Here is a 71,164-nt window from a genome sequence, read left to right as displayed (position 1 = left end):
GGAGTCGTTTACACATAAGTCAACATCCGGTCAAATTTTTCAACTTAAGTTTTTAATTATGAGACTAAGTATCTCAATTTACTCCGAAATCCTTCTAGACCCAAACCAACTAACCCAGTAAGTCATAAAATGACTGTAAAGTATAAATTGAGTAGTAAATAGGGAAACAAGGTTATAATACTCAAAACGACCGGTCGAGTCGTTACATCAGGAGACACCGATTATGTTCTAAGGGAAGTCCACGAAGGCAACTGTGGAAATCATTCGGGCGCCGAATCATTATTTCAAAAAATAATCAGAGCCGGCTACTATTGGATCGACATGGAAAAAGACGCGAATGAGTTCGTACGAAAATACGACGAGTGTCAAAGGCATGCTCCGATGATTCATCAGACGGGGGAGTTGCTATATTCGGTCTTATCACCCTGGCCGTTCATGAAATGGGGGATGGACATCGTCCACCCCCTTCCATGGGCACACGGTAAGGCTAAATTTATATTGTTTATGACTGACTATTTTTCTAAATGGGTGGAAGCCTAGACGTTTGAGAAAGTCAGGGAGAAGGAAGTCATTGATTTCATCTTGGACCACATAATATGCCAGTTCAGAATGCCGGCCGAGATCGTGTGCGACAATGGGAAGCACTTTATCTGCCGCAAAGTAAACAAGTTTTTCGAAGACTATAAGATAAAAAGGATCCTATCAACACCCTATCACCCTTGTGGGAATGGGAAAGCGGAGTCCATGAACAAAACCATACTCCAAAACCTCAGAAAGAGATTGACCGATGCCAAAAGAAAATGGAAAGAAATCTTGCCCGAAGTCCTATGGGTATACCGTACGACCTCGAAGTCCAGTACCGGGGCCACCCCGTTCTCGTTGGTTTAAGACGTCAGAGTTCTATAACCGGTCGAAGTGGGAGAACCAAGTTTCAAGTTCCAATATGCGATCGAAGAGTCAAATGACGAGACCATGAATACGAGCCTGGAATTGTTAGATGAAAGGCGCGAAGCCGCCCTCGTCCGGTTGGCCGCCCAAAAACAACGGATTGAGAGGTATTACAATCAAAGAGCCAACCTTAGACACTTCAATATTAGGGGTTTAGTGTTAAGGAAGGTCACTCTAAGAACCCGGAACACGAACGAAGGGAAGTTGGGGCCGAACTGGGAAAGTCCATATCAAATTATCGAGATCGCCAAAAAAAGATCGTACAAACTCGGAGCAATGAACAATGAGCTACTACCGAACAACTGGAACATAACTCACTTGAAATGATACTACTGCTAAGGTATGACCCCATTCATTTCTTTTATTTATTTACATTTTGGACTAACACTTGCAGGTGACCGTCAAATAACGATACATTTTTAGGCCTAAAAGCATGCGTTGCACTCTTTTTCCCTTGAACCGATTATTTTCCAAATGGGTTTTCATGCAAGGTTTTTAACGAGGTAACAGTGGATCGTGCTAACTTAGAATCGAAGACCGGTGTCAAAGATCACATCAACAGTATCCAAGGCTTCTCTATTATCGGCCTCGAACACTAGGGAGCATCACCCTCGGATAATGATATTAGTAAGGAAAGAAACTTTGTGCTCGAATAGTTTAGGCTCAATCGATAGGATTTACTGTAAGGGCAAAACGGTCAAATGAACCATGCCCAACATAGACCGCCCGAGCCTTGGCACAAAGCTTGTACACATGTGTAACCTTGTATATTGCACACATAAATGAAATGAGGTTTCTACCTTGCAGATAAATATTTTGTCCCTTAAATGTTTTTTTCTTACATTTGGTTCCCTAAAGACATCGAGCTCAAGGGACACCTCACTAGGGGAATACAACCCAAGGAAGGTTCGGACGGCCTGGGATAACGAAACCCGGGGCACAAAGCTTATTAGGCAGTGCCCAAATTTTAAAGGCTTTGGCCATCCCCATTCAGGGAAGGTTGTCTTAGGTAAGCCCGGACGACTCAAGGTAACAAGCCCATTGGGCAACACCCAAACTAGAAAGGCTATGGCCGTCCTAGAACGGCTCGGAGATGTCCGAGACTAGTAACAAAAATATAAGGCCTTCAAAAATTTCTAAACCGGTTCAAAGGGCTAACCTCAGCGAATTGTAATCCAAAATATTCTATGTACTTTGGGGAAATCTTCCGGTCATACCAAGCCCCCTACAAGTCTTAAGCAAAATAATATCGAGAACAAGGCCTATTCGAACCTCTGAACAAGACCTAATTATTACGTAATAAGGCATTCGATATCTTTACGTTCAAAAAGAAAAAAGCGAAATGAAACAAGCTTAAAACTGTCGAAGGGAAAAAGAGCCTTATATATATATATATATATATATATATATATATATATATATATATATATATAAAGATCTTTATAAAGGACAAACGGCCTCAACAAAAAGTACAAAACTTCAAAAATAAAGAAAAATCTACAAGGCACCTAAACAGTTTGGTCTTCGCCGGAGCTCGCCTCATCACCGGGACCATCAGGGTCTTCTCTTCCCCCGGATCCGCCCGAACCCATCTTCTTCGTCCTCAAGACGCCAACTTCTTGGCCTCGACCTTGACCTCTTAGTACTTTCGATCTCGGACGATAAATCAAAACCTCGAGCATGAACCTCCTCAAGGGCCTCCATTCGGGACTGCCACTTCATATATTCGACAATTTATTTTAGGCGATCCTAGGCTGCCTCAACTTCGGCTTTGTACTGGGCCACCATCTCATCGGTATCGACCTTGATTATTTCAGCCACCGACTTGGCTGCTTTAAGCTCCTTGGCAAGGGTCTCTCGATCGGCAACATCCGAGCTCAGCCTAGACTGAAGCTCCTCAATTTTCTAGGATCGTGCCTCAGCCTTCTCCCTCACCAGTCGAAGGTGGGCCTCCGCCAAGACCAATTGCGCCCGGGCAGTCTCCTATTCCCAGTCCAAGTGGTACATCTTGCCTTTCCACTCTTCGGCCTCGACCTTGATTACATCCATATCGGCCCGGAGTTGGTCGATCCGATTAATCTTCTGTTGGACCTACGAGTTCTGACCATTAGTCACCATGTCTAGCTCATCGTCACTAATTTCAATGATTTTTACCTGTTCAACCAGGTTAGCGTTTTCTTTCCGAGCCGTGTCCAACTCAGCTCGAAGGCTCTTAGCCTCTCCTTCACATTGCTCGCTGAGAAATTTGTACGCATATCTCTTCTCAGCAAGCTCTTTGACTTCGGCCTCGAGTTGGTTCAGCTCATCCCGATACCGGAGGAAGGTTTCATGGTGAAGCACCGAGGCCTGCAAATACGAGAAGAGATATTAGGATCGTTATGAACTAAAACTGTAAAATAAAAAAGTTTGGTAATACCTTGCCCAGTTCAGCGTCAGTTGTGCTTCGTTGAACAGGCATGTGGCGTCCACCTCATTCATTTTATCCTGGTCTTTGTCGGTTACCAGGCACCGGAGGTAGTTTGCTACCCCGACGGGAGCGGAAAGAACCCGGGTGTCCTCCGAGACGGTGATGACGATTGATTGCTTCCGTCTAGGATCCGTACTCGGGGCCAGGAACTGGTTGACCAACCTCGGACTCGAGTGAGGCCGGCCAACCTCCGAGGATGGACTTTTCCTCGGCACTTCTAAATTACCCAAACTGGTTAAGTCCTCCAGGGTGGACGAGTCTACGCTGTCAAAGAAGTGACAAAGGGGATCGTCCATTCCGTGGACCCCCTTGTTCGATTGCTCCTTCGTCGTTCAGGCTTCGTCGAACATTGAGCCCGTGAACGAAGTCTATCTTGTTATGTCTATCACACCGGGTGGGGCTGATCCAGCATCTCGAGAGTTCTCGGCCCCTACTGTAGCATCGACCTCGCGAACTTGAGAGGGGTTAGCCTCCATCGTTTCCTCTGGATGCCGCCCATTCTTTGGGGATTGATGGCTCTTGGGCCACTAAAGGTTCTTCCTCCTCATGCTCGTCCCTGAGCCAGAAGAGTGAGTCCGAGTCAAGCACTCGGGAGCTGGAGATTTCTTTTGATTAGCGAACTAACCTCCTTCTCAGTTTCTTTTTCTCTGAGCTCGGGGATCTCGTAGCTCTCCTCCTTTTTCTCTCTCCTACCTACCTCGGAGTAGGAGACTCAATAGGCAAATCCTCACCACCGACTGGAGGCCAAAGCTCGACATCCTTAGGCAAGCTTGCAAAAAGAAGTAAAGGAAATAAGGACTTGATGTTAAAATAAGAAGCCTAACACAACCTACTCGGTAAAGAAGTCTCACCATGGGAACGGGCCTCCCAATGGCCCTTCGAGAGTTTGCGCCACGAGCGCTCGGAGTAGGGCATCTGTGAAACGATACCCTCGACCCATTCCTTGAGTCGAGGGATAGCATTTAGGACTCGAGCGAAGGCTGCACCACTACGAATACCAGTAAGGAAAATAGAAGTAAACATAAAATTAACATTCAAAGGAAATTTATACTTACGTGACATATTCCACTTCTCGAGGAATGGCATGCATTTAGCCAGAATCAAGTCCGAAGTCCTCACTCGGACAAAATGGCCTTGCCAACCTCTATCCCGGTCCTCATCGATACTTGAGAACGAGGCTTTACTGGTCCAGTGCACAAGCTTTATCATCCCCCCTCTAAATATTCAGGGACTATACAAACAGAGTAAGCGATCCATAGTGAACCGACATGAGTCAATTTTGTTCACAAAAAACCGAAGGAGGATCACAATCCTCCACAGTGAAGGATGAATCTGACCGAGGCATACCTCGTATCTCTTACAAAAATCTATGATGACTGGGTCCACTGGTCCCAATGTAAAGAGATAAGTGTAAACACTCAGGTATCCCTCGACATTGGTGGTAATGGCCTCCTCGGGGTCGGGGACCACTATATTTTTATCGGCCCAATTTCAGTCTTTTCGGACTGTAGGGAGGACCTCTTCGGTAATCGAGTGGATGTATCTCAAGAACTCCTCATATTGACCTTGTACGGAGGAAGGCTTTTCAACCTTGAAATCATCGTTGACCGAGCATCCCCCAAGGATGAACATTTTCAAGGGGGGTTCGGGTACTGGTTCATCAACGGCCACGCCCGGAGCGGTCTCCTGGACCTCCGTGGCCGGCCACGAAATAGAAGGAGCTTCTTTCTGGGGAACGGTTTTGTAAGTCTTTGCCATTCCTTTAGAAAGTAAAAATGGAGGAAAATCTGGAAAAAATGAAGAAAGAAAGGAAGTTGAAGGATTAGACTTGTTGGCTTGAGAAGAAGATGGGTAAAATTGTTTGGAAAGGACCTTGAGTAATGGGGGTAAAAGTGCTAAAGAGTATTGAAATCCTGAGGGTACGAGGGTAGAAGGTTTGGTGTAAAGTGAAAATGAACAAATAATGGGGTATTTATAGTAATTCAGTGACATTTCACTTTCGGGGACAGCCAACCGGCGACCGATATGCATTTAATGCCATTATGACATGATTAACGAGACATTTTGGGTTTTTGTCGTTTCTATTGCGACGTGTCGAAGTAGGAATCAGAAGCTCATGTCGTTTCTCGTCATTTACTCTCCGAGAAAGGAGGGGACTATCTGTATACAGATAAAACCAAGCTCATGGTGCACCCTGACCTCCAACAAGATAAGCCAGGCTCGAGACATGGTGGCAAGGGCCGAAATCGAGCCAAAAGCCCCATCGAGCCAAAAGTCCCACCGAGCTAGAATCTGGGGGCATGACGTCTGCCCTCGAAAATGTTGAGGTCATGGTTCCGGAATCGCTCCTAGCTTCGAACGAATTTGAAGAACATTGTTAGACAATCAAGCATAGCCAACAGAAGGCCGAAACATCCGTGACCGGCCAGATATCACGGCGGGGATCTCGGCACGTATCGATAAGAAACCGACAATCAGTTAATCAGAATATATTTTACCTTTTATAGAGTTGTACCTAAAGTAGGACTCCTCTACTATATAAAGGGGGTCTGATAATTCATGAAGGACATTGTAACACGCATACCAAAGCAATATATCATTATTTTCTCTGTCACTAGCTTTTTCTCATTTTCATTGGAGCCAGCCATGGTGAGCTCGGCTCGAGGGTGACTATTTCACTAAGGCTGGAACTATCCTACTCGTATGGTTTGAATTTATTTTATCTTTGTTAGTTCAATAGTAAATTAATTTATTGTATTGTATCAAATTAATACGCGAATCCTTAAAACCACTTACAAATTTAATTGTTATCCGATTTTGAGGGTAAACACATATAGTGCCTTGATATATGGCTGATGTAGTCAAGAGAATATGAAGGAAGCATCGTAATTGTTCCTATCAATGTATAAATATCATCTACAGCCTAATAGTATAATATACAATAAGATGATATTAGGATACTTTAAAGAGGACAACCCTTTGTATAAATAAATATGATACAGTTTATCTACTGTATCTATGTAACAACCCGACTTGTTGTTTTAAGAATTTACGCCCCGTTCAGTGGCTTAAGGTTTCGAGCAACCTCGCAATATATGTGATCGAATTTGATTTATGTATGATTCGGAGTGATTTGGGATACTTAGTCCATATAAAAAAAAGGAAGCTTAAGTTTTAGGATTTTGACCGTAGTCGGAACTGTGTGAAGACGACTCCGGAATGGAGTTCCGTCAGTTCTGTTAGCTCCGTATGATGATTTTGGACTTAGGAGTGTGTCCGAAAAATTATTTGGAGGTCCGTAGTGAAATTAAGCTTAAAATGGCGAAACTCAAAATTTTGGAAAGTTTGACCGGGGGGGGGGGGGTTGACTTTTTGATATCGAGGTTGGAATACGATTCCGAGAGTTGGAACAACTCCTTTATGTTATCTGAGACGTGCCTGCAAAATTTGATGCCATTTCGAGTTGCTTTGATAGGCTTCGGCACAAGTTTTAGAAGTTGGAAGTTTTGGAAGTTCATAAGTTCGATTCGTGGTGCGATTTGTATTTTTGGCGTTATTTGATGTGATTTGAGACCTAGAGCAAGTTCGTGTTAGGTTTTGGAACTTGTTGGTATGTTTAGACGAGGTCCCGGGGGCCTCGGGTGTGTTTCGGATGGGCTACAGACTATTTCCTTCTAGTTTTGAACCGCTGTTTCTGTTTTCTGGTGTTCTTCTTCGCATTCGCAAAGATCACCTCGCGTTCGCGAAGTGTTACTGCCGACCACCTTATATTTCTTCTTCGCGTTCGCGAAGAGCATCTCGCGTCGCGTAGGTTTGTCTTTTCCTCCAGCGCGTTCGCAATTAGACACTCGCATTCGCGAAGCTCTTCATGGCAGCTTCATGTTTCTTCTTCGCGTTCGCGAAGAGCATCTCGTGTTCGCGAAGGTTCCGTCCCTTGTGCTTCGCGTTCGCACTCCTTTCCTCGCGTTCGCAAAGGTTTTTTTTCTTCTGGATGTCTTACTTTCCTTCTTCGCGAATGCGAGCCTCTCTCCGCGTTCGTGATGCTTTCAGACCTGGGCAAATTATAAGTTTTCCAAATCGAGGGTTAGACCATTTTGACTTGTAGAGCTCGGTTTTTGAGCGATTCCTTGTGGGTTTTTCAAGCAAATCGATTGGGTAAGTGTTTTTCACCTAGAATCTATTTATTTCCATGATCCTATCTTTATTTTTATCATTTAAATTGTATTTTGAGTTGAGAAAAATGGTGGTTTTCAAAAAAATTTTTCAAAATGAAAAATCATGATTTGAGGGATGAAATGGTATCGGAATTTGATAAAATTGGTATGGTTGAACTTGTATCGGAATGGGTGTTCGGGTTTCATGAAAATTTTGTCTGGTTCCGAGAGGCGAGCCCCGCGTTGACTTTTGTTGACTTTTTGGAATAAATTTTTAAGTCGACGCATTATTATCCGGAATTGTTTCCGATCAATTTTAATGAAGTTATACAATTAATTTGGATAGATTTGAGCTGACCGGAGGTCAATTCAAGCAAGAAAACCATTTTAAAATATCAGCCTAACTTCAAAAAGGTAAGTATTTTGCTTAACCTCGAGTGGGGGAATTACCCCTTAGGCATCGAGTCTTATGTGCCATTTGTGAAATGTGAAAAGTCGTGTACGCGAGGTGACGAGTACTTACTCGACTCATATGTGTAAATTTTTATTGAGTTAAAGTCTTGAGCATATTGTGTGGTAAATTGGGTAATTGTTGGTATATATTTAATCATCTATTTATCGTGCCTAAATCCTTGTTGTTGTTGAATCTGTTGTTATATGATAATTTGTTGTGATTGTTACTTGATTATTTATGTAATTCCGTGAATTTGTTGGTCTGATAATTATTGTAATTTAATTTTATTATGGATTTTTCCTCTGCAAATAATTAATTAAATGAGCTTAAGAAGAGGTGTTTATATAATTATTAAAAATTTGAATTTAATGAAGACTTTGCTTTATGTTGAGTAATTTCTATCTCTATTAGTTATTTCTGGGTGTTGTACACATTGTGTGGAGCTTTTGGCTATTTGTTGTAAAATTAATTGATTTTGTTATATCCTTGGAATTTGTTGTGGCCATTGAGCAAACTGTAATGTGAATTGATTTTGTTATGTTGCCGTGATAATTTGCCGTGTAAAATATTATGTTGTGTGAATTATTATTTTGAGGAGATAAGGGTGACATTTCACCGTTGATATTATGTGGGTATTGTGAGCACCTAATTTTTTTTTATCATCTTTAGATTTTTATCACCTTTTAGTGTTTAAATATTTGTTAAGTTTAATCTTGATATTTTAGTGTTTATTTCACTTTTTAGTAGTTTTATTTGATAAAATTAAAAATTATACAAAAAGTATCACATTTTAGATAATAGTTGTGTTTTATTTGCAAAAAGAAAAGAAGATTTACAAAAAAATTATATGTTTCTTTTAATTTGGTAAGACTAATAATTTTATAACTTTTTTTTAGTAGTTTCTTATATTTTATCTAGTTTAAAATATTAGTGTAGTAATTTAAATTTTAGATTACCTTAAAAAAACGATAAAAAAAGGAGCCAATGGAAAATTGTCACATGGAAAAAGATTCTCTCTTATCATCATCATAACTAATTCACATGCACTTTCCTAGCAATTTCCTACAAATAACACCTACCCTAGACAAACACACAGACACACAAAAGGGTAAAGGAGGAATATATCTGAAATTAGAGAGGGGACGGGGAAAACAAAGAACAAAAAGGGGGAGGACCACCGGACAAAGGGAAAAAAAATTGGCCACACCTCTTTGACGAAAAACCAGCAGCTTTCCATCTTCTCATTATTCCTTATCTCCACTGAAACCTAAAAATAAAATCATCGATATTAAACTGTGCTTGAACGATAAACCACTGTCCTTCTCACCATAAGAACTAGCTGAAAATAGCTTCAAAATAGCATAACAATCCAACTCAAATCAGCCCCTCCGTAACCCCGAAAACGCACCAAATTTCAATTCCAGTCAGCTCTTTGAGCTTCATTGTTCTCCGGGTTGAGTAGAGTTCGAGTTCGTCAGCGAGATTTGAGTTTCTCCGGCGAAGTTCGGTCAGTCTGTCGCCTGCCGAGGTTCTGTTCGCGATCTTGTTGCTTGTGAGTTTCAAAACACTCCAAGCATTTGAATTGTAAATTCAGTTGAAGTCGCTGATTTCACTGCATTTAGAAGTTCAATTTTTGCTGGTTGAAAGATACTTAGATTGTACAAGTCTTACTTTATTGAAGAAAGTTTACTTCATTGAGGCTCCAATCAGCCAATTTCTTCACCTTTTATCTGGTTTTTGGAGCTGTAGACTTGCGCTCCAGGTACCCCTCTTTGCTTCTTGCTTCATGTAATGTCCATAGTATTAATTAAATATCACCTTTCGATTATAACATCATATCTGTCTTCAGATTTGAGACATGTCTACTTCTTAATTGCTATTGTTTGGATCATTCTTAGAATCAAAGATTAAATTGATCCTTCGTGGCAGTACATGTGAATGTTTGGCCGATGAAAGTTAGTAGCTAAAATATGAATATGATTAGTTGAATATGATTCTATTGTTAAGTTTTGTTAAGTTTTGAAATCATTATGTTCTAAATCTGTTCTGGTTCTTAGACTTGTTATGTGTATCTGTTATTGTAAGTTTTAGCATTTGAGTTTATTAATTGGCTGGAAAATGAAGGCTAAAATTGGCTATTACTCTAAAGTGGCTATCACTGCAATGTCCAAAGTGGCTATTAATTCATTTCCGGTTATACATGCGAAATTCCTCAAAAGTTAGATTGTGATCCAATTTCATCCATCAATTTATTCTGTTGGTATGTGTGTTGTCAATTAATTCAAACTTCCATGGCTCAGAAATTCCTGTCATTAAGTTCTTCAACCTTATCTATAATTTATCCCAACATTGACTCCTTAGCTATAGACCCCAATGCATGATCTCAAACAGTTGAATAAACAACTATATATCACCAGTTGCTTTAGGCGGGATTAATAATTATCGTGGCCATGGGTATGGTTCCCGTGGTATGGTCACGATACATAAATCCAAATTTGGGTGTGCATTTCATGTGACCCGATCATAACTTCAAATAATAAAAATAAACATGTCGTAAATCGCGGGTGCGTTTCACGTGGCGCGATTCGCAATATGTACAAAAATAAACGAGTGCGTGACATCGCGACTTGTTCAAACAAATTGCATAAATATTAAAAGCGGTTAAAAAGCTAAAATGCACAATAGATTTTAAATATGTAATAAATAAGATAATTAGGCCAATTAATAATAGTTAAGCGACCATGCTAAAACCACGGAACTCGGGAGTGCCTCACACCTTCTCTCGGGTTAACAAAATTCCTTACCCGGTCTTCTGTGTTCGCGGACCATAAATAGAGTCAATTTTCTCGATTTGGGATTTAAAATAAACCGGTGACTTGGGACACCATAAATTATTCCAAGTGGCGATTCTGAACTGAATAAATAATCCTATTTCGATTAATGTCACTTTAATTGGAAAAACTCCCCTATCCCCTCGGGAAAAAGGAGGTGTGACAAGTATAAGGGTGGTATTTTACTGTTGTTGTGTTGTTGGAATATTGTCTGGGCGGAGCGATAAGGGTGGCTATTGATATTGTCTGGGCGGAGCGATAAGGGTGGCTATAGGAGCGATAAGGGTGGCTATAAGAGGGATAAGGGTGGCTATTGTCAGGGAGAATATGTGATGATGTGGGGTTGTGGTGTTGATGATTTTCATGTGATGTTGTGATTTTCTTGTGTTTATTTTTATACCTTGTGCAATTTGTCTTGTTGTTGGTAAATTGATAACAATCTAATTTATGTTGAAATTGAGAGTCTGTGGCTATGACCAGGCGGATTATAAAATAAATGTGGGCACGAGGTGCCGTGAGTAAATAATGAGGATATTTAGTACGTGAATTTTTCGTGCAATTGTGATATGAAATGTGGGCACGAGGTGCTGTGATGAAATGATAATGATAGTTGGCATGTGAGTTATCCGTGCAATTGTGATATGAAATGAGGGCACGAGGTGCCTGAGAAATATGATGATTTAATTATGGGCACGAGGTGCCGTGGAAATATGAAAAATGGGCTGAGACCCGTGTTTACGAAAAATATGAAAATGAGTTGAGACCCGTATTTTGATAATTATGAAATGAGGTGTCACAAGGTGACTTTTAAATTGAAGAATTATATTTTTAAAGATATTTATTTGAAAGAGTTTTATATTCGCAGGATACTTATTTGAAGAAATATATATTTGGAGGGTATTTTATTTGAAGGGTTCTGTGATGACCCAAAAGGTCATTTTATGTTTTAGAACTCGAATTTGTGCTCTTAAGCTTTAAAAATCTTATTTTGCCCCTCTTCGATTTGCGTGCGCAGTCCGGGCAGGTTTCCGTAAAGCTTTTATGTTGAAAACTAATAAAAATAAGAATTTTTGTCTTAAAAGTTGATTTTAGTTGACTTCGATCAATATTTTTGGTAAACGGGTCCGGATCCGTGCTTTGACGATCCGGGTAGGTCCGTATCGAATTATGGGGCCTGGGCGTATGCCCGGAATCGAATTTGGAGGTCCCTAACTTGAGTTATGAAGTTTTGATGAAAATTAAAAGTTTGAAAATTATTTATTTTTAAGAATTGATTGATATTTGGCATTGTTAGTATCGGGTCCGTATTTTAGTTCCGGAGCCCGGTATAGGTTCATTATGATATTTAAGACATGTCTATGAAATTTGGTGAGAAACGGAGTTGATTTGATGTGATTCGGACGTCTAGTTGAGAAAATAGAAGTTTTAAAGTGTTCTTGAGAATTTAATTTGATTTGGTGCTAAATTTAGAATTCTAGGTGTTATTTTGTCGATTTGATCGCGCGAGAAAGTTCGTATGATGTTTTTAGACTTGTGTGCATGTTTGGTTTGGAGCCCCGAGGGCTCGGGTGAGTTTCGGATAGGCCACGAGATGTTTTGGAATTGGAAAAAATCTAGTTTCTGCAGATTCTGGTGTCTGTCATATCCTTCATCGCGTTTGCGAAGGTACTCTCGCGAACGCGAAGAGTAATCTGATGAGGCTGAGACTTCTTCTTCGCGAACGCGAAGGCCTGGTCGCAAATGCGAAGTGATGGGGGATTTACCCTTCGCGAACGCGACTGGCTCAACGCGATCGCGAAGCATGTGGGGATCTGGGGGGGGGGGTTTACTTCAGCGTGAATGCGAGCCATTCCTCGCGAACGCGAAGGCCATAGGGGAGTGATCATCGCGAACACGAGCTGGGTCTCGCGAACGCGACAGTACTCTCGCGAATGCGATGAACGCTGTCGCCCAACACTTAACAGAACCCAAAATGGGATTTTCGCCAAAAGAAAAGTCATTTTTCTCAAAAACTAAACAGTGATAGGCGATTTTTCAAGAGTCATTCCTTCCCCAAATTGTTGGTAAGTGATTCTAAACCATCTTCTTTCAATTACCCATTACATTTCTTGAATTTTCAACCTAAAATCTAGAGTTTTCATTGTAGAATTAGGGGTTAGGATAGAAAATAGGGATTTCGGGAATTTGGGGATTTAGACCTCAATTTGAGGTCGGATTCCAAAACTAATTACATATTCGGGCTCGGGGGTGAATGGATAAAAGGATTTTGGTCCGAACCTCGGGTTTTGACCAAGCAGGCCCGGGTTTGATTTTTCGACTTTTTGGAGGAAAATTTGGGAAATTTAATTTATGCAATATAATTGATTCCTTTAGTAATATTTGATATTATTGAGTCATTTTTGAATAGATACAAGTGGTTTGGAGGTGAATTCCAAAGGAAAAGCTGTGATTGAGAATTAAGTAGCATTCAGAGCAAGGTAAGTGTTGTGTCTAACCCTGACTTGAGGGAATTAGGAACCTTAGATTATTTGCTAAGTGAAATTCATGTGAGCGACGTATATGTGAGGTGACGAGTACCTATGCGCTACCAATTTACCTATTTTTCCATGTTTCTCCATTTTTTTTATATTGTCTTATTCCTATGCCAAATTGCTACGTGTTATATTGGTGCTATTCAAATTATCGTTCTTATCATGTTTACGGAATTTTCTGGTGATAATTGAGTTTTTATTTCAAAGTTGAGATTGATATTATGGAACCAAATGTTGAAGTAATGTTTGTACTTGTTATTCTATCTTCATGTTGTTATTTATGCATCACATTATGGTAAGGGAGAGTGTTAATGCACGAAGGGTGATGCCGTGTCATATTGTGAGTGTGAATGCACGAAGGGTGATGTCGTTCCATGATATGAGAGTAAAAGCACAAAGGGTGATGCCGTGCCGTTTCTATTAATTTAATGGTGAGATTGAGAGTAAAAGCACGAAGGGTGATGCCGTGCATTTTCCTTTACTGTATTCACTATTCCTGTTGATTCTTGGTATATTGACTGCTCCGGTGATCATTCTGTTGTAGTTCTTTATCTGTATTCCCCTCAGTATGTCTCCCTTCTCGACATTTCCTATTTAGTTCTTCATTCCTGTTATTTGGGTATACACTGTTAAATTGTACAATTTGATTGTAGATGCCTTACCTTAGCCTCGTCACTACTTCGTCGAGCTTAGGCTCGACACTTACCAGTACATGAGGTCGGTTGTACTGATGCTGCACTCTGCACTTTCTGTGCAAATTTTGATACCGGCTCAGGTAGATCGAGATTTGCTATTGGTCCGCTGTTCGGAGACTCAAGGTAGATCTGTCGGTGTTCATAGACCTTGAAGTCCCCGTCTATATTTTTATGTCCTTCTGTTTTCTTTCATTCAGACAGTTGTATTTTTTTCAGACTATTACTTGTAATAAATTCTAGAATGCTCGTGAATTGTGACTCCAGATCTGGGTGGTAGTAATTAATACAGTTTTATGATATTCCGCACTTATTATATTTTATTTTAGTTAATTATTGTTATTTACTGAATGGAAATAAGGAATTGGTTTAATGATTTTTTTAACGTTGGCTTGCTTGATAAGTGAAATGTTAGGCTCCATCACGGTCCTGTCGGTGGGAAATTTCAGGTCATGACAGTTGGTATTAGAGCCCAAGGTTACATAGGTTTCACGATTCACGAGCAAGTTTAGTAGAGTCTGGAGGATCGGTACAGAGACGTCTGTGCTTATCTTTCATAGGCTATGAAGTTTAGGAACAAGTTTCACTTCTATTCTTCTTTGTCATGCGATTTTGCTTTCTCAACACTGATTGAACTCTTCTACTCTTATTCTCTCGCAGATGGGGAGAACACGTACCCCTTCCTCAGCTGAGCAGCAGCCAGAGCTTCCAGTGATAGCTCCTACTCGAGGCAGAGGTCGAGGCCGAGGTCGTGCCAGAGGTCGAGGCAGGGGCAGGGCTCAACCTAGGGCCTGAGCAGCAAACCCATCAGTGGAGCCTCAAATAGAGATTGACGAAGAGGTTCCAGCCCAGACTGTTCCTGTCAGACCAGCTCAGGTTCCGGAGGGGTTCATTGCTACCCCGATACTTCAGGACACTTTGGTCCGTTTGGTGGGCCTTATGGAGAGTGTGGCCCAGACTGTGCATTTCCCATGGCACCAGCAGTCTCTCAGGCTGGAGGAGGAGCCCAGACTCCTACCACTCCCGCTCCGGAGCAGATAGCTCCCCAGTATCAGGCTCCAACAGCTCAGCCAATCGGATTAGTTCAGCCGGTTATTGCGGCGCAGGTTGGAGATGGGCCAACTATGTCTTCTGAGGCTTTATGGAGATTGGACAGGTTTACCAAGCTCTTTCCTGTTTCCTTCAGTGTTGCTCCTTCAGAGGACCCCCAAGAGTATCTTGACAGCTGTCACGAGGTTCTACAGAACATGGGTATAGTGGAGACCAATGGGGTCGATTTTGCTCCATTTCAGATGACTGGTTCCGCCAAGAAATGATGGAGAGATTACTTGTTGACCAGACTAGCTGGGTCGCCTGCTCTTACTTGTAACCAATTCTCTCAGCTCTTCATAGAGAAGTTTTTGCCTATCACATTGAGAGAGGAGCGTCGCCGTCAGTTTGAGCATCTCCAGCAGGGCAGTATGATGGTTACTCAGTATGAGACCCATTTGGTGGATTTGGCCCGCCATGCTATTCTTCTGCTTCCCACCGAGAGAGAGAGGGTGAGGAGGTTTATTGATGGACTTGCTCAGCCTATCATATTGCAGATGGCTAAGGAGACTGGGAGTGAGATTTCTTTTCAGGCGGCTGCTAATGTCGCCAGACGAGTCGAGATGGTTCTTACTCAGGGAGGTCTGGGGTATGACAAGAGGCCTCGTCATTCCGGTGAGTTCATCGGTGCCTCATCTAGAGGCATGATTACTTTTGGTAGAGGCCATCCTCCCAGGCCATTTCATTCAATGCTCCAGGCATCCCACGATGCCTTAGGTGGTCGTGGCCCTCAGATGCATTATTCCGACCAGCTAGCCTACAGTGCACCACCAACTCCTATTAGTGCACCTCCACTCCAGAGTTATCAGGGTGGTTATTCAGGTCGACAGGGTCAGTTTCAGGGTCAGCAGTCACAACAGCCGAGGTTATGTTATACTTGGGGTGATCCGAGGCACATTGCTAGATTTTGCCCTCGGGCAACGGGCAACTCACAACATCAGATTTCTCGTGCCATGGTTCCAACACCAGTTGCTGCACCACCTGCTAAGCCAGCCAGAGGCAGGGGTCAGGCAGCCAGAGGTGGAGGTCAGGCCGTTAGAGGTGGAGATCAGCCAGCTAGAGGCCATCCCAGGGACGTAGTTCAGGGTGGTGGGGCCCAACCCCGGTGTTATGCTTTCCCAGCTAGGCCTGAGGCTGAGTCATTTGACGCTGTTATCACAGGTACTGTTTCAGTTTGCAGTAGAGATGCTTCAGTTCTATTTGATCCGGGATCTACTTACTCCTATGTGTCATCCTATTTTGCTTCCTATTTGGTTATGCCCCGTGATTCTTTGAGTGCTCCTGTGTATGTGTCCACACTAGTGGGAGATGCTATTATTGTAGATCGTTTTTATCGTTCGTGTGTGGTCAACATTGGGAGTATTGAGACTCGTGTAGATCTTCTACTTCTCGACATGGTTGATTTTGATGTCATACTGGGTATGGATTGGCTATCATCTTATCATGCTATATTAGATATTCACTCCAAGATAGTGACCTTAGCCTTGCAGGGTTGCCTCGATTAGAGTGGAGAGGGAATCTTGACCATTCTGCCAAAAGGGTTATCTCTTATGTGAAGGCTCGGCATATGGTCGAGAAGGGGTGTCTAGCTTATTTGGCTTATGTTCGCGATTCTAGTGCGGAGGTTCCTTCCATAGATTCGGTGCCGGTTATTCGTGAGTTTCCAGAGGTGTTTCCTGCAGACCTGCCGGGGATGCCACCCGACAGGGATATTGATTTCTGCATTGATTTGGCTCCGGGCGCTCAGCCTATTTCCATTTCGCCATATCGCATGGCCTCGCCAGAGTTGAAAGAATTGAAGGAGCAGTTGCAAGATTTGCTAGATAATGGCTTCATTAGACCTAGTGTCTCGCCTTGGGGTGCACCTGTGTTGTTTTTGAAGTATAAAGATGGATCGATGAGGATGTGTATAGATTTTTGGCAGTTGAACAAAGTCACCATCAAGAACAAATATCCATTGTCAAGGATTGATGATTTATTTTATCAGCTTCAGGGTGCCAAGGTGTTTTTAAAGATTAATTTGAGATCTGGCTACCATCAGTTGAGGATTAGGGCATCCGATGTTCCTAAGACAGCTTTTCGGACTCGGTATGGGCATTATGAGTTTCTAGTGATGTCATTTGGGCTGACAAACACCCCAACAGTATTCATGGATTTGATGAATCGGGTGTTCAAACCCTACCTGGATTCCTTTGTGGTTGTGTTTATTGATGATATCTTGATCTACTCCCACAGCCGAGAAGAGCATGAGCAACGCCTTTGGATCGTTCTTCAGACTCTGAAAGACATCCAGTTATATGCTAAGTTATCAAAATGCGAGTTTTGGTTGAGTTCAGTTACTTTCTTGGGTCACATTGTATCAGTAGAAGGTATTCAGGTAGATCCTAAGAAGATTGAGGCAGTCCAGAATTGGCCTAGACCCACATCAGCTACAGAGATCCATAGTTTCTTGGGTTTGGCGGGCTATTACCGTAGATTTGTGGAGGGGTTTTCATCCATAGCAGCCCCATTGAATAGATTGACCCAGAAGGGTTCCCCATTCAGGTGGTCAGACGAGTGTGAAGCGAGCTTTCAGAAGCTCAAGACATCTTTGACTACGGCACCGGTATTGGTGTTACCCACAAGTTCAGGATCTTATATAGTATATTGTGACGCATCTTGTATTGGTTTGGGTGCGGTATTGATGCAGGGTGGCAAGGTTATTGCATATGCTTCGCGATAGCTGAAGGTTCACGAGAAGAATTACCCTGTTCATGATCTAGAGCTGGCATCCATTGTTCACGCGCTGTAGATTTGGAGGCACTTTTTTTACGGCGTGCCATGTGAGGTATTCACTGATCATCGGAGCTTGCAGTATTTGTTCAAGCAGAAGGAACTCAATTTGAGGCAGAGGAGGTGGCTGGAGCAATTAAAATAGTATGATATCACCATATTGTATCATCCCGGGAAGGCCAATGTGGTGGCCGATGCTTTGAGTAGAAAGTCAGTCAGTATGGGTAGCCTTGCATATATTCCAATTGGTGAGAGACCGCTTGCATTGGATGTTCAGGCCTTGGCCAACCAGTTCGTGAGGTTAGATGTTTCTGAGCCCATCCATGTTCTAGCTTGTACAGTCGCTCGGTCTTCCTTGTTTGAGCACATCAGATATCGGTAGGATGACGATCCGCATTTACTTGTCCTTAGAGACACACTACAGCACGGTGGTGCCAAGCAGGTTACTGTTGGAGATGACAGAGTTTTGAGGATGCAGGGTCGTATTTGTGTGCCTAATGTGGATGGACTTCGTGAGTTGATCCTTGAGGAGTCCCACAGTTCCTGGTATTCTATTCATCCGGGCGTCGCCAAGATGTATCCGGACTTGAGGAAACATTATTGGTGGAGGCGAATGAAGAAGGACATAGTTGCCTATGTAGCTCGGTGCCTAAATTGCCAGCAGGTAAAGTGTGAGCATCAGAGACCTGGTGGTTTACTTCAGAGGTTAGATATTCCTGAGTGGAAGTGGGAGCGTATCACTATGGACTTTGTTGTTGGACTCCCATAGACTCAAAGGAAGTTCGATGCAGTTTGGGTCATTGTGGACAGGCTGACTAAGTCAGTGCATTTCATTCCTATGGCAGTTACCTATTCCTCAGAGCGGTTGGCAGAGATTTATATTCGTGTGATCGTCCGTCTTCACGGTGTGCCCGTGTCTATCATTTTTGATCGAGGTACGCAGTTTACCTCGCACTTTTGGAGGGCAGTTCAGCGTGAGTTGGGTACGCGCATTGCGTTGAGCACAACATTTCATCCTCAGACGGACGGGCAGTCCGAGTGTACTATTCAGATCTTGGAGGATATGCTTCGCGCCTGTGTTATTGACTTTGGAGGTTCTTAGGATCAGTTTTTTCCGTTAGCGGAGTTTGCCTACAATAACAGCTACCAGTCGAGCATTCAGATGGCTCCCTATGAGGCATTATATGGTAGACGGTGTAGGTCGCCAATTGGGTGGTTCGAGCTGGGGGAGGCTCGGTTATTGGGTACAGATTTAGTTCAGGAGGCCTTGGACAAGGTCAAGATTATACAGGATCGACTTTGTACAGCTCAATCCAGGCAAAAGAGTTGTGCTGACAGTAAAGTTCGTGATATTGCATTCATGGTTGGAGAAAGAATATTGCTTCAGGTATCGCCCATGAAGGGTGTTATGAGATTTTGGAAGAAGGGCAAGTTGAGCCCTAGGTATATCAGGCCATTTAAGATCCTCAAGAGAGTGAGGGAGATAGCTTATCGACTTGCGTTGCCTCCAGGGTTATCCTCAGTTCATCCGGTATTCCATGTGTCTAAGCTCCGGAAATATCATGGTGACCCGTCCCATGTGTTAGATTTCAGCTCTGTCCAGTTGGATAAGGATTTGACTTACGAGGAGAAGCCGGTGGCTATTCTAGACCGGTAGGTTCGTCAGTTGAGGTCAAAGAGTTACCCTTCAGTTCGAGTGCAGTGGAGAGGTCAGCCTATTGAGGCAGCTACTTGGGAGTCCGAGTCCGATATGTGGAGTAGATATCCCAACCTTTTCACCATCCCATGTATTTTTCTATGTCCGTTCGAGGACGAACGGTTGTTTTAGAGGTGGAGAATATGATGACCTAAAAGGTCATCTTATGTTTTAGAACTCAAATCTGCGTTCTTAAGCCTTAAAAATATCATTTTTACCCTCCTCGATTTGCGTGCGTAGTCCGGGCAGGTTTCCGGAAAGCTTTTATGTTGAAAACTAATGAAAATAAGAATTTTTGCCTTAAAAGTTGATTTTAGTTGACTTCGGACAACATTTTTGGTAAACAGGCCCGGATACGTGCTTTGACGGTCCCGGTAGGTCCGTATCGAATTATGGGACCTGGGCGTATGCCCAAAATCGAATTTGGAGGTCCCTAGCTTGAGTTACGAAATTTTGATGAAAATTAAAAGTTTGGAAATTATTTATTTTTAAGAATTGATTGATATTTGGCATTGTTAGTATCGGGTCCGTATTTTGGTTCTAGAGCCCGGTACAGGTTCATTATGATATTTAAGACATGTCTGTGAAATTTTGTGAGAAACGTAGTTGATTTGATATGACTTGGACGTCCAGTTGAGAAAATAGAAATTTTAAAGTGTTCTTGATAATTTCATTTGATTTGGTGCTAAATTTAGAGTTCTAGGTGTTATTTTGGTGATTTGATCACGCGAGCAAGTTTGTATGATGTTTTTAGACTTGTGTGCATGTTTGGTTTGGAGCCCCGAGGGCTCGGGTGAGTTTCGGATAGGCCACGGGATGTTTTGGACTTGGGAATCTAGTTTCTGCGGATTCTGGTGTCTGTCATATCCTTCTTCGCGTTCGCGAAGGTCCTCTCGCGAATGCGAAGAGTAATCTTATGAGGCTGAGACTTCTTCTTCGCGAACGCAAAGGCTTGGTCGCGAACGCGAAGTGATAGGGGATTTACCCTTCGCGAACGCGACCGGCTCAACGCGAACGCGAAGCATGTGGGGACCTGGGGGAGGGGGTGGTCGTTCCTTCAGCGCGAACGCGAGCCATTCCTCGCGAACGTGAAGGCCAGAGGTGAGTGATCATTGCGAACGCGAGCTGGGTCTTGCGAACGCGAAGGCTTGGTAGCCAGTACCCTTCGTGAACGCGACAGTGCTCTCGCGAACGAGATGAACACTGTCGTCCAACACTTAACAGAACCCAAAACGGGATTTTTGCCAAAAACAAACTCATTTTTCTCAAAAACCAAATGGCGAGGGGCGATTTTTCAAGAGTCATTCCTTCCCCAAATTGTTGGTAAGTGATTCTAAACCATCTTCTTTCAATTATCCATTACATTTCTTGAATTTTCAACCTAAAATTTAGAATTTCATGGTAGAATTAGGGGTTAGGGTAGAAAATAGGGATTTCGGAAATTTGGGAATTTAGACCTCAATTTGAGGTCGGATTCCAAAACTAATTACATATTCGGGCTCGGGGGTGAATGGATAAAAGGATTTTGGTCCGAACCTCGGGTTTTGACCAAGCGGGCCCTGAATCGATTTTTTGACTTTTTGGAGTAAAATTTTTGAAATTTAATTTATGCAATATAATTGATCCCTTTAGCAACATTTGATATTATTGAGTCATTTTTGAATAGATACGAGTGGTTTGAAGGTGAATTCCAAAGGAAAAGATGTGATTGAAAATTAAGTGGCATTAAAAGCGAGGTAAGTGTTGTGTCTAACCCTGACTGGAAGGAATTAGGAACCTAGATTATTTGCTAACTGAAATTCATGAGAGCGGCGTATATGTGAGGTGACGAGTACCTATGCGCTGCCAATTTACCTGTTTTTCCATGTTTCTCTGTTTTTCTTATATTGTCTTATTCCTATGCCAAATTGCTACGTGTTATACTGGTGCTGTTCAAATTATCGTTCTTATCATGTTTACGGAATTTTCTGGTGATAATTGAGTTTTTATTTCAAAGTTGAGATTGATATTATGGAACCAAATATTGAAGTAAGGGTTGTACTTGTTATTCTATCTCCCTGTTGTTATTTATGCATTGCATTATGGTAAGGGAGAGTATTAATGCACGAAGGGTGATGCCGTGCCATATTGTGAGTATTAATGTACGAAGGGTGATGCCGTGCCATATTGTGAGTGTTAATGCACGAAGGGTGATGCCGTGCCATATTGTGAGTGTTAATGCACGAAGGGTGATGTCGTGCCATATTGTGAGTGTTAATGCATGAAGGGTGATGCCGTGCCATATTGTGAGTGTTAATGCATGAAGAGTGATGTCGTTCCATGATATGAGAGTAAAAGCATGAAGGGTGATGCCGTGCCGTTTCTATTAATTTTATGGTGAGATTGAGAGTAAAAGCACGAAGGGTGATGCCGTGCATTTTTCTTTACTGTATTCACTATTCCTGTTGATTCATGGTATATTGACTGCTCCGGTGATCATTCGGTTGTAGTTCTTTATCTGTATACCCCTCAGTATGTCTCCCCTCCCGAAATTTCCTGTTTAGTTCTTCATTCCTGTTATTTACGTATATACTGTTAAATTGTACAGGTTGATTGTAGGTGCCTTGCCTTAGCCTCGTCACTACTTCGTCGAGATTAGGCTCGACACTTACCAGTACATGGGGTCGGTTGTACTGATGTTGCACTCTGCACTTTCTGTGCAGATTTTGATACCGACTCAGGTTGATCGAGATTTGCTATTGGTCCGCTGTCCGGAGATTCAAGGTAGATCTGTCGGCGTTCATAGACCTTGAAATCCCCGTCTATCTTTTTATGTCCTACTGTTTTCTTTCATTTAGACAGTTGTATTTTTTTCAGACTATTACTTGTAGTAAATTCTAGAATGCTCGTGAATTGTGACTCCAGATCCGGGTGGTAGTAATTAATACAGTTTTATGATATTCCACACTTATTATATTTTATTTTAGTTAATTATTATTATTTACTGAATGGAAATAAGAAATTGGTCTAATAATTTTTTTAACGTTGGCTTGCCTGGCTAGTGAAATGTTAGGCGCCGTCACGGTCCCGGTCGTGACAGGTTCTTATGTGAAAGACTTGTTTAATTGGTTGTACTTGTGTTTTTTCTTATTTATCGGAGTAATAATTGTGGTGTTCTTGCTGCCTTACTATTTATATCACTGCTATTTGTTGTCGATTATTTTAGTATGACACATGTTATTTGACTAGTGAGTGTCTTGACTGTATATTGTCACTACTCCACTGAGGTTAGTCTTGATACTTATTGGGCACCGTTGTGGTGTGCTCATTCTACACTTCTGCATATTTTTGTGCAGATCCAGATATTGTTCGTTAGTAGCTGTGCGAGTCGTTGCCGTCGGGACTCAAGGTAAACCTGCTGCTGCGTTCGTAGGCTTCAGAGTCACCTTCAACTTTTTATTTTGTACTGTTTATTCTTATTTCTGTACAATTGTATTTAGAAACTTTCTAGCAAACACTCTGTAGAGTTTATGACTTGTACTATCGGGTTTTGAAAATTGTAAAGTTTAAGAGATTTCTATTTCAAATTGTTAGATGTTATTTAAATAATGTTGTTTCAATTAATCTTAGGCTTACCTAGTTCCTAATACTAGGTGCCATCACGATACCCAAACGGAGGAAAAATTGAATCGTGACAATCTATTACTTTAGATCAAGTCAAAAATATCAAACAAATTAGGAGTACTTACAATATCTAAGATTTTGGCGTACTTAAAATATATAATAAAGAACTATATTTTACTTTGTCTGTCCCCGTTTACTTGTCTACCGATTTTGTACTTTTCTTTTAAAAAATAATGAATGAATTACATATTTTATCACTTATAAGAATACATTTCTTAGATGGTCACCCAATTTATGAAATCATTTTATTAACGTCACTTTTGTTTTTTAGGGACAACACAGTCACTCAACTATTACTTTTTAACTTAGAAAATAAATACCAGACATTTGATATATCATATCATATTTTAAAACCTTATTTTTTAATAATAAAACTCATTAAACCATGAACCTTATGCCCATCTAACCCACCCAATAAGAAAAAGGGTCTACTTTAAAAGACCCTCGTCGCCCTTGCACCAATATAAACATCTATATGTCTATTATAATAACCCTCACTAATAAGACTCAAAAAAGACTCAAACTACAATATTGTTGCATTTGAATATTCTTATAATAAATGGCTGTTATCGACAAAAAAAATATATAAGTAAGCATATATCATAGAGACGAAATTACATATATCGGCATTTATTTTTGAAAATTTTAGAAAAAATGCTTCTTATTTAAAGTAGTCGTGTGACCCCCTCCCTCCACCCCCTCCATACTAAAAAAAGGTACTCCAGAGAACTTTCTTCCATGAAGTTTGTAATTCAATTTCTTTGAATAAAAGAATTATAACGACAAAGCCTTTTATCTGCAGAAACAAATAGAGGAAAAATACATAAAATACACATATACGAAGAGATCAAATTATAGGCACAATTTCACAAACAGAGAAAACCGATTCAAACACAAACAGAAACACCCGAATATGAATAGACTAAGGAATTCTTAAAGTAGATCCATTTTATTATTGGGTGGGTTAATTATTAGAAAATGAGATTTTAATATGACATGGTATGTCAAATTGTGCTATTTATTTTCTGAGTCAAAATATAATAGCTGAGTGATTTTGTAGTCATAAAAGAAACAAAAATGACTTTGGCACTATGTTTTCATAAGTTGGATTATCATCCAATGAATTTACTCGCACCAATAATAAATGAATTGACTATTAGCATTTCAAAAAGAAAAAATCTTGAGAACTGATTTAGGAAATCAACATTTAGTGATAATGGTAAGATAAAAAAAATTATATTTCTCTTAAAATGGACAAGTAAAATAGAAAAATATAATTTTAGGAATTATATTTCTCTTAATATTATATTCTCTCATATTTATGGACTTTTTCTCTTAGTTTTCTCATGGAAAAAATGCAGAAAATCAGATATAACCTATTTACATATTTTTTAAATGTTTCTCATTAATTCATTTCCTTATTATATGATGGTAGGCTAGGAACACATGTTTTAGCCGCATTCTACACTTTAATTACTTCACTTTGAGCGTGTTTGAGCTTAAATGATGGTGATTTGCACTTATTATGTATTTTATGCCGTGCAGGAAATGATTCCGAGTTAAGAAGATGTTCCGGAGCTAAATCGAATAATTGGAGCTTTGAAGTCTGAGTAAAAGTCAAGGAATTAAACCGAGATTGCGTCCAGGGCTCATGGATCGGGGTTGCATATGAAAGTTGGAAGAAAACGCAAGGGTTATGACATTTGTACTAATGCGTCGCGCCATGCGTAGCACAGTGCGACGCATCAGTGCAAATGTGCGCAAGAAATTTGAGAAGTTCAGAGACTTGTAGTTTTTGGGTCTGACAGAAAAATACACTAATGTTAGGCATATTGCGTGGCGTCAGTACAAAATTTTATCAGACAAGCCATGTTAGAGAGTTTACAACCGAGAAAAATGCACTAATGCGATACACCCTGCGTAGCACTGTGCAACGCATGAAGTGTAAAACATTTGTAGGCTTTCCCACTTCGGCTCAAATAGGGTAGTTTCATCCGCGTTCATTCCTACTTGTTATAAATACACTAAAAATATATTTTTGAAAGGACTTTTGACCTTGAAAGCTTTTGAAGAGCATTGGAGGCTACAAAACACAAGATTTCATCATCTTTCCATCAATTAAATACGGGACTTTGGATTGTAACGTTAGATTGATATTTTCTTACTCTTTAATTATATTTGTGATGACTTCCTCCGTGATTATGGAGTAGTTTAACTCTAACTCTTTGCTTGAATTCATTTATAGAGCTTTGAATCGTTACAACTTTATTCACCGATTTATTTAATCGAAAGAGAATATTTTGGTGATTATCTTTGCATTATTTTGTTTGATTTAATTCATTGATTCTCTTAATTAATCGAAAGATCTTGTTGAATTGTTGATTAACTCAAGTTAGGAGAATATTCGAGAGACATTTTCCTAAAGACTAATCCATTAACGCATGCTTGCATACTTTCACAGGGCTTATATTAGTTCACCTCGTAGAGTTAATATTTAATCGAGAGAGGAGTCTTGACTACACATTTGAACTAATCATCGTGTGAATTCATGAGAATCATTATAACATTAGAGTGAATTAAACTAGAGTTGGATCCCAAATAGCCATCTTGCACCTATCTTGTCAAAACCCTTGTTCCTCACATTGATAAGAAACCGACTTTGCTAATCTCTGGTTTGTTGAAGTCAATCATTAATTACTTTATTTTAGTAGTTAATCGTAGTTTATAACTATTACAAATCAAGTTTTGATCATCTTGAATAACGTTAAGCTATAAATTACTTGAGCATTGCTTAAATCTAATCCCTGTGGAGATGATCATTAAACTCTACTATCCTTGGCTAGCGAACATTAATTTTGTGTTGTGTTTTGCGCACGTCAAATTTTGGCATCGTTGCCAGGGATTGACAATCAATAGTGTTCAAATTTGTTTTTGGTTCTAATTCAGGAATTTATTATTTTTTATTTATTCTTCACTAGTTTCCTCTTCCTTGTACAGGCGACAAATTGACGTCTCTGGTGTATGACTCGATCTTCTTCAAAAAAATTGATTTCATACAATCCAGAGGTGGAAAAGAGTCTGCGACAGTTGAGGAAAAAGAAAGAACTCACTGAAAAGTTCTTTGGGCAACCTTCACCCCCAGAGCACATGGCTAATAATAGTGATGACGCAGTAGATTTAGCTGCAATAGAGGCAGCACATCATAGGGAAGAAGCTGCACGGATAGCAGCTGAGGTTGCCCATAGAGCTGCTGATGAGACCGTCAACGATGATGGGGGTCGAAGATTTAATATAAATCGACCCTTGGTTGAAGACCAGTTCGAGAATACAGTACCCAGGCTTGATAGAGCATTGGGTGATTATGCCACACCAGTCTACAATTAGGGACTGTCCAGTGTCAGATCTCCACCAGTAGTAGCAAATAATTTTGAGTTGAAGTAAGGCTTGATTCAAACCATCCAGAACAACTGTGTCTTCAGAGGGAAGGTGAATGAAGATCCTAACACTTGATGTATTTTGAGGAAATCACGAACACCTTCCAGTACAAAGGAGTGTCAAAAGATAAGATTACTAAAAATTTCCTTGACAAATACTTCTCAGTTGCAAAAATAGTGAAATTCGGAAGGAAAATTCACAACTTCTGCCATACGGACACTGAAACAGTTTTCAAGGCTTGGAAATATTCAAGGAGACAGTGAAGAGGAGTCAGCATAATGGGATTGAATCTTGGATGCAACTCCAGGATATTTAGGATGGACTGACACCTCCCTCACGAAGAACTCTAAACACTACAGTTGGAGGTCCTTTAATGAAGAAGACACCGGAGGAGATTGTGGAAATTCTGGATAAGCTCTCTGAAGATGTTGTGGCATATTGAGAGTAATGATAGAAGAAAATCCGCTGGGGTTCATCGAGTAGATTCCAACACATCAGTGCAAGCCCAGCTAGACGCCATGGCTAAAGAGATAAGAAAGTTGACCTTTGCCAAGGTCCAGAGTCAACCATCTTTTGTTTGTGATTTCTGTGGAATTGGTCATCTAACACATGAGTGTCAGGCCTCAGCTGCAGATGAAGTTGTAAATATTTTGGGTAGATTTGATAGAGGCAACTACAGAGTGGTAATAATTTTAATTCTATAGGATAGAGGCATCCAGGTTTTTCTTGGAGTTCACCCAGTGGTAGCCTGAACTCACGGCAACAAAATAATCTGAGACCCCAGGGAAAAGGAGCTCCAAGATTTCAAAATCAGCAGAGGCAGCAATACTAGCCTCCACATTCTAATAAGTCTAGCATGAAAGAGCTAATAAAAGCTTTCATTATTAAAACGGATAAGAGATTGGAAACACATGGTGCAACTATTCAAAACTTAGAGAGGCAAGTGGGGCAGATTGCTAGTCTGTTATCCGAGAGGTCTCCAGGAACCCTCCCTGCAGATACCGAAAGGAATCCAAAGGAAATAATAAATACATTTTCGTTGAATAATGACAAGATATTGCAAGATCCATTGGTAGGAGAGAAGAATGAGTTGGCGGGAAATCAAGTTCAGAATGAAGTGAGGAAAGAGCAAGAGGATAATCTGAAGGAGAAGAACAACTATGAGGTTCCACCAAGGAAGAAGAAAGAAAAACAAAGAATTAATGAGACTGAGGAGAGTAAATACATGACTGCTCTACCCTTCCCCCAGAAACAAAGAAGAGAAAAGCTGGACCAACAATTCAGGCGCTTTCTAGAAGTGCTCAAGCAGGTGCATATGAATATACCTTTCACAGAGATGCTTTCACAAATGCTAGATTATGCTAAAATTTTGAAGGAGATATTGTCTAAGAAGTGAAAAGTGAAAGAGACATCGATGGTCATGCTCACAGAGCATTGTAGTGCCATTTTGCAAAATAAGCTCCCTCAAAAGTGTGGAGATCCAAGGAGTTTTACTATACCTTGCTCTTTAGGAAGTACTAAGTTTAATAAATCTTTGTGTGATTCAGGTGCTTCCATTAATCTTATGCCTTTGTCTATCTTCAGGAAATTGGAGGGAGAGATTAGAGAAATCAGGTCGATACTTGTGTCCTTGCAGCTGACGGATCAGACAACAATCATACTTGAAGGAATAATGGAAGATGTTCTAGTTAGGGTGAATAAATTTGTGTTCCTTGTGGACTTCATTTTGGTGAACATGGAGGAGAATAGGGAGGTTCCTCTGATTGTAGGAAGACCATTCTTGGCTATGGGAAAAGCAATTCTGGATATTCAGGAAAAGCAGCTCATGCTCAGAGTGGGGGAAGAAAGGTTGATCTTCAAGATGGAAGGAGAAAGAGGGCCCCTAAAGAAGCAACTTGGAGATAGTAAAACGGATAAGTGTGGCATGTACCCAAAGAATCCTGAAAAGAAGCTTTTATCATGGATGTGTGCACTGGGTCGGGCGTGCAAATAAGATCCCGACTTCAATACAGAACCCGACTAGATGAATCAGGGAAGTTTCCTTTAGCTCTTGCTTTTTATTTGTGTGTCATGGGGTCATGCCACAATTTAAAGTGTGGGGTAGGGGATGTAAATATGCATATGTGGGTTTGTTTTTTGTTTCTTTTGATTGATTTTTTTTTGACTTTTCTCGACGATGGATTTCCTCGGTTGTCCTCTTGAGGGATTAAAGTCGAAGAAAAAAAAAGAAATTTTTTAGCCGTTTATTTTGTTTTGTTTGCTTAGGTAGTGTAACAATTCCCCCTTGATTTTTCTTTGTTCCGCAGTTCTTTTTTAATGGTTTTATTTGAAGGGCGTAGTTAGTTTTTTTATTAGGAATAGAGAATTCTTATGCTATGTATTAAATGGAGATGACTTTTTTTGACGTTGTTGTTCCTTGAGACTAGTGAGTACCTTAGTTATGACGCCGGGGCTCAGTTCTTAACTCATGTATAAGTGCCTAAATTTGGTTGATTTTGATGTTGCTTAACTGCTTTGACTAGAGAGTCAGGATAAATTCGGTCCTAAATAAGTTATGTGCCAATGTATGTGTCAGATTTTGTCGATATTCTGTGTATGTCAGTTGATGTCTAGAACTTGCCCCATGTGTTTGCAAAGCAAAATAGCTGTCTTGTTCAGCCTAGGAAGTGATATAGCCGTTTATTTATTGAGCCAATTATAAGTTTATGACCCCGCCTAGTTGTTGTATATACTCATTAGCCCCTTTTGAGCTTATAATCATATTTCTTGGCAACCACACTACAAGACCGATCCATTTTATTTGAGTTGACTAATGGTTTGAACTTATTACCTCTCTTGAGCACTTGACATTGTTATGAGCTTGTGAAAAGCTAAGTGGAGGTATGGTTGGGTTTTCGTGTGCAAGTAAGAAATATTGAGATAGGTGCACTATTTGAAAATTTAGGAGAGTCACTTGTAATGAATTGAAAGAAGAAAAAATGAAGTTGCTTGAAGAAAAAAATTCAGAACTTGGAAAGAAAACAAATTAATTTCTTGCTAGTGGTATGTTCTCATTGTGTCTGTGCTTAAAGAAATTGAAAGCTTGATGTTATTAAGTGTGAAGGTTGGGGTTTGGTTTAACACAAGTGTGGGGTTTAAATTGTTAATGCCTATGTATTAAAGTGCTTAGGGAGGTGTAGTCACTATATCCAAATGTATCCTACTAGTCCACAGCCTACATTACAACCAAAACAAAGTCCTACTTGATCTTTGACTGAATGAGCTCAATTAATAGTGTATTACTCTACGAGCAAGCATATGGTGTGTCTTTTGTGGCACATGAATTTTAATTCTGAGAGTGAGTGAATTCTTTCTATCTTGAATTCCTAGTTGTTCTTGAATTTTAGTGTGTGTGGAACTACTCTCTATCTTTGGTGTGACGACACATAATTTGTGAAGGAAAGGTAATGTCTTTGGCCTCTGTGTTACAGTAAGTGAGCGGGTTTTTGAAAAATACGTGATGCTTTTGAGTCGAGTCTTGAGGTTAGGATGTTAATATATGTTGCTTAGTCTATTTTAAATATTCTTGGCATGATGCATTAGGAACGTTTTCTGATGATAAGGTCGTTTCTATATGAAATGTAGTTTGATTGCTCGAGTACGAACAATGGTTTAAGTGTGTGGTATTGATGGTAGGCTAGAAACACGTGTTTTAGCCGCATTCTGCACTCTAATTACTTCACTTTGAGCGTGTTTGAGCTTAAATGATGGCGATTTATACTTATTACGTATTTTATGCCTTGCAGAAAATGATTCAGAGTTATGAAGATGTTCTGGAGCTAAATCGAATAATTAGAGCTTTGAAGTCTGAGTAAAAGCCAAAAAATTAAATCGGGATTGCGTCCGAGGCTTGTGGATCGGCGTTGCATACGAAAGTTGGAAGAAAGCGCAAGGGTTATGACATTTGTACTAATGCTTCGCACCATGCGTAGCACAGTGCGATGCATCAATGCAAATGTGCATTAGAAATTTGAAAAGTTCAGAGACTTGTAGTTTTTGGGCCTGACAGAAAAATACACTAATGCTAGGCATAGTACGTGGCATCAGTAAAAATTTTTGTCAAACAAGCCAGGTTCAGAGAGTTTACAACCGAGCAAAATGCACTAATGCGACGCACCCTGCGTAGCACTGTGCGACGCATGAAGTGTAAAAAGTTTGTAGGTTTTCCCACTTCATCTCAAAGAGGTTAGTTTCGTCTGGGTTCGTTTCTACTTGGTATAAATACACTGGAAACACGTTTTTGAAGGGACTTTTGACCTTGGAAGCTTTTGGAGAGCATTGGAAGCTACAAGACACAAGATTTCATCATCTTTCCATCAATTCAATACAGGACTTTGGATTGTAACGTTAGATTTATATTTTCTTACTCTTTAATTATATTTGTGATGACTTCCTCCATGATTATGGAGTAATTTTCATTAGGGTTTGATGGATATAGTGTTTTGATTGATATTTGTGGATTTTAACTCTAGTTCTTTGCTTGAATTCGTTTATGGAGCTTTGAATTATTGCAACTTTATTCACCAGTTTATTTAATCGAAAGAGGAATATTTTGGTGATTATCTTTGCATTATTTTATTTGATTTAATTCATTGATTCTCTTATGTAATCGAATGAGCTTGTTGAATTATTGATTAAATCAAGTTAGGAGAATATTCGAGAGACGTTTTCCTAAAGACTAATCCATTAACACATGCTTGCATACTTTCACATTGCTTATATTAGTTCACCTCGTAGAGTTAAGATTTAATCGAGAGAGGAGTCTTGACTACACGTTTGAATTAATCATCGAGTGAATTCGTGAGAATCATTAGAACATTAGAGTGAATTAAACTAGAGTTGGATCCCAAATAGCTATCTTGCACCTATCTTGTCAAAACCCTTGTTCCTCACATTGATAAGAAACCGACTTTGCTAATCTCTGGTTTGTTGAAGTCAATCGTCAATTGCTTTACTTTAGTAGTTAATCGTAGTATATAACCATTGTAAATCAAGTTTTGTTTACCCTAAATAGCATTAAGCTAGAAATTACTTGAGCATTGTTTAAATCCAATCCCTGTGGAGACGATCATTGAACTATACTATCTTTGACTAGCGAGCATCATTTTCGTATTGTGTTGTCCACCAAAAGATTGTAAAGTAGGAGTTACACAATATTGCTTTTAATTCAGAAACTCATTATTTTTGTAAACTATATATATATATATATATATATATATATATATATATATATATATATATATATATGAGCTCTCTTGAGTAGAAGCATTGACTGATAGTGTATCAATATTACAAGCATTGATTTTCCTTTTGAATACAGTTCCTAGGATGTCTGTCCACACTTCTTCGTTTGCAAACACAGGAGGAACTACTAAAAACCGTGTTCTTTCCAAAATTTCCTCCTTAACTCCTTTCTTTGCGAGGAGATACACTACGTGGTTCTGCTCCATGTAGTTATGCCCTATTGTTGGATTTCCCAGTTGCTCCATCATTGACCCGCATTCATAGATTATGGGTTTATGAGTAAAAATGTCATCTCTTATCATGTTTATTACCTCTGTGGAGTCTATATCTATCACTAGGGGTGTGTGTATTTGATCAATTGCAATTTGTAGGCCCTGCCAAAGGGCTTGAAGCTCAGCCCTTATGCTAGTTGTGTGTGGCATCCCTCTCATGTAACCCATGAACCAATCTCCCCTATTATTCCTAAAGACTCCTCCAATTTTGCCTTCCCTGGTAGTTTTACAAGCAGCCCCATCAATGTTTAGTTTGAAAAACCCTGCATTATGGGGGTACCACTTAAGATGAAGAATTGTTTTTTCAGGTGATGGGTTATGCCTGACGGCCATATGGAAATATTCAACTGCCATAGCAACCGTTTGGTTAATAGGGATGTGGGTCTTCCTCCTCTCAAAAAGATGCTATTTCTATTTTTCTAAATGCTTCAAAAACAGAATGGAAGAAGAAAGTTCCAATCAATACAAGCATTGAAGGGAACGTTTTGGAGCTTATTCCAAGTTTTCTCCTAGTTTTGCGTAGTGAAGGCTGAAGGGGAGATGGCTTGACTGTTAGTGTTATTCAGTACTAGCATTAGCCAAAAATAATTTGCATTAATGTACTCAAAGAAGATGTGGTTGATGTCTTCCATATCCACTCCACAGTAGGAGCAATTTGGGTTAATGTTCATGCTTATATGATGTAGGTATGTTCCTATGGGAAGTCTATTCTGGTGCATTAGCCAGGTGAAGAACTTGATTTTATTTGGGACTTTCAGTTTCCATATCCAACCAAAAAGGTCCTCCTGGAAGAATTGGGGTCAAGTTAGAGGCAATGAAAAAATAGACAGACATAGATGAAAACAACCTAGTGGGTGTGAGGTTCCACACCAACTTATCATTGGACCTAGCATTGAGTGGAATAAAGGTGCTTTGGATGATGGTGGTTATATAGCTGAAGGAGTTAAGGTCCCAGGCCCCATTGCAGTGCAATGTATCGATCTTCCTGTTCAGATCAACCTGTTGCCAAGGCCCTTTGAGGATTGATTTGAGAGGTTTCATATTGGGTAACCATATGTCTTCAAGAAAATTGACCATGTCCCCTTTGTGAACTACCCACCTGGAGGCTTTAGAGCATACCTTGCAACCCTTTTGAACATATTGCCAGACCCTTGTATTTGCCTTGCCCCTGTTTGCAGTCCCACTATAGTGTTTCCTCACAAGCACTCTAGCCCAATTGGTGTTAGTGTTATTGTACGTTCTCCATTCTAGGCTAGTATTGCAAGTCTTATTCTTAATGTGGGCTTGTTTCAATCCCAGACCCCCCGTGTTCTTAGGTTTGGTGACAATGTCCCATTTCACCATGTGTAGTTTTTTTTTTATTTTCTGATGTGGTGCCCCAGATAAAATTCCTCTGAACTTTATCAAATTGGTTAGTTATTTTAGAAGGCAGATTAATGTACTGCATTACATGGCTGGGGATGCTACTCAGACTAGCTTTGGCTAGAGTAGTACGGGCAGCCATGTTGAGGAACTTGGTTTTCCAACCTGGAAGCTTAGTGTTAAGATTGTCGAGAATAAATTGGAAGTCACTATTATTGGGACTTTTGTGGAAAATGGGGAAGCCCAAGTACTTTCCAAATGCTGATCCGGTCTTGATACCCAAGATGGAGCTGCATTGGCTAGCCTATTCCTCTTTACAGTTGGTAGAGAAAATGACCTTAGACTTTTGAAAGTTGTCCTTTTGACCAGAGGCATTATTGAAATCTCCTGGCCACTTAAAATAAAATGGCAGTTTTTTCTGTTAGCCATGGCAAACAGAGTCTGGTCACCATAAAAAAAACAAATGGGAGATCTTAGGGCATCCCCTGCTGATGCTGATGAGGGAACCAAGAGTTGTTTATTATTACATTTTCAATATTCCTAGAAAGCCTTTCCATGCAAATAATGAACAAATAGAGAGAGATAGGGTCCCATGCCTAATATCCCTAGTTGGTTTGAAAAAAAACTAGTCTGATCTTCATTCACTAGGATGGAGATAGAACTGGTAGTTATGCATGACATAATCAGGGTGATCGGCCTAGTGGAAAAATTGAAAAAGAGGAGGGAATCTCTGATAAATGACCATTCTAGTCTATCAAAGGCTTTCTCTAGATTAACATTTAAGATCATGTTAGCATTCTTCCCTTTCATTTTTTAAAAATAATTTATGTACTCTTGGACCACTATGGCATTGTCTGTAGCTTTTTTGTTGGCCAGGAAGCTGGGTTGGGTTGGTCCAATAATTTTGTGTAGGACATGCTTGATTCTGTTGACAATGATCTTAGTGACTAGCTTGTACATGGTGTTGCACAATCCTATGGGTCTAAAGTTTCTTAACATAGTAACATTAGTACATTTTGGGGTTAGGTAGAGGTAGATTCTGTTAACTTCAGGTGGCAAAGTACAAGAGGAAATTACTAACAAGCAGTAGTTGTTTACCTGATTGGACAACATTTGCCAATGTGTTTGGTAGAGAAAAGGGTGAGGCCTATGTGGCCCTGGAGTCTTCATATGCTTAAAAAAGTTTAGGGAACATTTGATCTCATACAACCTCAGTGGGGAATTCAGGGTTACTTTATCTCTACTATCAAGGACACTAGGAATAACCTCATTGTAGGAAGACTTCCTATTAGAGAGGTGATGTTCAGAGGTGAAGATCTTGGAAAAGTAACTCATGATGGTCTCTTTAATATGGTGAGGTTATTGGATTAGGTTACCTACCTCATTTTTCTAACTTTGGATCCTGCTCCTCCTTCTACTGTTGAGTGTGAAAAAATTTGCTGTTAGTATCCCCCTCACTCAGCCAGTTAATCCTAGATTTCTGCTTTCAAAAGTGCTCTTCATTCTTAAGTATTGCATTGAATTCCAGTTGGAGTTTAGTTTCTAGTTCCTGGAGGAAGGTACTGAATGGATACACATTGGAATTTTGGATGCCAATTAATCCGGCACGAATATGTATTTTCTTGTGGAATATGTTTCCAAACACATACTTATTCTAGATGGTTACCCTACTTTTAAAAATCTTAGTGGCCCTATTGATATTATAATCAGTAGAGAAACTTTCTTGCATAATTAGAAGGAAATCAGGGTGGTTACACTACATAGATTCAAATCTAAAGGGTCTATTGTGCCTAGTGTTGTGCTTGCTCAGAATATTGAGGAGAAGGGATGATCTGAGTGTGTTCTAGGTAGATGGGTCACAATGGACTCTAGGAATAATTCTATCCAAGCATTAGTTGCAAAGCATCTATCAAGCCTTTCTAGGAGTAGGTCCTGCCTCCTAGAATATCTTTTATTAGTTCAGGTGTATTTTGACCCTTTAAAACCCAAACCCACAAGATTACATTGGTTTAAACAATGCCAGAATCTTTTTCTTATGTCGGTGTTTAGGTTGTTTCCACCCAACTTATCCCTAGCTTTTAGGATTTCGTTAAAATCCCCCCCCAACTAGCCAGCAACCCTTATATACTGATGCTAAGTCCTCTAGAAGCTCCTATAGTCTATTCCTCTCAACCATACAATTACTAGCATAAATAACAGAGAAGGGCCATTTGGAAGAGGAGGGAATTACTTTCACCCTGACATGGATCCCTTGAGGTGTGGTGGAGACCTCTTCATGCTTGACCAAGTCATCTTAACATATTAGCACAATGCCACCAGATTGGCCAATGGAAGGGGTTTGGAAATGGTCATCAAATTGGAGCTCAGCAGTAAGGTGTTTGTGGTCTTCCATCCTTGTTTCAAGCAAAACCAACATAGTAGGTTATGAAGCTTAACCATCGAGGTACAATGTCTACAGAACTCTACACTATTGGCACCCTAAGCATTCCATATTATGAAGTTCGGGTTTTGAGAGGAGGCCTTCCTCTTGGTTCCCTTCCCCTTGCCCACAGGGGTTGGCTTCAACACACCCACCAGGGGATTTAGGGATATTGTTGAGTTCCTTGATTTTAGAGATAATGGCACTCGAAGATCTATTATGCAACTTGTTAACTTTCTGGGGCACAGAGAAATAAGTATTTCTCCCAACTACTCTTTGAACTCTATCTCCAGGAGCTCCTGCATTAGAAAAGATTTTGTCTTTGGGACCCCTAACTTTTCTACTATGCTCTCTAGGTCCAAGTTGGATTCCCTGAGATAGTCCAAGGTCCTGTTGAGTCCCCTACCTAGTTGGTTGATGGGAGAGAGTGGGTGGGAGGATGGTGGAGGTACTTTCACTACTAGTGGCCATAATGTGAAGTTGGGTGATGGGGTTGGGGTTTCTAGGTTCATAAGAGGGAAAAAGGCATGGTCTGACAGAGCTGGCCCATAAGGTTATTGATCTTATCCATAGACAAAGGCTGTTGGTTCCCATGTACTTTGCCTGGAGTAGCGTTGACATCCACATTTGATGTCCAAAGTTTTCCAACCCCTGGTGAAGCAGTTGGATTGCAAGGCGTGCTAAGTAGCATGGATTTTGGATAGTGATCTCCATGGGGGCTAACTCTACCATCATCTGAAGATTTTGGTTGTGCCCCTGTAGTGCTAGTTCAAGCCAGGATTCTAGCGTGTATTCTGGTGGTAATGGAGGTGGAGAAGTGATAAGTGGGGATTTTGACTGCTTAGTAGCGCCTTTTAGCGTATGTTTTAGTCTAAAAGCAATTGAATTGTATTCCCAAAACTAATAAAATTGTGCGAAATTGTAGGAATGCTGGAAGTTGGTCTCCTGAGATAAAATTTGACTCAAAAAGGAGTATTCCGAAGTACAAGGCAATAAAGAGCACAAAAACACAAATGTGCGGTCCGCAGAAGAAATTGCGGACCGCAAAATTCCATCTGTGACCGCAAACCAAGAGGAAGAGTTTAGCAAAAATGTGCACAAAGTGCAGACCGCACATGTATTGTGCGGCCATAAAACTGGGCCAAGAGTCGAAGATTAGAGTATATGCAAAAAAACCAAGTCCAGAAGCCTCTGTGAATCGCGGACGGCACAAGAACTGTGCGGCCGCAGAAGATCTGCCTTGCATCCGCAACCTAGAAATGTGCGGCCGCAAAAGATTGCTTCACGACTGCAGTTTAGAAATGCGCAGCCGCAGAACTCCACTTCCTTCCAGATGAAGAAATTTGCGCACCGCACATGGAATTGTGCGGCCGCAGAACCTCCTGAGGGGCATTGTTGTCCGCAATTTTCAGCCTTGTATAAATAGACGAGTTTCACAAAATTAGGTCAAAGTTTGAACCTCTGAAGTTGCTGTAGCCATTTTCCTTTACTACTTTAGGAAGTTTTACATTACTTTGGTGTATTTACATTAGATTTAATCATTTTAATCTTTCATTATGAGTTTAGTTAGTTTTTCTTCCTTATTTTCTTCAAAGCCTATTATGAGTAGCTAGACTTTTACTAGGGTAGGGTAGTGACCCAACTCTAGTGTATAAACCTTATGGGTATCTAATTTAGTGCTTGTTTATGATTATGTGTTGATTATTTAGCTTAGTTCATGCTTTAATTATAGAATTAATGGTTGCAAACATTAATTCATGCCTATTTGACTTAGTCTCTACTTGAGAAAGAGGGACCTAGTCTAGGATAACTTAGCTAACAAGAAATTAGGTCAATTGAAAGATTGATTAACCCAATTAAAGGGTTCAACCTAGAGATAGGAATAACCCAACTTGAGCTCTTATCAACTATTTTGGGTGATACCCATTTGGTCTTGAGAAAGTCAAATTGGGCAAAACTATTCTCTAACCGAGAGGTATGAGTGGGTAATTTAGAGTTGAGAGTTATAATACACCCCAATCAACAAAACAAACATTAAAGTATTTATCCCATTAGGTAAACACCTAGGTTATGGTCACAGCCCTAGGCCTTTTATCTATTTGGAAAACCTTAAAAATAGTTATCTCTAGTCTACTTTCTTTATCTTGCAATTATTATTGATAGTAGAAATAGAAAATAAATCCATGTTGTGGAAGTGCAATTTAGATAATCCAATTACTCATTTGGAATATATATCCCTAACTCCCAACTTAGCTCCCATTAATTCGACCCCAACTCCTAGTTGGGTATTTATTATTGCATACGACCATTTCATATCTTTATTGAGGTGTGCTTTGGACGTGGTCAAGGAGATCATTAGTGGAGAAGTGATTGGGGGTTTTGAGTTTGTGTCTGTATTTTCCATGGCTCTGCTCAACTTCGTAGAATCAACCAGAATTGTTAGGAGGAGAGCTTGTTTTGTTAAGAGGGGTATGGCTATAAGCCATCTCTTCTCTATTGGTTGTGTGTCTGATGATTTTGCTTCTGTAGTCAATCTTGAAGTTGACAAGCAAAGTCTTCTCACTGGTAACATTAGTCGATTGATGTGTAGCAGGTACTCGATTACCTTTACTGGGAGTGACACACACGGAGGGAAAGGAGGGGTGGGTTGGGTGAATGAATGGCGTGTGATCGAGGTTTTGCTCTCTAAAGGTAGGGTGGCCCATTTTCAAGTAGATTTGGGATGTCAGAAAATTTTCTTATGAGACATGGGTGCTCTTATTTTTGTGTAAGAGTACCCTATTTAGGGCGAACAACTTCAAGACCATGGGAGGCATCTTTTTCCCCATTTGGTATCAAATTTAGAATTATGGGGGTCGGAATATTTCCTCCAAAAGGAATGTATGGTAGATGGATTGTGGTTAGGTAGATGCCTTTTTGTGCTAGTGAGATTGGCGTGTAGGCAGTTTACTAGGCTAGCATGGCCCAAGTATTAAGGCGGGCTTACATAATTTTGAATTCTGGGCCTCGTAAGGCCCCAAATCTTTGTTGTAGCCCCCTGCTCACCCTTTGGGGACCAAGTGACTTCCCGAGTCATCATCGTTTTGGCCTAAGGGGTTGTATCCCGTGGCGATACTGGGTTGCAGGTCAAGAAATGTACTTGAATATGCATTGGACCTTTTTATGTGTGTTTGGCTGGCCTCTACCGGTGTCTACTTGTGGTGCCGTTGTGTTTGCTTATTCTTCCTGAATGGAAATGTTCTCCATTAGGAATCTCCATTCTGCATTATTGCTTCTCCGGTTGAGGTGTTAGTGGGATCGGGGTTATTATTTGCGTCTTTGGGTTTGACCTTGAATGAACAACTTCTCAACGTCTGCCCAATCTGCTCATAGCCCTTACAAAGGATCCCCTCACCCTTGCACATGATTGGTTGGTTGTGGGTGCCTATGGTTACCGCAGTGGTAACCAAAATTTCTAGAGCCACTTGAACACATATCCTAGCGTATCTTCCTCTTAGGGTGGACGTGGTACAAGTGTCAATCTTTAATAGTTTTCCAATTTTGTTTCCAACCTGCTCTAGGATAGTTTTGTCATAAATTTCCGTCAGCAACTGTGGTAGCCTGATCCACATTGCCGTTATGTCTAGCTTCGATTCCTCTTAAACAAAATTTGGTTCCCATCGACGTTCCGATAAAAAATGACCCGACACAAACCATGGACCATATGTTAAAATCTTGTTCATGCTATCCTCAAGATTGAATTTCAGTATGAAGAACTCCCAGCCCAGATCGATAAAAACAAGGGGTTCAATCGGTTTCCATAAGTGTTCAAGCTTTGCTCGCAACACTAGATATGGGATTTTTTACAATTAGGGAATTTTTCCATGGGTTGTATAGCCTGATTTTATCTTTGTTTGTCAAAGGAATTGGGATGTTCCCTACGTTCAATTCAAACGATGGGGTAGGGGGTGGCGGGTGAGTTAGGGCATAAGAAGTAGAGGAAACTAGATTCTTTTCCATTAGGATTTCCTTAAAGGAGTTTTTTTGGAGTGCATCTTCCTTTATTTCCAGTTGGTGTGTCACAGTTGGAATATCAGGAGGTTCCGGTGGAGAAAGACCACCCTCTCTCTATAACTTCAACTAACCCAACAGAATCCCAAGATGTCCACAACTCCACTACTGACAAAACAACCCCACCCTCAAAATTTTATTAGAAACTCTATTGTCACTCTATATATTATTCTCTGTGAGATTGTGAGTGCCAGTTTACCATTAGTTGACAGACAAAGATGGAATTTAGGTGGATTTACATGGTGGTCATAGGCAACATCGAAGGTGGAGAGGAGAAAGACCACCCTCTCTCTAACTTTCACTAACCCAATGGAATCCCAAGATGTCCACAGGCCCACTACCAGCAAATGGTCCCACCCTCAAAATTTCATCAGAAACTCTATTGTTCCTCTATATATTATTCTATGTGAAATTGTGGGTGCCAATTTACTATTAGTTGATAGGTAGAGATGGAATTTAGGTGTGTTAACATGGTGGTCATAGGCAATAGCGAAGGTAGAGAAGAGAATAAGGTGACAACTTGATTGTGCTGCGTGAAGAAAAGCCTTCACAAGATGATATAGTGATGGCGGTAGCAGCTTAAGGGTAGGGATTTTGGTTAGGTTTTTCCTTGTAGAGCGTAAACTGTGTGAGAATTCCCGTGTGAGTGAATGAGTGTATTTTTTGTGAATTGTGTTGATGTCAGAATATTTGGTTTAATGTGTGAATATGGCGGGTTTAGTGTGTCGTGTCTTTAAGTAAGTGAGTTTTCTATTTACTGTGTATGTGAGTGTCTCAAATGTGAGTGAATCAAATATGAGAGAAGTGTATTTGTAAAAATGATCCCATAAGTTGAGTGAATTTTAGTAGAGTTAAATTAGTAGAGTTGATGTGTGCTAATAGAGATAGGAATGAAAAATGCAAGAAAGTGTGAGATGAAAATCCACTCTCTTTTCTACTTAACAAGGAAGTACTGTCCACATGCTTGAGAATAGTGTTATCTGGAGTCCAGAATCAAAGTATGATTTTTTGGACTCAAAGCATAAAAATAGGTGAAAAATAACCGATGACCATTTTATACACAACACATGAATTACATGCGCTATACCTTAACAACACGTTTCTCCGTTAATGTATAGTGCATGTAGTCCATGGGCTATACTTCTTAATTGACTGACTAATAATAATTGGTTGGTATAGCGCATAGCTTTATTGCACTATATATATTGCGCCTTTAATTGATGCGCTATACACTAACAATTATTGTACCCCCAGCACAACTTTTTTGCTTATTTAAGGAGCTTCATTCTTTCTTAAAAACTTCATTCTGAAAAATTCAGTTTTCTGCATCCTTTTTATTTACCTTTACTCATTCCGAAATATTTGTTTATTTAACTTTTTCTGCATTTTGCCATAATGTATGAAGAGCGAAAAATTAGGGTTGTGTTATATTGGGAGATGAGGTTGTCATGGAGAATAACTCAGTACACTATAGTTGTTCTCCATAGTGTACTGTTAAGTTTTCACTTACATTAGAGTACGATAGATTGGTATCGTTGATATGTAAAAAATTGAGTATGAGGAAATATTCGGTTACTATTTAAATAACCGGATGATATCCATATTGTAACGACCCGACCGATCGTTTTGAGTATTACAACCCCGCTTCCCCCTTTACTACTCGAATTTTACTTTGCAGTTGTTGTGTGAATTGCTGGGGTAAATGGTTCGGGTCCGGTGAGGTTTTGGAATGAATTGGAACACTTAGTTTTAAGGTTTAAAGCTTAAGTTAAAATAGTAGCCGGATGTTGACTTATGTGTAAACGACCCTGGAATGGAGTTTTGATGATTCCAATAGCTCCGTATGGTAATTTTGGACTTAGGAGCATGTCCGGAAAATTATTTGGAGGTCCGTAGTGGAATTTGGCTTGAATTGCTGAAAGTTGAATTTTTGGGAAGTTTGACCGGGGGTTTGACTTTTTGATATCGGGGTCGGAATCCGATTCCTGAAATTTGAATAGGTCTGTAACGTGAAATGTGACTTGTGTGCAAAATTTGAGGTCAATCGAACGTGATTTGATAGGTTTCAGCGTCGTTTGTAGAATTTGAAAATTTGGAAATTTATTAGACTTGAATCCGTGTGTAGTTCATATTTTTGAGGTTGTTAGGTATGATTTAAGGACTCGAGTAGGTTCGTGTTATATTATGAAACTTGTTGGTATGTTCGGACGGGGACCCGAGGGCCTCGGGTGCGTTTCGGACAGTAAACAGATCAAATTTGGACTTAAGGAAATGTTGGAACTGCTGCCTACTGGTGTGATCGCACCTGCGAAGCTTTTGATCGCAGGTACGAAGTCGCATGTGCGTGAAATAAGACGCAAGAGCGGCCAAGAGTGGGACTGAGCAGTGCTCATAGGTGCGAGGAATTTGCCGTATCTGCGAGGCCGCAGGTGCGAAGGCGTTGGCGCAGATGCGGACTGGGGCTGGTGTGAGGCGACCGTAGGTGCGAAGGGGAATACGCATCTGCGAAGCCCGCAAATGCGAAAATAGCGCCGCAGATGCGAGATTTTAGAGGGCCGACTATTTTCCACAGGCGCGCATTTTTGTCTGCAAATGCGGATGCGCAGGTGCGAGACCAGGCACTGCAGGTGCGGAAATGCCTGGGCAGTGTTTAAAACGAGGGTTCCGAGATTTTTTCTCATTTTGGAGCTCGGTTTGGGAGATTTTGCAGAGAAAATTTTCCACACAACTTGGGGTAAGTATTCTTAACTCCCTTGTGATTATATTTCATAAATTAATCTTCATTTTTGGTGTAAGATTATTGAATCTTCAAGAGAAAGAGAAAAAAATTTCTATAATGTCACAAAACAAAATTTTCAAGTTTGAATACCGATTTGGAGTCGAATTTGAGTGAAATTAGTATGGTTGAACTTGTAATTGAATGGGTTGTTGTATTTTGTGAGTTTCGTCAGAGTTTGAGACGTGGGCCCCACGAGTGATTTTTGGGGCGTAATTTTGGATTTTATGGAAAATATTAGCGTTTTGATATGGAATTAATTCTTATAAATTGTGTGGACTGAGTCAAATTATTGTGACTAGATTCAAGCCGTTTGGAAGTTGATACGCGCATAATGGAATTTCTGGAGCATTACTTAGCTTGCTCGACATTGGATTTGGCCTGTTCGAGGTAAGTAACTCTTCTAATCTTGGAGTTGAGGGTATGAACCCTGAATATATGTATTTCATGAATTGTTGGGAGGCGACGCACATGCTAGGTGACGGGCGTGTGGGAGTGCACTATAGAAATTGTGACATAATTATTTCTGTGGAATTTTGTAGTTAAATAATCTTGGTATTTTCCATGCATTTTATGAGTTAGAGAAATTAAGCTGAAAAGCATATTAAAAATCGTGATTGAGGCTATGTGCCAGTATTATTGGGACCCACAGAGGTCATATTGCTGTGAATTATTTGTTTTAAATTGAAAAACTCATACTCAGTCATTCATTTCATTGCATATCATAACTCAGTTTTATGACTCTATTTTGATGCATATAAATATTTTGGGCCGAATGCCCTGTTTTACTGAAATGCCCGACTGACTTGAGAAGTTTATGACTGATTGAGGCTGAGGGCCTGATTTGTGAAGATATTTATGGGATCGGGCTACACGCCGCAGCATGTTGCATATTTATGGGATCGGGCTGCACGCCGCAGCATGTTTGATATCGGCCGAGGGCCTGATTGTGAGGATGAGTGTGGATCGGGGCTGCCCGCTTGCAACATACTTTATTATTATAGCACGTGAGTTGTTCGTGAAAATTATAGCGCTTGGGCTGAAGGAGCCCCTCCAGAGTCTGTACACACCCTAGTGAGCGCAGGTACCTACTAAGTGCGAGTGCCGAGTGCTGAGTGACTGGGAGGCATGAGTGACTGGGAGGCATGAGTGATTGTGAGGTATGCCCGAGTGGCAAGAGTGATTGTGAGGTATGCCCGAGTGGCACGAGTGACTGTGAGGTTTGCCCGAGGGGTTGTATATGAGTGATGTTCTGCCCGAGGGGTTGTTTATGATTGTATCACTGAATTGTATTGCATTGGCATGAACACATGACATACATGCATAGAGATGTATTTTTCCTCATGCTGTACAACATCAGATCATTCATGATTTCTCACACATTTTTGACAGATGGGCATAGTGATGCATTTGTTTTACACGGGTTATCCGGAAAAAATGAAACATATTATTTATTATTGAGAAGATTTTTGAAGAAATTTATTGTTTTAAACTATTCATATTATTGGCAACTTCGGCAAACGATTTGGATTTTCACTAATGTATTTGAAAGAAAGAACTACTATTTTTTTAAATCATTATTTGGCTGAGTATTTTATCCCTGAGTTACTTCTGGTATTATTTGCTTTATGTTGTTATGGATTGTTGTGGACTATTGGTTTTGGACCCGACCTTGGTGGAAGCTCATCACTACTTTCAATCTACGGCTAGGTTTGTTACTTACTCAGTACATGGGGTCGGTTGTAATGATACTACACTTCTGCACATTGCGTGCAGATGTTGGCTGTTGTTGTTGCTGTGCTCGATTGTTGCGGGATTTGAAGATGTACCTGCATTCCTATTGTAGCTGCCTCTTGTTCAGGGTAGCCTTAGATTTATAAAAGCTCTGTTTATGTATTATTCAAACAGACTATGTATTTATTTCATTCCCGCTTTGTATACTCTATTCTTAGAAGCTCATGATTTGTACTACCAGTTCTTGGGGATTGTATAAGATTAAGATCGTTATTCACTTAAATTTTTTTAATAACTATTATTGGAATTGGATAATTGAAAGTTGGCTTACCTAGCGGGTTGGGTTAGGTGCCATCAATACTGGTTGGATTTTGGGTCGTGACAGGTGGTATCAGAGCTCTAGGTTCATAGGTTTTACAAGTCATGAGAAAGTGTCTAGTAGAGTCTTGCGGATCGTTATGATGACATCCATACTTATCTTCGAGAGGCTACAGGGCATTTAGGATATATACTTCCCATTTTTCTTTCCTTATCGTGCGATGTTGATTCAGTTTGAGACCTAAACTCTTTGAATTCCTTCCACATATTCGTATGCGCACATGAGTGCTCAGTATCAGCTGTACATCACCGGCTTGTGATTCCATGAATGATGTTGGAGATGTGTATTCTGTGTTTTGGTGATGGGCAAGTCTGAAGGACTTGAGGCCAGGTTTAGATCGCAACTTAAGCTCGGTAGCTTCATTTGTAACTCGTACAATTGGACTTATATGTCCGGTGATGACCCTACAATGAAATTTGTGGCTCGATGAGCGGTGAAATGACGGTATGATGGGTATGATGTGACCGCGGGATGTGTTAAGACGATTTGAACATAACGAGAAGTGTTTCCTTTATATGTAAAATGAAGGCCATTGGATGCTTGATTTTTGATTTGATGTGACGTACATTATCGAGTGTTAATGTTTTGAAGCATCTTTCACGATTGTTAAATTTTGGGACAAATTAAATTCTCATGTCTGGTTAGTGAGTTTGGACTCAGATAGACTAAGTGATTACATAGTAATTGTGACTGCGAAAGGGTATATCAAGATACCAATTTGAGGTTAAGCAGGTGGGTTATTTCCTACGGAGTAATCTACGTAGGTGTATTCCTTATGATGTGAGTGGAGAGTTTCTTTTCTGCCAGTGGGGCGTATATGTGGAGATTTGAATTCGAATTTGGCTGAGAAAGTCGACCTGAGTATCAAGAGAATGATTGTGATCTTAGCGGATGATTTGGGATATTTTTATGGTTGGCATTGCATGAGCTTGAGAAGAATTTTGTGGCACTGACTACAGTATTATGATAGTAATAGGGTATGGGTATTGTGAATTATGGAGTGTTTTGATCTATGTCTTTGAGCCAAGTGGGGGAGCCTGTTATAGACAAATCAATTCATGGGTATGTGTCAAAATTTTGTTGGGTCTAAAGTATACTTGGGAATCAGTGATGACTTGCAGAGGTTGAGTTCGAAAATGACTCGAATAAGGAAAATTCCTGGTTACGGATTATATTGCACGAATGAGTATATGAAAAAAAGATCGTGGGATGAGCGAGTTGTTATTTTCAAAATATGTAGTACGCACAGAGTATGAATTTGATTGGGGGTATTAGAATAGAGTTACTTCTTTGAGTGTTGTTGTGCTAATGGGGCACGCGTCTTTTGGCCCATTTGAGCGGTGCAATCTATGCTAAGATTTTTAGGGTGAGTTGTGGTTAAAGATCATGGTATTTTAGCAAGAAGAAGTATCAATCTGAAGACAAATTCGGAAGGGACTCGAAGAAAAATAGGACAACTGGGTAGTATGTTGGATCAGTATGGTAATGGATATGATCGGTTCTTTGGGTGCTTATGATGTGGGGGTTTTCTACAGGTGCTTTGTGGAAATACACCTGGACTTGGCAATCTGTGTGGCTTGGTCGAGTTAGAGGAATTTAGTTTTAAGGGCTTGATTATGTGCAAATGGATTTCAAAGTATTCTTGATGGTTTCTACTGGTGTGGAGAACGTATTGTGTATTGTGATTTCCTCCTGGAAATAAGCAAGAGAAAGGTTTCTAACTAAAATGGTATGTAAATTATTGGTGGCTCAAAGTTGATAATAAGATTCTTTTGGTTTTCACATGATGGCAAGATAGATGTTATGTGTTGTACAAAAGCTAGATTTTCATGTACAAGGTGGCAGTACAGTCTTGAAGAGAAGGTAACGAATGTTGGAAAACATGGATGGTTTGAAATAACTAGATGAATACTATTACTACTTGGTGTTGTGTGAGAAAGGGGCAGACTTCAGAAGGCGCATTGTATTTTGACTTACGGATGTATAAATTGGTATTGCGGTACTCACATGGTTGATAGACTGTTGATATTCAAATTTTCTCAAGTGGTACGGAAGAACTTTCAAAGTATTTCTCGTGGGATGATCGTGTGTGAGAGAGCTGTTAGGCATTCAGGCAGTGGAGATGAAATCAAATATAGTGATTCGTGTGTTCTATGGATTTGGAGATTGGGAGTTCTCAGGAGCAGATTGTTTCATGGTTGTGGACAGTGAAGTTGCGGCCGAAGCTAACCAGATGATAAAATGTGTTATGATTCAGTCATTATGGATTTTTGGAGGGATTTTTATCTATTTGTGGGTAACCCGAGTTGATTTGGGGGTCCATAGGTAGGCCCAATGAAGATGTGTGTTTTACACCGAGCCGGAATGGTTGGCTCCATACTGCTATTATTGAGGGATGTGTCATTTGGTCGATGTTAAACTTATTCGTGTTCTCAAATGATTTTTGAGTTACTCCTTTATGCTACGAGGAGTTGTGATTCATTGGTTATGTGCACAGATGGTGCAGTTCTATTTGAGCTTTATAGCGGAATTTGAGTGTGATGAGTATTTGGGTATTGCATGATCGATAGCGTAATGGTTATGTCCTTTCAGATTTTGTATGTATTTTTATCATTTGCCTCTCCGTCGTTATTAATTCGGAGCAGGGTGGCTCAGAGTATATAACATGAACTTCATGTTAGAATTAGGTGATGGTTCTACGGTGTATGATGAATTTTCAGCATTTTGTTGTGGAGGTACTTGTTAATTTGGCGGGGCAGTTCTCTCATTTGAGTCATTTTTCATGACTGGGTACATTTGAATTGTTGCGTATTAGTGCACGGATGGCACGAGTTGTGGCTCTGATTTATATTGGTGAGGCATGTCTATGTAACAATTGTGTTTAGTAATATAACGTTGTTGGACCTAGAATGAGTACTATCAGGTTTGATTTTGGTATATTCGGGAGTAGAATATTGAAAGTCAGCTCAGAAAGGGATTATGGTTCTGGTTGGGGCGAGAGATCTCCATGACTTGTTGGTCTGATAAGGGGTTACGATATTCTGTGTGTTTCTTTTATCATCATCAGTGTACGAAGGTTTTGGGATGAGGTTTGGTTTGATATGGGTTTAATACTAGTATGCAGTTGGTTTTGGAGTAGTCACTGCGATCAGGAATGGTGCTACGAGCATGCGAGTTGTGTAATATGTTGGTTGATTATATCTGTGGTTATGGTTACAGCTTGATACAGCTTGTTCAAACTAATACAGTGTATAAATGTAAGATTCGTGTCTTGAAAGAAATTCTAAAGGATAGAAATTAAATTCCAATGTTTTTGGGCTAAGGTTAAATTAAGGATTTTCAGTTGTATTGTGTTGTCAAGCTCATATGGAATAGGGTGACGTGGATTCACCCCCGGGGTACTTGCGTGATAAGATGGAACAGTGATTTGATGGCTTAGAGATAACTCTTGGCACGTTCGAGGACGAACGTATATTTAAGTGGAGGAGAATGTAACGACCAGTCCGGTTGTTTTGAGTATTACAACCCCGCTTCCCCCTTTACTGCTCGAATTGTACTTTGCAGCTATTGTGTGAATTGCAGGGGTAAATGGTTCGGGTCCGGTGAGGTTTTGGAATGAATTGGAACACTTAGTTTCAATGTTTAACGCTTAAGTTAAAATAGTAACCGGATGTCGACTTATGTATAAACAACCCCGGAATTAAGTTTTGATGATTTCAATAGCTCCGTATGGTGATTTTTGACTTAGGAGCGTGTCCGTAAAATTATTTGGAGGTCCGTAGTGGAATTTGGCTTAAATTACCGAAAGTTGAATTTTTTGGTAGTTTGACCGGGGGTTTGACTTTTTGATATTGGGGTCGGAATCCGATTCCGGAAATTTGAATAGGTCTATAACGTGAAATGTGACTTTTGTGCAAAATTTGAGGTCAATCGGACGTGATTTGATAGGTTTCGGCGTCGTTTGTAGAATTTGGAAATTTTGAAATTTATTAGGCTTGAATCCGTGTATAGTTCATATTTTTGAGGTTGTTAGGTATGATTTGAGGACTCGAGTAGGTCCGTGTTATGTTATGAAACTTGTTGGTATGTTCGGACGGGGACCCGATGGCCTCGAGTGAGTTTCAGACTGTTAACAGATCAAATTTGGACTTAAGAAAATGCTGGAACTACTGCCTACTGGTGTGATCGCACATGCGAAGCTTTTGATCACAGGTGCGAAGCCGCATATGCGTGAAATAAGCCACAGAAGCGGCCAAGAGTGGGACTGGGCAATGCTCGCAGGTGCAAGGAATTTGCCGCATCTGCGAGGCCGCAGGTGCGAAGGCATTGGCGCAGATGCGGACTGGGGCTGGCATGAGGCGACCGTAGGTGCGAAGGGGAAGGCGCATTTGCGAAGCCCGCAGATGCAAAAATAGCGCCGTAGATGCAAGATTTCAAAGGGCCGGCTGTTTTCCACAGGCGCGCATTTTTGTCCTCAGATGCGGATGCGCAGGTGCGAGTCCACGCACCGCAGGTGCGGAAATGCCTGGGTAGTGTTTAAAATGAGGGTTCCGAGATTTTTTCTCATTTTGGACATTTTGGAGCTCGGTTTGGGCAATTTTGGAGAGGTAATTTTTCACACAACTTGGGGTAAGTGTTCTTAACTCCTTTGTGATTATATTCCATGAATTAATCTTCATTTTTGGTGTAAGATTATTGAATCTTAAGAGAAATAGAAGGACGTTTCTATAATGTCACAAAACGAATTTTTCATGTTTGAATACCGATTTGGAGTAAGATTTGAGTGAAATTAGTATGGTTGAATTTGTAATTGGATGGGTTATCGTATTTTGTGAGTTTCGTCAGATTTTGAGACGTGGGCCCCACAAGTGAATTTTGGGGTGTAATTTCGGATTTTATGGAAAATATTAGCGTTTTGATATGGAATTAATTCTTATAAATTGTGTGGACTGAGTCAAATTATTGTGACTAGATTCGAGCCGTTTGGAAGTTGATACGCGTAGAATGGAATTTATGGAGCATATCTTAGCTTGCTCGACATTGGATTTGTCCTGTTCGAGGTAAGTAACTCTTCTAATCTTGGAGTTGAGGGTATCAACCCTGAATATATGTATTTCATGAATTATTGGGAGGTGACGCACATGCTAGGTGATGGGCGTGTGTGCGTGCACTATATAAATTGTGACATAATTGTTTCTGTAGAATTTTGTAGTTAAATGATCTTGGTATTTTCCATGCGTTTTATGAGTTAGCGAAATTAAGCTGAAAAGCATATTAAAAATCGTGATTGAGGCTATGTGCCAGTATTATTGGGACCCACAGAGGTCATATTGCTGTGAATTATTTATTTTAAATTGAAAAATTCATATCAGTCATATTCATTTCATTGCATATCTTAACTCAAGTTTATGACTCTATTTTGATGCATATAAATGTTTTGGGCCGAATGCCCTGTTTTACTGAAATGCCGGAGTGGCTTGAGTGGTTTATGACTGAGTGAGGCCGAGAGCCTGATTTGTGAGGATATTTATGGGATCGGGCTGCACGCCACAGCATGTTGCAAATTTATAGGATCGAGATGCACGCCGCATCATGTTTTATATCGGCCGAGGGCCTGATTGTGAGGATGAGTGTGGATCGGGGTTGCCCGCCTGCAACATACTTTATTATTAAAGCACGTGAGTTGTCCGTGCAGCACGTGAGTTGTCCGTGAAGATTATAGCGCTTGGGCTGAAGGAGCCCCTCCGGAGTCTGTACACACCCCAGTGAGCGCAGGTACCTACTAAGTGTGAGTGCCGAGTGCTGAGTGACTAGGAGGAATGAGTGATTGTGAGGTATGCCCGAGTTGCAAGAGTGATTGTGAGGTATGCCCTAGTGGCAAGAGTGATTATGAGGTATGCCCGAGTGGCACGAGTGACTGTGAGGTTTGCTCGAGGGGCTGTATATGAGTGATGTTCTGCCCGAGGGACTGTTTATGATTTTATCACTGAATTGCATCGCATTGGCATGCACACATGACATACATGCATAGAGATGTATTTTTCCTCATGCTGTACAACATCACATCATTCTTGATTTCTCACACAGTTTTGACAGATGGGCATAGTGATGCATTTTTTTTACACGGGTTATCCGGAAGGAAAATGAAACATATTATTTATTATTGAGAAGATTTTTGGAGAAATTTATTATTTTCAAACTATTCATATTATTGGTAACTTCGGCAAACGATTTATATTTTCACTGATGTATTTGAAATAAAGAACTACTATTTTTTTAAATCATTATTTGGCTGAGTATTTTATCCCTGAGTTACTTCTGGTATTTTTTGCTTTATATTGTTATGGATTGTTGTGGACTATTAGTTTTGGACCCGACCTTGGTGGAAGCTAGTCACTACTTTCGATCTACGACTAGGTTTGTTACTTACTCTCACGACCCAAAACTAACCCCCTGTCGTGATGGCGCCTATCGTGGAACTAGGCAAGCCGACTCATTTCCAAAAAAAATGATATTTTCATTTCAAAGATAATTTCAAGGTTATTTAACATAAAAACCTCCATTTAAAGAGTTCAAATCAAAGAAAAATAGAAGTGCGGAAAAGAAAAGTCCGACATCGGGGTGTCACTAGTCATGAGCATCTACTATAATCTGTCTAACAATATCAAGGCTAACTCAGCCTGGAAGAATAGCTAAATATTACTAGAGGAAGATAAGAGGGAGAAGAGCAAGGTCTGCGATCGCCAAACAGCTACCTTGCTATCTCCAAGAAAATCTGCAACCAGAACACTCAATAACCGCTACCGTGTCCAGCCACACCTGAATCTGCACACAAGGTGCAAGGAGTAACGTGAGTACGCCAACTCAGTAAGTAAAACAATAAATAATGACTGAGCAGTAGTGACAAGCAATAAAACATATAACGTTCATATCAGGAAATCTCAGTAAAATACCACATGCTCTTAAAAATCAGGATTTGAATCAAACATCTCGTTTAAACCCAGTTCCAATAAAAATCATTTTTTTATTTTCCTAGAGTTTTTCAAACAAAGGCTCAATGCAAAGGTGAGAAAAAAAATGATGAAATCATAAACAACCACTCGGTCAGACCTCACAGTCACTCGTGCCACTCGGGCATACCTCACAATCACTCTTGCCACTCGGGCATACCTCACAATCACTCTTGCATACCAGTAACTCAGCACTCGGCACTCAGCACTCGCACTCGGTAGGTACCTGCGCTCACTGGGGGTGTGTACAGACTCCGGAGGGGCTCCTTCAGTCCTAGCGCTATAATCTGCACGGACAACTCACGTGCGATAATAATAAAGTATGCTGCAGGCGGGCAGCCCCGATCCATACTTATCCTCACCAATCAGGCCCTCGGCCTCACTCAGTCACAAGTATGTTGCAGGCGGGCAGCCCCGATCCACACTCATTCTCACAAATCAAGCCACTCGGGCATTTCAGTAAAATAGGGCATTCGGCCCAAAACATTTATATGCATCAAAATAGAGTCATAAGACTGAGTTATGTAGTAAACAAGTATAAACATTACTGAGTATAGATTTTTCAATCGAAAACAGTGAGAGGATGATACGAAACAGTCCCTGAGGGTCCAAACAGCATTGGCGCAAGGCCCAAACATGGCATTCAGCCCAATTTACTAAAATTATTTCTAAAACATATAAGTATCAAATGGTTTCAACAAAGTATGCAACTTTACAGTTGCTACGGGACGGACCAAGTCACAAATCCCCAATAGTGCACGCCCACACGCCCGTCACCTAGCATGTGCGTCACCTCAAAATAATAGAATGATACAAAATCCGGGGTTTCATACCCTCAGGACTAGATTTACAATCGTTACTTACCTCAAACCAGTCAAATCTCTACCCCGCAATGCTCTTGCCTCTGGACTCTACCTCCAAATGCTCCAAATCTATTCATAATCAGTATAATACCATCAATATACGCTAATGGGATGAATTCCACAAGAAAAGCTTCAAAATTAGACCAAAACCCGAAATTGGCTCAAATATTGCCTGTGGGGCCCACATCTCGGAACCCGACAAAAGTTATAAAATTCGAAAGCCCATTCAACCACGAGTCTACCCGTACCAATTTTACCAAAATCCGACCTTAACTCGACCCTCAAATATACAAATCAAATTTCCAAATTTCTATGTTTCAATCTCTGATTTACACCTCAAAATCATGTAATCTAGTCGGATTACTTAATGATAATTCACTATTATGGAGTAGAAATGATCACAAGGGACTTACCTCAAGTTTTTCCTTGAAAATATAACAAAAATCGCCTATCCCCAAGCTCTAATTTGTCAAAAATGGCAAATGAGACGAAGTCCCTGTTTTTATAATTCTACCGAGACATCCTCGGTTCTGCCTCGATCTTAGCCTTCGATCGAGGTACTCGATCCTGGTTCTCGGTCCTGGCCCTCGACTCTGTGCTTGATCATGGCTTCGATCGTGGCCCTCGACCTTGAGCTCGATCTGGGCTTCGATCATGGCCCTCGACCCTGAGCTCGATCTGGGCTTCGATCGTTGCCCTCGACCCTGAGCTCGATCTGGGCTTCGATCGTGGCCCTCGACTCTGAGCTCGATCTAGGCTCGATTTCTGGGCAGAAGCAATTTCCAACAGAAGGAAATTGCAGCAGCTGTTCTAGTTCAATATTTGATCCGTCAACCATCCAAAACTCACACGAGGCCCTCGGGACCTCAACCAAATATACCAACAAGTCCTAAAACATCATACGAACTTAGTCGAATCCTCAAATCACCTCAAAAAATGCTAAAACCATGAATTACACCCCAATTCAAGCCTAATGAACTTTCAAATTTCTAATTTCTACAAACAACTCCGGAACCTATCAAATCACGTCCGATTGACCTCAAATTTTGCACACGAGTCTTAAATGACATAACAGAGGTATTCCAATTTTTAGAATCAGATTCCGACCCCGATATCAAAAAGTCAACCCCCGGTCAAACTTCTCAAAAATAAATCTTTCGGCATTTCAAGCCTAATTCCTCTACGGACTTCCAAATAATATTCCGGACATGCTCCTAAGCCCAAAATCACCATACGGAGCTATTGGACTCATCAAAATTCAAATCCGAGGTCGTTTACATATAGGTCCATATCCGGTTCACTTTTCTAACTTAAACTTTTCAATTATGAGACTAAGTGTCTCATTTCACCCCGATATAGCATAATATAGTTGAATAACATAAAAAGAAGTAAGAATGGGGAAAGCAGGGTTATAACTCTTGAAACGACCGGCCGGGTCGTTACATCCCCCCTCTTAAACATCCGTTCATCCTCGAACGAGTCTAGAAACATACCTGGAGTCTCGAATCGGTGTGGATATCTGCTCCGCATCTCCCGCTCGGTTTCCCAAGTGGCCTCCTCCACAGGCTGAACTCTCCATTGCACCTTCACTGAAGCTATATCCTTTGACCTCAACCTTCGAACCTGCCGATCCAAAATAGCCACCGGCTTCACATCATAAGTCATATCACCCTCTAACTGAACCGTGCTGAAATCCAAAACATGGGACGGATCTCCAATATACTTCCGGAGCATGGAAACATGAAACACTGGATGCACACTCGACAAGCTGTGTGGCAAGGCAAGTTTATAAGCCACCTCTCCTATCCTCTGAAGCACCTCAAAAGGTCCAATGAACCGGGGGCTCAACTTGCCCCTCTTCCCAAACCTCATAACACCTTTCATGGGTGATACCTTCAGCAAAACCTTCTTTCCAACCATAAAAGACACATTACGGACCTTCCTATCCGTGTAGCTCATCTGCCTAGCTGTGCCGGGCGAAGCCGCTCCTGAATCAATTTCACCTTATCTAATGCGTCCTGGACCAAGTCTGTACCTAAGAGCCTAGCCTCACCCGGCTCAAACCATCCAACCGGAGATCTACACCTCCTCCCATACAAAGCCTAGTACAGAGCCATCTAAATACTCGATTGATAACTGTTGTTATATGCAAATTCCGCGAGTGGCAGAAACTGGACCCATGAACCCCCAAAATCAATGACACAAGCACGCAACATGTCCTCCAATATCTGAATAGTGCGTTCGGACTGCCCGTACGTCTGAGGGTGAAAAGCTGTGCTTAACTCAACCTGAGTACCCAACTCTTGCTGCACGGCCCTCCAAAACTGCGATGTGAACTGAGTACCCCTATCTGAAATGATGGAAACTGGGACACCATGCAGGCGAACGATCTCTCGGATGTAAATTTCAGCCAACCGCTCTGAAGAGTAAGTAGTACCAATTGGAATGAAGCGGACTTGGTCAGCCGATCCACAATAACCCAAATAGCATCGAACTTCCTCGAAGTCCGTGGGAGCCCAACTACAAAGTCCATAGTGATCCGCTCCCACTTCCACTCTGGGATCTCTAACCTCTGAAGCAAGCCACCTGGTCTCTGATGCTCATACTTAACCTGCTGACAGTTTAGACACTGAGCCACAAACCCAACTATATCCTTCTTCATCCGCCTCCACCAATAGTGCTGTCTCAAATCCTGGTACATCTTCGCGACACCCGGATGGATGGAATACCGCGAGCTGTGGGCCTCTTCAAGAATCAGCTCTCGAAGCCCATCTACATTAGGCACACATATCCGACCCTGCATTCTCAGCACCCCGTCAACACTAATAGTCACATCCCTAGCATCACCTCTCCAAACCCTATCCTGAAGAACGAGCAAGTGAGGATCATCATACTGACGCTCTCTGATATGGTCATAAAGAGAAGACCTGGAGACCACACAAGCCAATACCCGACTAGGCTCCGCAATATCCAATATGACAAGCTGGCCTGCCAAGGTCTGAACATCTAATGACAATGGTCTCTCTGCTGCTAGAATATAGGCTAAACTCCCCAAACTCTCTGCCTGGCGACTCAAAGCATCGGCCACCACATTGGCCTTCCTCGGATGGTACAAGATAGTGATATCATAGTCCTTAAGAAGCTCCAACCATCTCCGCTGACACAAATTAAGATGCTTCTGCTTTAACAGATACTGCAGACTCAAGATCATGGATAGGATAGTTCTCACAATGAACCCCATACAAATAATGACGCCAAATCTTCAAGGTGTGAACAATGGCTGCTAACTCAAGATCATGGATAGGATAGTTCTTCTCATGGGTCTTCAACTGGCGTGAGGCATAGGCAATCACCCTACCCTCCTGCATCAAAACACAACCAATGCCTATCCTCGAGGCATCACAATACACGATGTAAGAACCTGAAGCTGATGGCAAAACTAACACTGGAGCTGTGGTCAAAGCAGTCTTGAGCTTCTGAAAGCTCTCCTCACATTCATCCGACCACCTGAATGGAGCACCCCTTTGGGTCAATTTGGTCAAGGGCGATGCAATAGATGAAAATCCTTCCACAAAGCGACGATAGTAACCCGCCAAACCAAGAAAGCTCCTAATCTCCGTGGCTGAGGACGGTCTGGGCCAACTCTGCACCGCCTCTATCTTCTTCGGATCCACCTAAATACCCCCACTGGACACCACGTGCCCCAAGAATGCTACTGAACTGAGCCAAAACTCACATTTAGAGAACTTTGCATAAAGCTTATCCTCCTTCAATCTCTGCAATACAGCCCTCAAATGCTGAGAGTGATCTTCCTAGCTTTGAGAGTACACTAGGATGTCTTCAATGAATACAACGATGAATGAGTCCAAATAAGGCTGGAATACACAGTTCATCAGATGCATGAACACTGCTGGGGCATTGGTCAGCCCAAAAGACATCACCATAAACTCATAATGGCTATATCGGGTTCTGAAAGCTATCTTGAGAATATCTGAATCCCGAATCTTCAGCTGGTGATAACCGAACCTCAAATCAATCTTGGAGAACACCCTCGCTCCCTGAAGCTGGTTGAATAAATCATCAATACGAGGCAAAGGACACTTGTTCTTGACTGTGACCTTGTTCAACTGCCTGTAATCAATACACATTCTCATGGAACCATCCTTCTTTTTCACAAATAGAACCGGTGCACCCCAAGGTGACACACTAGGCCGAATAAACCCCTTATCAAGGAGTTCCTGAAGCTGTTCTTTCAATTCCTTCAACTCCGCCGGTGCCATACGATACGGTGGAATAGAAATGGGCTGAGTGCCCGGCACAAAATCACTACCAAAGTCAATATCCCTGTCAGGCGGCATGCCCGGTAGGTCTGCATACACATCCGAAAAATCACGTACCATCGGAACAAAATAAATGACAGGAGTCTCTGCACTAACATCCCTCACAAAAGCGAAATAAGATAGGCAACCCTTCTCAACCATGCGCTGAGCCTTCAATTATGAAATCACCCTACTTGGTACATAATCTATAGAACCGCTCCACTCAACCCTCGGAATTCCCAGCATAGCCAATGTCACCGTCTTAGCATGACAATCTAGAACAGCATGACATGGAGATAACCAATCCATGCCCAATATCACATCAAAGTCAACCATACTGAGCAACAATAGATCTACTCGGGTCTCCAGACCCCCAATAGTCACCCCACATGACCAATATATGCGGTCCACAATAATAGTATCGCCCACAAGAGTAGATACATGTACATATGAAACTAAGGACTCACGGGGCATATCCAGAAAATGGGCGAAATACGAGGAAACATATGAATACGTGGAACCAGGGTCAAATAATACTAAGGCATCTTTGTGGCAAACTGAGACAATACCTGTAATCACAGCATCTGAAGCAATAACATCTGGTCTAGCAGGGAGAGCATAGAAATGGTCCTGACTACCCCCTGATCTGCCTCCCCCTCTAGGGCGACCCCTAGCTGACTGACCTCCACCCCGAGGTGACTGGGTGGATGGTGAGGTAGCTGGGGCTGTAGTGGGAGGCTGACTCCTCTGCTGAGATAGACCTCCATGACGACGAGGACACTGCCTCCACATATGCCCAAGCTCCCCACACTCAAAACAACTCCCTGGTGCTGGCGGCGAAAACTGAAGGGAACCCCTAGCACCGGGATGACTAGTAGAAGAACCTGGCATGGAAGAGCCCTGAGCAGGTGGAGCACGGTACGAACTCTGAACTGGAAGGGAACTAAGTGATGAGTGGCCCTGATGAGAACTGTGAGAACTATGTCCAGATGATGCACCCCGATGAAATGGCCGAGCTGACTGAGCATGTCTGAAATGACGACCTCTACCGTGCTGGAATTGACCCCCAAAAGGAGCACCGCTGAATCCACCCTGACCACGAGGCCTCTTGGCCTCCCGCTCAACTCTCTCCTGACCACGAACCATCTTAATCTGCCGAGCAATGTCGATAACCTCATCAAAGGTAGCACCCAAAACTCGCTCCCTGGTCATGAGCAACTGTAGCTGATAAGTGAGGCCATCAATAAACCTCATGATCCTCTCTCTGTCCGTGGGAACCAACCAGATAGCATGACGGGCCAACTCGGAGAACCGCATCTCATACTGCATCATAGACATATCACCATGGCGTAGCCACTCAAACTGTCTACGCAGCTCCTCTCTGCGGGATCAAGGCACGAACTTCTCCAAAAAGACCACGGAGAACTGCTGCCAAGTAAGGGGTGCTGCGCCAATAGGCCTACGCCTCTCGTAAGTCTCCCACCATCTGAGTGCAACCCCAAAAAACTGAAAGGTAGTGAACGAGACCCCACAAGTCTCCAAAATACCAGCAGTACGGAGTATCCTCTGACACATGTCCAAAAAGTCCTGAGCGTCCTCTCTCTCTGTGCCACTGAAAGGTGGTGGCTGAAGTCTCCCAAACCTCTCCAACCTACGCTGATCATCCTCAGGCATAGCAAGAAACACATAATCCTAAGCAACAACAACCGGATGGGCTGGTGGTGCCTCTAGTGTCTGAAGCCCCTGAATAACCTGCTCGGGTGTGCGAGCGATGGGAGTCTGAGTGCCTCCCCTGGCATGAGAAGTGGTTGCGGCCGTCGAAATAGAGACCGCCTGAGCAAGGCCAGTACACGCTGTCAGAATCTGAGCTAAGGCCTCCTGAAGGCCTGGAATCACAATAGGCACATGTGGTGCCTGAGCTGGTGCATCAATAATAGGAACTTGGTCCTTATCTGGGACAACTGGTGGATCTGTAGGTACTGCCCCAACTGCTGTATGGGCTGCACCTCTGCCCCTACCACAGCCTCTACCGCGGCCTCGGCCTCTCGCGGCCCTGGCTGGGAGTACTGGTAGCTAGCCCTCCTGACCGATATCACGAGTCCTCACCATCTGTGAGAGAATGAAACAACAGATGTTTAGTTACTAGAATCAACGGATTCGTACGACAAGAATTCAAGAATATGGAATTTCCTAAAGGTTCTGCAGCCTCCTGAAGATAAGTACAGACGTCTCCGACCGATCCGCAAGACTCTACTAAACCCGCTCATGATTCGTGAGACCTATGTAACCTAGGCTCTAATACCAATCTCTCATACCCCAAAACTAACCCCCTGTCGTGATGGCGCCTATAGTGGAACTATGCAAGCCGACTCATTTCCAAAAAAACAAATGATATTTTCATTTCAAAGATAATTTCAAGGTTATTTAACATAAAAACCTCCATTTAAAGAGTTCAAATCAAAGAAAAACAGAAGTGCGAAAAAGAAAAGCCCGACATCGGGGTGTCACTAGTCATGAGCATCTACTATAATCTGTCTAACAATATCAAGGCTAACTCAGCCTGGAAGAATAGCTAAATATTACTAGAGGAAGATAAGAGGGAGAAGAGCAGGGGCTGCGATCGCCAAACAACTACCTTGCTATCTCTAAGAAAATATGCAACCAGATAACTCAATAACCGCTACCGTGTCCAGCCACACCTGGATCTGCACACAAGGTGCATGGAGTAACGTGAGTACGCCAACTCAGTAAGTAACAACAATAAATAAAGACTGAGCAGTAGTGACAAGCAATAAAGCATATAACGTTCATATCAAGAAATCTCAGTAAAATACCACATGCTTTTAAAAATCAGGATTTGAATCAAACATCTCGTTTAAACCCAGTTCCAATAAAAATCATTTTTTTATTTTCCAATAGTTTTTCAAACAAAGGCTCAATGCAAAGGTGAGCAAAAATGATGAAATCATAAACAGCCACTCGGGCATACCTCACAGTCACTCCTGCCACTCGGGCATACCTCACAATCACTCTTGCATCCCTGTCACTCAGCACTCGGCACTCGCACTCAGTAGGTACCTGCGCTCACTGGGGGTGTGTACAGACTCCGGAGGGGCTCCTTCAGCCTAAGCGCTATCATCTGCATGGACAACTCACGTGCGATAATAATAAAGTATGCTGCTGGCGGGCATCCCCGATCCACACTCATCCTCACCAATCAGGCCCTCGGCCTCACTCAGTCACAAGTATGTTGTAGGCGGGCAGTCCTGATCCACACTCATCCTCACATCTCAAGCCACTTGGGCATTTAAGTAAAATAGGGCATTCGGCCCAAAACATTTATATGCATCAAAATATAGTCATAAGACTGAGTTATGCAGTAAACAAGTATAAACATAACTGAGTATAGATTTTTCAATCGAAAACAGTGAGAGGATGATACGAAACAGCCCCTGAGGGTCCAAACAGCATTGGCGCAAGGCCCAAACATGGCATTCAACCCAATTTACTGAAATTCTTTCTAAAACATATAAGTATCAAATGGTTTCAACAAAGTATGCAACTTTACAGTTGCTACGGGACGGACCAAGTCCCAAATCCCCAATAGTGCACGCCCACATGCCCGTCACCTAGCATGCGCGTCATCTCAAAATAATAGAATGATACAAAATTCGGGGTTTCATACCCTCAGGACTAGATTTACGATCGTTACTTACCTCAAACCGGTCAAATCTCTACCCCGCAATGCTCTTGCCTCTGGATGCTGCCTCCAAATGCTCCAAATCTATTCACAATCAGTATAATACCATCAATATACGCTAATGGAATGAATTCCACAAGAAAAGCTTCAAAATTAGACCAAAACCAGAAATTGGCTCAAACATTGCCTGTAGGGCCCACATCTCGGAACTCGACAAAAGTTATAAAATCCAAAAGCCCATTCAACCACGAGTCAGCCCATACCAATTTTACCAAAATCTGACCTTAACTCGACCCTCAAATATACAAATCAAATTTCCAAATTTCTAAGTTTCAATCTCTGATTTACACCTCAAAATCATGTAATCTAGTCGGATTACTTGATGATAATTCACTATTATGGAGTAAAAATGATCACAAGGGACTTATCTCAAGTTTTTCCTTGAAAATATAACAAAAATAGCCTCTCCCCAAGCTCCAATTTGTCAAAAATGGCAAATAGGACTAAGTCCCTATTTTTATAATTCTGCCCAGACATCCTCGGTTCTGCCTCGATCTTGGCCTTCGATCGAGGTCCTAAATCCTGGTTCTCAGTCCTGGCCCTTGATTATGGTTCTCGATCCGGAGCTCGATCGTTCCTTCGATCGTGGCCCTCGACTCTGTGCTCGATCTGGGCTTCGATCGTGGCCCTCGACCCTGAGCTCGATCGTGCCTTCGATCGTGGCCCTCGACTCTGTGCTCGATCATGGCTTCGATCGTGGCCCTCGACCTTGAGCTCGATCTGGGCTTCGATCGTGGCCCTCGACCCTGAGCTCGATCTGGGCTTCGATCGTGGCCCTCGACCCTGAGCTCAATCTGGGCTTCTATCGTGGCCCTCGATTCTGAGCTCGATCTGGGCAGAAGCAATTTCCAACAGAAGGAAATTGCAGCAGCTGTTCTAGTTCAATTTTTGATCCGTTAACCATCCGAAACTCACCCGAGGCCCTCGGGACCTCAACCAAATATACCAACAAGTCCTAAAACATCATACGAACTTAGTCGAATCCTCAAATCACCTCAAACAATGCTAAAACCATGAATTACACCCCAATTCAAGCCTAATGAACTTTGAAATTTCTAATTTCTACAAACAAATCCGGAACCTATCAAATCATGTCCGATTGACCTCAAATTTTGCACACGAGTCTTAAATGACATAACAGAGGTATTCCAATTTTTAGAATCAGATTCCGACCCCGATATCAAAAAGTCAACCCCCCGGTCAAATTTCTCAAAAATAAATCTTTCGACATTTCAAGCCTAATTCCTCTACGGACTTCCAAATAATATTCTGGACACGCTCCTAAGTCCAAAATCACCATACGGAGCTATTTGAATCATCAAAATTCAAATCCAAGGTCATTTACATATAGGTCCATATCCGGTCCAGTTTTCTAACTTAAAATTTTCAATTATGAGACTAAGTGTCTCATTTCACCTCGAGTTCCTTCCGGACTCGAACCAACTAACCCGATATAATATAATATAGCTGAATAACACAAAAATAAGTAGGAATGGTGAAAACAGGGTTATAACTCTTGAAACGACCGGCCGGGTCGTTACACTTACTCAGTACATGGGGTAGATTGTACTGATACTACACTTCTGCACATTGCGTGAAGATGTTGGCTGCTGTTGTTACTGTGCTCGATGGTTGCGGGATTTGAAGATGTACCTGCATTCCTGTTGTAGCTACCTCTTGTTCAGGGTAGCCTTAGATTTATAAAAGCTCTGTTTATGAATTATTCAAACAGACTATGTATTTATTTCATTCCCGCTTTGTATACTCTATTCTTAGAAGCTCATGATTTGTACTACCAGTTCTTGGGGATTGTATAAGATTAAGATCGTTATTCAATTAAATTGTTTAAATAACTATTATTGGAATTGGATAATTGAAAGTTGGCTTACCTAGCGGGTTGGGTTAGGTGCCATCACGACTGGTTGGATTTTGGGTCGTGACACATATTCTCTTACTCCACAAGTGGTTGCTTGTTATGCTGAGTTTAACATCGAAGACGATGAAACTCTAAAAGCTTTTTTGAGGACTCCGGATGAATCTTGGGAACTTCTTGTGATAAAAATGCTGGAAATGTACGTCAAGTCTGAAGCCGTTCGTAATATTAAGGTTCCACAAATTAGGGATATCCCTCAATCATCGGGTGATATTTTTGGAGCAGTTTTATCCGAACAGGTTCCGTTTGAAAGACTTTGGTAAGATCTAAACTTATCTCCACGGGCGAATGAGGAGCAAAGACATAATTTCTCTCCAAGTTTACATAATTCACATGCCGAGTGGTAAATTTCAATTTTCCTTTGTCTTAGTATGTTTTTTTAATGTATCATATTCGTAGTAGCACTCATATATTGCAAAGGGGGTACCGTCCATATATGGATTTTACAAGTTATGAACCAACAAACAGTTGGAATATGTCCAATTTTGGTATTTTGGATCGTGGTGGTCCATTCGGGAGTCATCAGCAAATCGATAATTTTCATAATGGGATATCAACAGATTATGAATTATAAGTTAAGAGATAAAGTTAATATATAATGTTGGGATGAATTCGAGAAACTCATTATTTTATTAGTTGTGCAGTGAAAATGAGCAACTTGAAGGTCCTGTCATTACTCAGTTGCCCGAAGACGATACATTTAATCAGGATATGGCAGATGCACATAGTCAAGAAGATGATAGCGATTATGACAACAATGCTGATGAGTCTAGAGATGATACACCCTTCCTTGATGAGGGCGACGATGATGAGGAAACATGCTTTGCTGATGAGAATGAGAATGAGAATTAGCAACCTGATTTGCCGAGGGACCATGATGCCACCAGGGAGCATGCTCCATATATGCAAACTCCACCTCCTGTTAGACCCAGAGTGTACGAGTCCCATGTACCCTTTCATTCAAGGGATATTCCCTACCTTGATCAGTTGCCCAGTATGCCGGATGTGGATGCCCTCACAAGGGATCTTGATGGCATTCGGATAGCAATGTGGGAGAAAGAGTGTATAACATCTGTCCACAGGTATATGGATGTACCATTACCAAAAGAAAGGTATTTTTCTAGCGTAAACGTGTGTTTGAGATTGTTTATGGTAATTGGGATAAGTCATTTGTTTCTCTACCTAGGTACATGGCTTCTTTGCAACACTTTAACCCCGGGATTGTTGTTGAATGGAAGCTTGAGCAGAGTCTGGGAATACCAGAATTCATATTCAGATATGTGTTCTGGGCATTTAAACTAGACATTGATGATTTTTTTGCATTGTCGCCCGGTAATCTCCATTGACGGCACTCATGTCTATGAAAAATATGATATTAAGATGTTGATCATCATTGTAGTAGATGCTAATGGAAGCATATTTCCCCTCGCATTTGCTATTTGTGCCAATGAAAGTCAAGAGACTTGGACATGGTTTTTGAACCACTTGAAGGAGCACGTTGTCAGACATTGTTTATGTGTTTGTCTAATATCTGATCGGTATGGTGGTATTTTAAGTTCTGTACATACTTTGGATGCATGGCAGGAACCGTATGCCTACCACCGTTACTGTTTTAGGAACTTGAAGGCCAACTTCTAGCGGGATCATCCGATCAAGAGCTTACATGATTTAATGTGAATGGCTGCAACAGATCATCAAGAGTGTAAATTTAGGAGGCCAATGGAATTGATTAGGCCGGAAGACCTAAAAGCTTATCATTGGTTGATGCGACATGATCTTGATAAGTGGACTTTGCATATGGATGGTGGTAGAAGATGGGGAATTTTGACTACAAACATGTCAGAAACTTTCAACGGGTTGTTGAAGTCTGCCTGTGGATTGCCTGTCACTGCCATGGTGTGGATGTCATTCAAGCAGATGTCAGAGAGGTTTGTTGAAAGATCCTGAAGTGCATCGCCTTTGTTGGAAAGGGGTGTTCAATTTATGCCACAGCTGATGAAACGATCTGAGAAATATAGGAATTGAGCAGAGTGGCATACATTTTTGCAGTATTGCAATGAGTGAAATATTTTTGAAGTTCACACTGGTCTGCATCAAAACCACGGGATTAATACCCACACCATCAATGAATCCAAAAGATTATGTTCGTGTGGGAAATGTTGATCTATCACTTGCCATGAAGTGCTTTCAATATACAGGTTTTGCGGTGATGAGGTACGTTGATAAAGAATATAGTATTGCTGCATACGTAAACACCTATAGTGGCCACTTGCAACTAGTGGGTGCTGAGCATTATTGGCCACCAGAACCATTTAAAATTGTGTGTAACAAGGATTGTGTGCGTCACCGGCAAGTGCAAAAATGAACACAAATAAGGAATTAAATGGATGTTGGTGATACCGTTTATGCGGGTAAATATGGTATATGTTCCCAAACAGGACACGATCGCCGTAAATGTCCTTCAGTTAATTTGGGAAGTGGTGGTAATTTAGCTCCCGGTGGTAGTTCATCCAATGTTCCCAATTTTCAAGGATAAACTTAGTGTTTTGTTGCATTATTTTTGTTATACTAAATGTCTGTAGTGGCGTTGTTTGCAATATTTATGAAATAAAATTAAGTTTCCAATAGACTTAAATCTAATTGACATTTAGCATTGAAGATTCAATACAACAATTAAAAATAACTTCAACAAATCAATAACGATTTTCATTTTGCCATTATTGTCACTGTCTGGCACTATTTCATTGTCATTGTCTTCATCTTCTTCGCTAACATCTTGTACGCATCCTTACGGATTGAGGGCATCATAATGTGGTTTTGAAGAATGGTATGATGAATCCATTAACTAGGAATACTATAAATCATGTTTGCTAAACATTTGGAATCTGACAGGTGAGTACGAACTCCAGATTTTGAAACTCCAAGAACAACTTGCGAGTGTAAAGGAGAAACTAAAAGAGGCAGAAGAAGAAAATAATCTGTTGGAAGAAACATTTCAGTGGTTGAAGCATAGAATAATGGGCGATAATGACTAATAAACACATGGATGCGTTAAGTGTAATTTTTTATTTTATATTGTACGTGCCATGTATTGTCTGTAATTTTTAACGAATTTAAATTTATGTTAATCTATCTTATTTTTTTGTGTTCTAGTTTTAAACTAATGAATAACCCAAAAAATAAAAACACATGCGCAAATTATGTAAAACATCAATAATTTTACTATTAGACATTTAATATCATATATACAACTCAAAATACATATCAATGAGTCCCACAGCTTATATGCTTTAAAGCATTGGCTGGCTTGAAGCGCATACCATCCGGCCCGGCTACGCTATCAGGATCAACCTTATCATGTCGCCTCTTTATCGAAGGATGCGCTGCAGCATGATCGTCAATAAGGCTGGCAGGCTCAATAGAAGTGGCCGTTGGGCCATCAATAACCTACAAAATAATAAGATATTTTAGTATATGAAATATAGAACACTAACGTACGTGTTATCAAAAACAATTTAATGGCCATACCATGGTCTCAGCGGGCTTCTCAATAAGATCATCCATCTCTATCAAGTCAGTATCGCACAATGTGGCCTCCGTAATGGGTGTTGACGAAATCTTTAAAAAAATATAAACACTTTAGATATTACTGACTAATATATAAGGTAAAAACAAATTGAATTAATAGTAATACAAACAAATCTGCGCTTGAGTAGCCACACAGTACTCTGTGGGAACTCCGAGGTGTACTGGAGTAGATGAAGGTTGTGATGTCTCAACATGATGTGATGTCTCCCTATCCGTGTCTGAAGGATCCTCAGCAGCCCTCGATGATGAGCCATAACTTAGTCGTCACCCACTATGCACCTCTTGTATCGGACGATCCTCAGTAACCCTCGATGGCTCTGGACGATCAGGAAAATACTAATCCCAATCATGATGCGTAATGGCGGTGCCCGCAATTAACACTGGAGCTGACAGGGTCAACTGTGAAGTCCCTGGTGAGAGCTAAAGGCTGAATGATGGCATATCATGAGGAGCATCATGTGGCGCAGGGTAGTCACCCGACTGATCTTCTCCAATATGATCCACGGGTGCCTCAATGCCCCCTTGCTGGGGACCCCATCCTCGCCGACCACCATGACTATATAGGCTACCCCTTCCTCTCTGGCCACGCCTGCCACGTCTACCACATTCTGGGGCCACGTGTGGCCTATGATGGTACTCCTCAGGCGGCGCATACACAACCTCGTAACCTAACCGCGCATCCTTTTAGGCAGGTCTCAATGTGTCAGCAGCAAGATCAGCAATCCGACGACCAAGCCCGTGCACAACTACCGCTCCGTCTCCTGCATGTTGTAGCATCTCCAGTCTCAACTGGTAGAACCGGTGTAAGCCAATAGCCTATATAGCATATAACATATTAATTAAGAAAGGATTTTAAAGTAATGTTAAATTATAGGTAAGTATATCAAATAACATACCGGTGCCTTATGCCTCCCGCCGTATGGAACATACCGACCACCAACGCGATGAACGGGATTCCCCATCAGAAGGCGAGTAACACTGCGATACCAATCCATGTTCACCGTCCAAACGGTAATATGGAGGGTATGGCAGAATCAAGCCATACCTCTGATCCCAATCCTCCATCTGAGCTTCTATACATCCAGTTGGTAATGTGTGGAATGCCAAGTGGGCGGAATAGGTATAAGCTGGCGTCGGCCAAACTGTCGAAGGACTCGCTCGATGGCATGATGCTCGACTATATCGAGACCTATAAGTGGGATTGAAGACATCCACTTAGCTCGACCAGGGGAGCAATAATCTGGCAATCTAGCTATGAGCTCGTCGATGTATGGCCTCCATATATACTATTTATTAAACATAAAAATCGTGAGTAAAAGCAAGACAAATCAAGCATTATCAAATAAACTTTGACATATATGCACCTAAGCGTCTTCAAGTAAATTCAACAGATTCCTGTAATAAAGGAGATGATGTCGAGCCACGACCTCGGCCTTGCCTATCTATCCACCTCCTAGCTACTGGTAGAAACGGTGAAGGTGGTGCATCTGGAGCTATCGGTGGCAGAGGTGGCTGGATTTACAGGAACCGCTGACAGGACCAAACCTAATATTGATTGTGGATGTAAACTTTAAGACTTGTTTTACTATATCTGTTATAATCATGAAAAGAATTGATTATGTTATCACCTGCAACAACGGAATAAAACCGGCGACGTCTCTCACGGTGCCCATAGACGACTAACACAACTGCCTATAAAGGTAGGCTAGAACAGCTCCACCGCAGCTGTAATTATGTAACTCATCTAGACGCTCCACATGATGCATACACACACATATGCACACACACACATATACTAGGTCAAATCACACGATTGGAAAATGTGTGTATGTGTGTGTGTCTGTGTGTGTGTGTGTGTGTGTGTGTGTGTGTGTGTATATATATATATATATATATATATATATATATATATGTGTGTGTGTGTGTGTGTGTGTGTGTGTGTGTGTGTGTGTATATGTGTGTGTGTGTCTACATACAAAATTTATTAAATATTAAATAGTACCTATAATTTGGATCTTGGTTAAAACCTACCATCTACGTGCTTACTGACAGCCTTAGTAAATTAAATGTATATTGAGTTTTAATGTTGGAGCGATCGAGTCTAAGTATTGTAACGACCCGACCGGTCATTTTAAGCATTTGTACTTCACCTCGGAATAGAGTTTTGATGGTTCCGTTAGGTTCGAATGGTAATTTTTGACTTGGGCGTATGCCCGAATTTGCATTTGGATATCTCTAGAAAGATTCGGCGCTAAACGACGAAAGCTAGAAGTTTGAAGTTTGAAAAGTTCATAAGTTTGATCGGGAGTTGACTTTGATGATATCGGGTTCGGATTGTGGTTCTGAGAATTGGAATAGCTTTGTTATGTCATTTTGGACTGGTGTGCAAAATTTGAGGTCATTCTGAGTTGATTTGATATGTTTCAGCGCGAGATTTGAAAGTTAAAAGATTTAAAGTTTATTAAGTTTGAATGGAGGTGCAATTCGTTGTTTTGATGTCATTTTGTGTTATTTGAGGCCTCGGGTAGGTCCGTGTTATATTATGAGACTTGTTGGTATATTCAGACGGGGTCCCGAGGGGCTCAGGTGAGTTTCAGACGAGGTTCAGACTATTTCGTCGCATGTTGCATTTGGCTAAGGCTGCTGGTTCTGGTGTGGCTGCATCTGCGGACAACTGGTCATAGAAACGACGTCGCAGATGAAGGGTCTTCTTGGTAGAAGCGAGATGAGACCTGGGCAAGAAAGACCGCAGAAGCAAAAATTGGGGTGCATCTGCGGCCCCGCAGAAGCGATGGTCTTGGGCACAAAAGCAATATTAAGCGCAGAAGTGTGTTTGGCTTCACACATGCGATTGCGCAGAAGCGTATGGATATCCGTAGGTGCGAGGGGTCAGCTGGCTAGTGGATTCCATAGAAGCGGAGCTCGTGTCGCAAAAGTGACGCCACAGAAGCGGCTTTTGTGTCCGCAAAAGCAGAAATGACTGGGCAGAAGCTTTAAATCGAGGGTTTGGTCGGTTTGTTTCATATTTGGAGTTATAGACCTCGGATTGAGGCGATTCTTGAAGTAATTTTTACCATGTGACTTAGGGTAAGCATTCTTGACTCACTTGTGATTATATTTTGTGATTTTGTCTTCATTTTTGGTAAATGGATTATGGATTTTAAATTGAAGTTTAGGGGGGTTTTGTCCAAAGTTCATAAAGTGAATATTTGAGTTTTGAACATCGATTCAGAGTCGAATTTGGGTGAAACTAGTATGGTTGGACTCATAATTGAATGGATTATTGGATTTTGTAAGTTTCATCGGGTTCCAAGGTATGGGCCTAGGTTTGGACTTTTGGGTCGATAATTGGATTTTAATTAAAGACTTGACCCTTATCATTAGGAATTGTTTCCTTAGGCATTAATTGATGTAATTGAATTTCTTTTGGCTAGTTCGAGACGTTCAGAGGTTGGTACATGCGGGATGGCATCTTTGGAGTATTGCTTGGCCTGCTCGATATTGGATTTGGCTTGTTCGAGGTAAGTAACACTTCTAAACTTGGTGTTGAGGGTATGAAACCCCAAATTTCATGTTATGTGTTTGGTGTTGAGGTGACGTACATGCTAGGTGACGGGTGTGTGGGCATGCACCGTGAGAATTGTGACTCTGTTATTTTTGTGGTACTGTGTAGTTACCTGATCTTATTTGTAACCATGAAATCTCTACGTACTAGAGCTATTGTGTTGTGATCCATGTTAGAAACCATGTCTAGGCTACATGCTTATTTTGTTGGGACCCACTGAGGTCATTTTTGCTGTTGAGTTATTTGCTTACATTGTAATTTCATACTCAGTAATGTTCATTCATTTCATATCATATTTCAGTCTCTGTTGCTATATATTGACACAGCATATCATCATTTTTGGGCTAGTTTCATGGCATTGTGAGCCCGAGAGACTGGAGAGATTGATGACTGAGTGAGGCCGAGGGCCTGATTATGAGTGATATTATGGGATCGAGCTGCACGCTGCAGCATGTTATACTGATTTATGCCTGGATCTGGCTTATTATGGCGCTTGGGCTGAAGGAGCCCCTCCGGAGTCTGTGCACACCCCCAGTGAGTGCAGTTGATTATATTGAGGGATGGATCTTCCCTGGGCATGGATCTTTCCCGAAGCATTTATATTTGGGAATAGATCTTCCCCGAGCTGCACTGGCCTTATACAGGACCGAGTAACTGACTGTCAGTTGATATATATATATATATATATATATATATATATATATATATATATATATATATATATATATATGGGATGGATCTTCGTGGGCTGAATTGGCCATATATAGTACTGAGTGACTAAGCGTGTTGAGTTATTGAGCACGATGAGTGAAAAGTGTGAGGCAGTGAGATCGAGTACTCTGAGAGTGTGAGTACCTGGGTTCATCACTAAGATACATTGCATTTGACATGCATACTTGAGATACATGCATAGAGATGCATTTCTTTCTGCCACTCCGGTTTTGGTGTCATTCATGATTTCACCTGCATATTGACATGTAGGCATAAAGATGTATTTTCCTCATGCCATTTGATAATGAAACACCTTATCTGTTGTTGAAATATTTTTGGGAAAAATCACAGTTTTCAAACTTACTCATATATTTGGTGATTTCGGTAAAAGATTTGGGTTTTCACTGA

General features: G+C 41.1%; 2 protein-coding genes across 2 annotated transcripts; one reads left to right on the top strand and one right to left on the bottom strand.

Annotated features, from left to right (window-relative positions):
* The first annotated feature begins 28,146 nt into the window (after positions 1-28,146).
* On the top strand, positions 28,147-28,725 carry LOC138894609 (uncharacterized). Its single transcript, XM_070179319.1, has one exon. The coding sequence runs from the start codon at positions 28,147-28,149 to the stop codon at positions 28,723-28,725; it is 579 nt and encodes a 192-aa protein (XP_070035420.1).
* A 2,935-nt stretch (positions 28,726-31,660) lies between these two features.
* Positions 31,661-32,641, bottom strand: LOC138894608 (uncharacterized). Its single transcript, XM_070179318.1, has 2 exons — positions 32,090-32,641; positions 31,661-31,777 (listed from the first exon to the last, which is right to left on the bottom strand). Exons 1-2 carry the CDS (start codon positions 32,639-32,641, stop codon positions 31,661-31,663), a joined length of 669 nt encoding a protein of 222 aa, XP_070035419.1.
* Between the last annotated feature and the right edge of the window lie 38,523 nt (positions 32,642-71,164).

Source organism: Nicotiana tomentosiformis, chromosome 6 (assembly GCF_000390325.3).
Source record: "Nicotiana tomentosiformis chromosome 6, ASM39032v3, whole genome shotgun sequence".
Lineage (NCBI taxonomy): Eukaryota > Viridiplantae > Streptophyta > Magnoliopsida > Solanales > Solanaceae > Nicotiana > Nicotiana tomentosiformis.
Note: the sequence above shows the minus strand (reverse complement) of the source record. Positions and strands in the feature narration are given on the sequence as shown.

What these genes read in the sequence shown, in the direction of transcription:
- LOC138894609 (XM_070179319.1), top strand. Translation starts at nt 28,147, where the DNA reads ATGGTCATGCTCACAGAGCATTGTAGTGCCATTTTGCAAAATAAGCTC.
- LOC138894608 (XM_070179318.1), bottom strand. Translation starts at nt 32,641, where the DNA reads ATGGCAGTTGAATATTTCCATATGGCCGTCAGGCATAACCCATCACCT. An exon ending in GGACAGACATCCTAGGAACT is followed by an intron (nt 31,778 to 32,089) that starts GTATTCAAAAGG and finishes AATGCTATTTAG; the next exon opens with GGTAAACAAAACTTGATTTA.